This window comes from Protomyctophum bolini (assembly GCF_963924005.1).
Source record: "Protomyctophum bolini genome assembly, chromosome: 24".
NCBI lineage: Eukaryota > Metazoa > Chordata > Actinopteri > Myctophiformes > Myctophidae > Protomyctophum > Protomyctophum bolini.
The window spans coordinates 16708808-16780896 of NC_137885.1; the positions used below are offsets into that span (position 1 = coordinate 16708808).

General features: G+C 41.7%; 2 protein-coding genes across 9 annotated transcripts in view; both read left to right on the plus strand.

The window, feature by feature from the left end:
• Nucleotides 1-15810: 15810 nt before the first annotated feature.
• Nucleotides 15811-36871, plus strand: LOC308311793 (dipeptidyl peptidase 4-like; the record flags this gene model as incomplete). The annotated part of the gene is made up of 25 exons (XM_080758570.1): nt 15811-15921; nt 18605-18692; nt 22430-22531; nt 23480-23571; nt 25074-25148; nt 25244-25296; nt 25607-25676; nt 26162-26282; nt 26680-26834; nt 27376-27473; nt 27888-28017; nt 28359-28397; nt 28621-28722; nt 29618-29700; nt 30175-30228; nt 30407-30519; nt 31213-31374; nt 31699-31768; nt 32720-32914; nt 33370-33424; nt 33744-33843; nt 34002-34057; nt 34891-34963; nt 35737-35810; nt 36534-36871. 25 exons carry the CDS (start codon nt 15811-15813, stop codon nt 36624-36626), a joined length of 2364 nt encoding a protein of 787 aa, XP_080614696.1. The 3' UTR covers nt 36627-36871.
• Nucleotides 36872-49643: 12772 nt separating this feature from the next.
• Nucleotides 49644-72089, plus strand: part of LOC308311995 (muscleblind-like protein 2a) — a 102077-nt gene continuing 79631 nt past the window's right edge. For 7 of the 8 annotated variants that reach the window (XM_080758832.1, XM_080758836.1, XM_080758835.1 and 4 more), the window contains exon 1: nt 49644-49904. The gene's annotated coding sequence lies outside the window, so the exon portion shown is untranslated. Of the gene's footprint in view, nt 49905-64031; nt 64344-72089 lie in introns of all 8 variants that reach the window. The other variant, XM_080758833.1, reaches the window with a different exon arrangement.

The window sequence follows — 72089 nt, forward strand, 5'->3', positions numbered from 1 at the left end:
GGTTTGATGAGGGCCCAGGTAGGGCCGGGCCTTCATTTTCAGGCCCGTTGAGAACTCTAGTTTTCGCGGGCTGCCGGGCGCGGCTGCAACTAATAACTTTGGTACAGGCCCATCTAGAGTTTTAATGGACAGGTAGCAGTCAAAAGGGAAACATTGGAGAGGAAGGCTAGATGGGGAAGTATCAACATATGGAATGCCAGAACCGGTCAGCACCATGGAAATCTAAGGGTTTGAGGTGAGATTGCTGGCCAATATTGATGACATCAGGGATCTCCATTATATGGCCTTAATTTTGATGACATCACGTGAGGCATGAGTATGACCATATATGGGGTGTGACCAATTGACGGGAAATGCACGATTTCATAGTTAACTGTGAACCAGGTAGCCTACTTAATGAATTGGTAGGTGTGGCGGCTGTGCTCTCATTGGGATTAGTTTTTAGCCCAATGAGTGTTTTTTTTTGCAAAACTAATGCTTGGAATGGATTCAGCATCATGAAAACCCCCTAGTTTGACACATCACATGCTACATAAAGCATGATGACATTTTGAATATTTTGCCTTCTATATGTTGTTAATGGTATGGTCACATATTATGCCAATTATGAAAATTGCTCCACATATGCAAGTTAGCATCCGGCAGTTTCATGCTGGGGACCCATACTAAACATAGTGTACTCAAGATGTTCAGGTTCACAATGGGGCTCTATGGGTTGGCTACTAGTCTAAAGGGGTATTTGGGCTGAAAAACGTTGAAGACCCTTGGATGTATGCTTTTATGTTAGTGACTTATATTTAGTTGCACAATATAGCAGATACAAGAACACGACGTGTCACAACTCTTCTGGGGGTCCCTGGCACAAAACATTTTCAGACGGCGGTCCGCGGCCAAATACATATATATCATTTTGGGGGTCCTTGACACGAAAAAAGGCATTCGTAGAAATGGCCTCATGGGTCTTGATGAGTTAAACACAACCGTGCACGTGTGCACACACACACACACACACACACACACACACACACACACACACACACACACACACACACACACACACACACACACACACACACACACACACACACACACACACATATATGCAGAGCCTATATATCTTTCAACTGTCAGCTAATAACTCCACAACGCAGCAGAAAAAGCTCCAGCCCTCCCTGTGGAAGGTAAGAAAAACAGGATTTTCTCTGTCGTCAGCCTGTAAAGCTCTCTGCAGGATGCACACCATTATTATTATGATAATATACATATACAGTATGGTATGTATACTGTATCTGTCCACACTGTGACAATTAAGGGTACATCACGCACATTCCGCCGCCTCATCTCATTATGGTTAGGTCACTGTGTGTGTGTGTGTGTGTGTGTGTGTGTGTGTGTGGGGGGGGGGGGACCTGTTGCAGCTACAGTACTGCATTGGTTATAGATTAGATAAATGTAGTACTGGTACTCCTTTCTGCACGTTATGCACACCAGAGCTATATTAATCTCTCAAGAACAGATTCTGTGCTGCGCTACCGAATCTGTCAGCAAGGCCGCATTCAGAATGTGTACACTGTTGATAGTGGGAATGGAGCTATATAGATGAGAAGAGTTGCGCCACCCCGTTCACTGAGTCTATTAAAGCCCTATTAAAGTTCACAGAATGCACTGGAGTCTATGGGGGCTGAGGCGAGTAAACAAGGCATGAACACTGGAGTCTATAGGGGCCGAGGCGAGTAGACAAGGCATGAACACTGGAGTCTATGGGGGCCGAGGCGAGTAGACAAGGCATGAACACTGGAGTCTATGGGGGCCGAGGCGAGTAGACAAGGCATGAACACTGGAGTCTATGGGGGCCGAGGCGAGTAGACAAGGCATGAACAGAATGCACTGGAGTCTATGGGGACCGAGGCGAGTAGACAAGGCATGAACAGAATGCACTGGAGTCTATGGGGGCCGAGGCGAGTAGACAAGGCATGAACAGAATGCACTGGAGTCTATGGGGGCCGAGGCGAGTAGACAAGGCATGCACAGAATGCACTGGAGTCTATGGGGGCCGAGGCGAGTAGACAAGGCATGAACAGAATGCACTGGAGTCTATGGGGGCCGAGGCGAGTAGACAAGGCATGAACAGAATGCACTGGAGTCTATGGGGGCCGAGGCGAGTAGACAAGGCATGAACAGAATGCACTGGAATCTATGGGGGCCGAGGCGAGTAGACAAGGCATGAAAAAACACCAATTTAATGACGGTGACCTTTGTAAACATAATCGATTCAGACAAATGAAAGAAGACATTTTCGGATAACTTGTTTTCTCATTTCAAAATGATATTGACATCTCAAAAGAGCACAATAAGAGTTTCTGCATTGTTGCAATGCTGAGCAGGCAGTAGAATTTAGTCACTTCAGCGAATGAAAGGCAACAGCCCAGCTTTAATGATCTTAAATCACTTTATTTTAGATAGATTTTTTTGTAGACAGACAGACAGACAGACACCTGTTGAGAGCACCAGCACTCAATAAATGTCCTTTTCACAAGGCACTAACATACTTTCCAATTAAATCATGTCTGCTGACTGCTGCCCGCTGCTTATTTATTGTGCATGGACAGATGTATTAAATAAAACCTATCTATACACTGTACTACACTCATAAGCTCTGTCCTGTGTTCATGGACCATGGTTTTTTCCCATCTGCTCAAAGTTACTTGAAGAGCAACACTGACACCTGCTGGCTACAGAAGGCAAAAACACGCTCTACACTTCAATGTCCATTAACATGCGGTTCTGGATAGAATAGAATAGTCCCCACTACTTTGTCCGCTACATGTTAAAATGTGACAATACCCCATGTTAAAATGTGACAATACCCCATGTTAAAATGTGGCAATACCCCATGTTAAGATGTGACAATACCCCATGTTAAAATGTGGCAATACCCCATGTTAAAATGTGGCAATACCCCATGGCAAAATGTGGCAATACCCCATGTTAGAATGTGACAATACCCCATGTTAAAATGTGACAATACCCCATGTTAAAATGTGACAATACCCCATGTTAAAATGTGACAATACCCCATGTTAAAATGTGACAATACCCCATGTTAAAATGTGACAATACCCCCATGTTAAAATGTGACAATACCCCATGTTAAAATGTGACAATACCCCATGTTAAAATGTGACAATACCCCCATGTTAAAATGTGATAATACCCCATGTTAAAATGTGACAATACCCCCATGTTAAAATGTGATAATACCCCATGTTAAAATGTGACGAGTGTTTCTGCAAATGTGCAAAACTGTCATGCTTCCGTCAGACAGACATAAAACATATCTATCCACTGTACTACACTCATAAGCTCTGTCCTGTCCTGTGTTCATGGACCATGGTTTTTCCCATCTGCTCAAAGTTACTTGAAGAGCAACACTGACACCTGCTGGCTACAGAAGGCAAAAACACACTCTACACTTCAATGTCCATTCACATGCGGTTCTGGATAGAACAGAATAGTCCCCACTCCTTTGTCCGCTACATTTTACCCATCCATCCAATGACAACTAGGAACGGTGAGCAGCCATTGGATTCTATGGCGCTTAGGGAGCAATGCAGGGTTAAGAAGAGTCTTGCTCAGGGAGTCAGGACACACATTGACATTGCTGACCTGGCCTGGAATCATACCTGGGACAACCAGGGCTCTATATCAGCTATGGCCACCCCATGTGCTGTTGCACCATGCAGGTAAGATCAGAGGACAGTAACTAACTACATACATTTACAAGTATACTTAAGTGCATTATTTGAGTATCTCTACTTTACTTGAGCAAAGCAAAGACAAAGAAGGACAAGGAGTCAGGGCACTCTTATCATCTTACATCATCATACATCACATTCAGCTGAGTAGCTATACATTCCGTGCTCCTACACAAAACACACAAGGCTGTGCATATGAGGGCCCGAGGGGCTTAAAAACAGTTCAGCCTGGATTTAAAAACAGTTCAGCCTGGATTTAAAGCTATAATAAACCCTCCGGTCTATAACAGAGAGGGTTATGGGAGCCCATGGAAAATAAAATGTGTGGAAAGCATTGATCTAGTAGGGCTATAGGCCCATGACTGTCACAGGGAAGAGTGAACGGTTAAAAACTGGGTTGTTGTCATTGTGACAGTAGGAGTGTCTCCTGTATGACTGCCCAAATGTTCATAATGTAAAAAATATTTAAAACGACATAACGTATATTATGCAATAATAAATAATGGCAGCTTACCTACACGTATTTCCCTCACTCAGGGACCCGACGAATCATAGGAGTGACGGTTTAGGCCTGACTCACACCTTCACAACAGATTGATGTATAGCTGATGCATGAGACGTATTGACTGATGCAAGCTCGCAATTCATTTCCAATGGGAGTCACATGGTTTTTTTTGTTGTATGAGGGGGGCAGTCGAAACACAGCCGGACTTCCATTGGAAATGCATTGGCACTTACCCTTTGTTTACATCTAGCATCTGCATATAGAATGCATCAATGTTGTATGCTAGATCGAAAGGTGTGAGTGAGGCCATAGCTGGACAAAATTGTCTGCAAATCTTCAGTTGGTACATCTGATATATATCTTACTTTCAACATTGTTGGGGGGCTTCTATTTATTAGAAACCTACTGGAGAAATACTAAAAGAGTTTAATTCCTACTGTAAAGATGATCTCACTAACCATCTCAATTGTCAAACTATAGATCCTACTAACGGTGTTGTATAACTCTAACCTACACAATGCATTGTGGACACTAAAACTATGCACACAAAAAAAACATTTAAAAAAAGAACTGTAGAAAAGCGATTATATCAAATATAAAAGTATATCTACTGAGAATAAACTATTTTCTAATAAAGATAGATACCCTTTTCGACAACCGAGTATTGACATCAAGAGATTTCCAAAGTATATATTTTTTAATAATGGGAATGCAAATGATCGTTTGTCCAGGCATCCCAGCGTAAATGTGCATACAATAATTAGTACAATGCAACTACAGATGAATATTGCCATTACATTAAATGCAAAGTGTGTGTTATAATATTATAAAAGGTGATCATGTCATGGCCAGTTCAGTGGATAATTGATCCAGGCCCATGATTGGCACAGGGAAGAGTATAAGAATAGTTACAAATAAATAAAAATACCATCACTAGCTGACATTTCCTTCCAGAGACTACTTAGAATGTCTTTATTATGTCACTGTGATGAAAAGTAGGCCTACATCTAACATTTTATGCAGAATATATATCTTATTTTCAACATTGTTGGGGGGCTTCTATTTATTAGAAACCTACTAGAAAAATACTAAAAGAGTTTAATTCCTGAAAAATAAAAGATCTCAATAACCATCTCAAACTATAGATCTTACTAACGGTCTCGCATAACTCTGACCTACACAATGCATTGTGGACACAAACTACGCACAAGTAAAACGTAATAACAGTAGAAAAGCAAATGTATAAAATGTGAGATTATATCTACTGAGAATCTATTTTATTAGATTAGATTTATTAGAAACTTAGATTTGTATAAAATAATTAGTAGAACTAACAACTACAGATGAATGTCACCGTCACGTTAAATGTGAAGTGTGTGTTCAAATATTTTAAAAGGTGATCATGGCCAGTGCACTGCAGTGGACACTCAGGTCTATAGTTGAGCATTATGGAAACTCTTTTAAATGATGTGTTTGAAAATCACTGATCTAGGCCAATGATTGGCACAGGGTGTATTTATATAATGACAAGCAGCCTGTTTTTGAATGTAATTCCTTGATATGTACTGTGATACTTTGTGATCTGTGGAAATTCAATAAAATACTTTAAAATAGAAGACTATATTAATGGAAGAGTTTTAAAACAAAGGCCATCAATAGCTAACATTTCACTCCAGATGTCCAGACAACACTTAGGAGTACAACTCATTTGTAATTTTGTATGCAGAATAGAATGTATACCGCTAAGTCTTATTTTCAACACTGTTGGGGGGGCTTCTATTTATTAGAAACCTACTAGAGAAATACTAAAAGAGTTTAATTCCTGCTGTAAAGATGATCTCACTAACCATCTCAATTATCAGACTATAGATCCTACTAACGGTGTTGCATAACTCTGACCTACACAATGTTCGTGGACACTAAAACTAAACACAAGTAAAACGTAATAACTGTAGAAAAATGATCGTGTAAAATATGAGATTATATCTACTGAGAATCTATTTTATAGTAAGATATCGACGGAAGTGTGTGTGATTTATGCTAAATAGTACTGCTCCTCCTCCAAACATCTTATTTTATCTGGAGAGAGAGAGGGAGAAAGAGAGAGAGAGAGAGAGCATCTTATTTACTCTCCTCTTCTGCTTTTTCTTTGTTAAAGGACTAGTTCAACCAAAAAAACTATGTATTTTCTATCCCTGACACACCCATTCATGGAGATGTATTAGAAAATAAGTATTTTTGGGTAAACTAATCGTCAAATTTGCTTAAACAGAAAAATGACTCTTTTGGCCATGCTTTGGACAACCATGAGTGAGATGATATGTTCACTATGGTCCTAGTGAGGAACTGTAGACTATTCATTAAAAAGGGTTTCTGCTTTGTTTGGCACAGAGAGGTTGGTGAATAACCAACCTTTTTGCGGAATCGACATCAAGAGATTTCGGAAGCATAATTTTTAATAAAGGGAATGCTAGTGATCATTTGTCCTGGCGTCCCAACTTAAATGTATAAAGCAATTACGGGTAGTAGGCTACAACTAGCAACTACAGATGGATATCACCATCACGTGAAGTGTGTTAAGATAATATAAAAGGTGATCAATCTGATCATGGCCAGTGCAGAGGACACTCAGGTCTGTAATTGATTATGGAAGCCCTTTAAAATATTTTGTTTGAAAATCACTGATCTAGTCCCATGATTGGCACAGGGAAGAGTATAAGATATAGTTGAAATAAGCTGACATTTCCTTCCAGAGAATACTTAGGAGAATGTCTTTATTAGTTACTGTGATGAAAAGTTCATCTGTAACATTTTATGCAGAATATTCATCTTATTTTCAACATAGTTGGGGGGCTTCTATTTATTAGAAACCTACTGGAGAAATACTAAAAGAGTTTAATTCCTGCTGTAAAGATGATCTCACTAACCATCTGAATTATCAGACTATAGATCCTACTAACGGTGTTGCATAACTCTGACCTACACAATGTTCGTGGACACTAAAACTAAACACAACTAAAACGTAATAACTGTAGAAAAACGATCGTATAAAATATCAGATTATATCTACTGAGAATCTATGTTATAGTAAGATACAGTATAGACCGAAGTGCATGTGATTTATGCTAAATAGTACTGCTCCTCCTCCAATCAAAGTGCACTGTTGGGACAACGCTGTCATATCTTATTTGACCACCAAATCCAGAGCAGAGTACTTATTTTATATCAACGACACACCCCATGAACTCTTGAATTCATGGAGAAATAGAAAATAAGTATTTTTGGGTAAACTAATCGTTTAAGATTATGTCAAGTTTGCTTAAACAGAGAAATGACACTCTTTCGGCCATGTAGAGACTAATCATTAAAAAGGCACAGAGAGGGTGGTGAATAACCAACCTTTTTGCGGAATCGATATCAAGAGAATTCGGAAGCATAATATTTAATAAGGGCAATGCTAGTGATCGTTTATCCTGGCGTCCCGACTTCAATTTATATAAAGCAATTAGTACAACTAACAACTATACAGATGGATATCACCATCACGTGAAGTGTGTTAAGAATAAAAGATAATATTAAAGGTGATCAATGTGATCATGGCCAGTGCATGGACACTCACCAGTTCACCAGGGTTGTTTGGGGGGATTCCAGGCGCTCCCCAGCAAAATACGTTTTTAAATAGCATCAAAGTCTGTTTGTCAGTACATTGGATACTTGCAAATAGCTGATCTGCAAGCACATATCGCAATGTGTTGTGAGCTTGTAGATCTGCTATTTCCTAGACATCTTGAAAGAAATGTTACTAAGGAATGTGGCTGGCCATTTCTGAGGTGCTGGAGACAACCATTTTGCCTCGCCCCCAAATTGCATGACTCTTTTGGCCATGCTTTGGACAACCATGATTGAGATGGTATGTTCACTATGGTCCTAATGAGGAACTGTAGACTAATCATTAAAAAGGGTTTCTGCTTTGTTTGGCACAGAGAGGGTGGTGAATAACCAAACTTTTTGCGGAATTGACATCAAGAGATTTCGGAAGCATAATTAAAAAAAAAGGGAATGCTAGTGATCATTTGTCCTGGCGTCCCAACTTAAATGTATAAAGCAATTACGGGTAGTACAACTAGCAACTACAGATGGATATCACCATCACGTGAAGTGTGTTAAGATAATATAAAAGGTGATCAATCTGATCATGGCCAGTGCAGAGGACACTCAGGTCTGTAAAATCACTGATCTAGGCCCATGATTGGCACAGGGAAGAGTATAAGATATAGTTGGAAAAAAGTTGACATTTCCTTCCCAGAGACCACTTAGGAGAATGTCTTTATTAGTTACTGTGATGAAAAGTTCATCTGTAACATTTTATGCAGAATATTCATCTTATTTTCAACATAGTTGGGGGGCTTCTATTTATTAGAAACCTACTGGAGAAATACTAAAAGAGTTTAATTCCTGCTGTAAAGATGATCTCACTAACCATCTCAATTATCAGACTATAGATCCTACTAACGGTGTTGCATAACTCTGACCTACACAATGTTCGTGGACACTAAAACTAAACACAAGTAAAACGTAATAACTGTAGAAAAATGATCGTGTAAAATATGAGATTATATCTACTGAGAATCTATTTTATAGTAAGATATCGACGGAAGTGTGTGTGATTTATGCTAAATAGTACTGCTCCTCCTCCAAACATCTTATTTTATCTGGAGAGAGAGAGGGAGAAAGAGAGAGAGAGAGAGAGAGAGAGAGAGAGAGCATCTTATTTACTCTCCTCTTCTGCTTTTTCTTTGTTAAAGGACTAGTTCACCCAAAAAAACTATGTATTTTCTATCCCTGACACACCCATTCATGGAGATGTATTAGAAAATAAGTATTTTTGGGTAAACTAATCGTCAAATTTGCTTAAACAGAAAAATGACTCTTTTGGCCATGCTTTGGACAACCATGAGTGAGATGGTATGTTCTCTATGGTCCTAGTGGGGAACTGTAGACTGATCATTAAAAAGGGTTTCTGCTTTGTTTGGCACAGAGAGGGTGGTGAATAACCAACCTTTTTGCGGAATCGACATCAAGAGATTTCGGAAGCATAATTTTTAATAAAGGGAATGCTAGTGATCATTTGTCCTGGCGTCCCAATGTATGTATAAAGCAATTACGGGTAGTAGGCTACAACTAGCAACTACAGATGGATATCACCATCACGTGAAGTGTGTTAAGATAATATAAAAGGTGATCAATCTGATCATGGCCAGTGCAGAGGACACTCAGGTCTGTAATTGATTATGGAAGCCCTTTAAAATATTTTGTTTGAAAATCACTGATCTAGTCCCATGATTGGCACAGGGAAGAGTATAAGATATAGTTGAAATAAGCTGACATTTCCTTCCAGAGAATACTTAAGAGAATGTCTTTATTAGTTACTGTGATGAAAAGTTCATCTGTAACATTTTATGCAGAATATTCATCTTATTTTCAACATAGTTGGGGGGCTTCTATTTATTAGAAACCTACTGGAGAAATACTAAAAGAGTTTAATTCCTGCTGTAAAGATGATCTCACTAACCATCTGAATTATCAGACTATAGATCCTACTAACGGTGTTGCATAACTCTGACCTACACAATGTTCGTGGACACTAAAACGTAATAACTGTAGAAAAACGATCGTATAAAATATCAGATTATATCTACTGAGAATCTATTTTATAGTAAGATACAGTATAGACCGAAGTGCGTGTGATTTATGCTAAATAGTACTGCTCCTCCTCCAATCAAAGTGCACTGTTGGGACAACGCTGTCATATCTTATTTGACCAGCAGATAGAAATCCAGAGCAGAGTACTTATTTTATATCAACGACACACCCCATGAACTCTTGAATTCATGGAGAAATAGAAAATAAGTATTTTTGGGTAAACTAATCGTTTAAGATTATGTCAAGTTTGCTTAAACAGAGAAATTACACTCTTTCGGCCATGTAGAGACTAATCATTAAAAAGGCACAGAGAGGGTGGTGAATAACCAACCTTTTTGCGGAATCGATATCAAGAGAATTCGAAAGCATAATATTTAATAAGGGCAATGCTAGTGATCGTTTATCCTGGCGTCCCGACTTCAATTTGTATAAAGCAATTAGTACAACTAACAACTATACAGATGGATATCACCATCACGTGAAGTGTGTTAAGAATAAAAGATAATATTAAAGGTGATCAATGTGATCATGGCCAGTGCAGTGGACACTCACCAGTTCACCAGGGTTGTTTGGGGGGATTCCAGGCGCTCCCCAGCAAAATACGTTTTTAAATAGCATCAAAGTCTGTTTGTCAGTACATTGGATACTTGCAAATAGCTGATCTGCAAGCACATATCGCAATGTGTTGTGAGCTTGTAGATCTGCTATTTCCTAGACATCTTGAAAGAAATGTTACTAAGGAATGTGGCTGGCCATTTCTGAGGTGCTGGAGACAACCATTTTGCCTCGCCCCCAAATTGCATGACTCTTTTGGCCATATGCTTTGGACAACCATGATTGAGATGGTATGTTCACTATGGTCCTAGTGAGGAACTGTAGACTAATCATTAAAAAGGGTTTCTGCTTTGTTTGGCACAGAGAGGGTGGTGAATAACCAACCTTTTTGCGGAATCGACATCAAGAGATTTCGGAAGCATAATTTTTAATAAAGGGAATGCTAGTGATCATTTGTCCTGGTGTCCTGACTTAAATGTATAAAGCAATTAAAACAACTAACAACTACAGATGGATATCACTATCAAGTGAAGTGTGATAAGATAATATAAAAGGTGATCAATCTGATCATGGCCAGTGCAGAGGACACTCAGGTCTGTAATTCATTATGGAAGCCCTTTAAAATATAATAATGTTAGAGTTTAAAAACAAAGGCCATCAATAGCTAACATTTCCCTACAAATGTCCAGACATTACTTAGGAGAACAGCTCACCTGTAATTTTGTATGCAGAATAGAATATATAAGTCTTATTTTCAACATTGTTGGGGGGCTTCTATTTATTAGAAACCTACTGGAGAAATACTAAAAGAGTTTAATTCCTGCTGAAAAAATGATCTCACTAACCATCTGAATTATTAGACTATAGATCCTACTAACGGTGTTGCATAACACTGATATCGACTGATTTTATAGTAAGATACAGACCGAAGTGTGTGTGATTTATGCTAAATAGTACTGCTTCTCCTCCAATCAAAGTGCACTGTTGGGACAACGCCGTCATATCTTATTTGACCAGCAGATGGAAATCAGAGTAGAGTAAACAGTAGAGAAATAATTAACATAGACAACCACAAAATCAAATGTGAAATTATGAAATAGCATTCATAGACCACTGGTGGAACAAAAACAACTATTTATTTTTCATGTATTTTTACAGGCCTAAATATAACCTACCAATTTGTTACAAACTATCTTATTTTATCTGGAGAGAGAGAGAGAGAGAGAGAGAGAGAGAGAGAGCATCATATTTACTCTCCCTCTCTTCTGCTTTTTCTTTGTTAAAGGAGAAGTTCACCCAAAAAACTACTTATTTTCTATCCCTGAATCACCCATTCATGGAGATGTATTAGAAAATAAGTATTTTTGGGTAAACTAATCGTCAAATTTGCTTAAACAGAAAAATGACTCTTTTGGCCATGCTTTGGACAACCATGAGTGTGATGATATGTTCACTATGGTCCTAGTGAGGAACTGTAGACTGATCATTAAAAAGGGTTTCTGCTTTGTTTGGCACAGAGAGGGTGGTGAATAACCAACCTTTTTGCGGAATCGACATCAAGAGATTTCGGAAGCATAATTTTTAATACAGGGAATGCTAGTGATCATTTGTCCTGGCGTCCCAACCTAAATGTATAAAGCAATTAAAACAACTAACAACTACAGATGGATATCGCTATCAAGTGAAGTGTCTTAAGATAAGGTGATCAATCTGATCATGGCCAGTGCAGAGGACACTCAGGTCTGTAATTGATTATGGAAGCCCTTTAAAATATTTTGTTTGAAAATCACTGATCTAGGCCCATGATTGGCACGGGAAGAGTATAAGATATAGTTGAAATAAGCTGACATTTCCTTCCAGAGACTACTTAGGAGAATGTCTTTATTAGTTACTGTGATGAAAAGTTAATCTGTAACATTTTATGCAGAATATTCATCTTATTTTCAACATAGTTGGGGGGCTTCTATTTATTAGAAACCTACTGGAGAAATACTAAAAGAGTTTAATTCCTGCTGAATAAATGATCTCACTAACCATCTGAATTATCAGACTATAGATCATACTAACGGTGTTGTATAACTCTGACCTACACAATGTTTGTGGACACTAAAACTAAACACAAGTAAAACGTAATAACTGAAGAAAAACGATCGTATAAAAGATCAGATTATATCTACTGAGAATCTATTTTATAGTAAGATACAGTATAGAGTATAGATGGCACAGAGAGGGTGGTGAATAACCAACCTTTTTGCGGAATCGATATCAAGAGAATTCGGAAGCATAATATTTAATAAGGGCAATGCTAGTGATCATTTATCCTGGCGTCCCGACTTCAATTTGTATAAAGCAATTAGTACAACTAACAACTATACAGATGGATATCACCATCACGTGAAGTGTGTTAAGAATAAAAGATAATATTAAAGGTGATCAATGTGATCATGGCCAGTGCAGTGGACACTCACCAGTTCACCAGGGTTGTTTGGGGGGATTCCAGGCGCTCCCCAGCAAAATACGTTTTTAAATAGCATCAAAGTCTGTTTGTCAGTACATTGGATACTTGCAAATAGCTGATCTGCAAGCACATATCGCAATGTGTTGTGAGCTTGTAGATCTGCTATTTCCTAGACATCTTGAAAGAAATGTTACTAAGGAATGTGGCTGGCCATTTCTGAGGTGCTGGAGACAACCATTTTGCCTCGCCCCCAAATTGCATGACTCTTGGCCATGCTTTGGACAACCATGATTGTGATGGTATGTTCACTATGGTCCTAATGAGGAACTGTAGACTATTCATTAAAAAGGGTTTCTGCTTTGTTTGGCACAGAGAGGGTGGTGAATAACCAACCTTTTTGCGGAATTGACATCAAGAGATTTCGGAAGCATAATAAAAAAAAAAGGGAATGCTAGTGATCATTTGTCCTGGCGTCCCAACTTAAATGTATAAAGCAATTACGGGTAGTACAACTAGCAACTACAGATGGATATCACCATCACGTGAAGTGTGTTAAGATAATATAAAAGGTGATCAATCTGATCATGGCCAGTGCAGAGGACACTCAGGTCTGTAATTGATTATGGAAGCCCTTTAAAATATTTTGTTTGAAAATCACTGATCTAGGCCCATGATTGGCACAGGGAAGAGTATAAGATATAGTTGAAAAAAAGCTGACATTTCCTTCCAGAGACCACTTAGGAGAATGTCTTTATTAGTTACTGTGATGAAAAGTTAATCTGTAACATTTTATGTAGAATATTCATCTTATTTTCAACATAGTTGGGGGGCTTCTATTTATTAGAAACCTACTGAAGAAATACTAAAAGAGTTTAATTCCTGCTGTAAAGATGATCTCACTAACCATCTCAATTATCAGACTATTGATCCTACTAACGGTGTTGTATAACTCTGACCTACACAATGTCCGTGGACACTAAAACTAAACACAAGTAAAACGTAATAACTGTGGAAAAACGATCGTATAAAATATGAGATTAAGAGAATCTATTTTATAGTAAGATATCGACCGAAGTGTGTGTGATTTATGCCAAATAGTACTGCTCCTCCTCCAATCAAAGTGCACTGTTGGGACAACGCCGTCATATCTTATTTGACCAGCAGATGGAAATCAGAGTAGAGTAAACAGTAGAGAAATAATTAACATAGACAACCACAAAATAAAATGTGAAATTATTAAATAGCATTCATAGACCACTGGTGGAACAAAAACATCTATTTATTTTTCATGTATTTTTACAGGCCTAAATGTAACCTACCAATTTGTTACAAACTATCCTATTTTATCTGGGGAGTGAGAGAGAGAGAGAGAGAGAGAGAGAGAGAGAGAGAGAGAGAGAGCATCTTATTTACTCTCCCTCTCTTCTGCTTTTTCTTTGTTAAAGGAGTAGTTCACCCAAAAAACTACTTATTTTCTATCCCTGACACACCCATTCATGGAGATGTATTAGAAAATAAGTATTTTTGGGTAAACTAATCGTCAAATTTGCTTAAACAGAAAAATGACTCTTTTGGCCATGCTTTGGACAACCATGAGTGAGATGGTATGTTCACTATGGTCCTAGTGAGGAACTGTAGACTGATCATTAAAAAGGGTTTCTGCTTTGTTTGGCACAGAGAGGGTGGTGAATAACCAACCTTTTTTGCGGAATCGACATCAAGAGATTTCGGAAGCATAATTTTTAATAAAGGGAATGCTAGTGATCATTTGTTCTGGCGTCCCAACCTAAATGTATAAAGCAATTAGTACAACTAACAACTACAGATGGATATCACCATCACGTGAAGTGTGTTAAGATAATATAAAAGGTGATCAATCTGATCATGGCCAGTGCAGAGGACACTCAGGTCTGTAATTGATTATGGAAGTCCTTTAAAATATTTTGTTTGAAAATCACTGATCTAGGCCCATGATTGGCACGGGAAGAGTATAAGATATAGTTGAAATAAGCTGACATTTCCTTCCAGAGACTACTTAGGAGAATGTCTTTATTAGTTACTGTGATGAAAAGTTCATCTGTAACATTTTATGCAGAATATTCATCTTATTTTCAACATAGTTGGGGGGCTTCTATTTATTAGAAACCTACTAGAGAAATACTAAAAGAGTTTAATTCCTGCTGTAAAGATGATCTCACTAACCATCTCAATTATCAGACTATAGATCCTACTAACGGTGTTGCATAACTCTGACCTACACAATGTTTTACTTGTGTTTAGTTTTAGTGTCCACGAACATTGTGTAGGTTAGTGAGATCATCTTTACAGCAGGAATGAAACTCTTTTAGTATTTCTCCAGTAGGTTTCTAATAAATAGAAGCCCCCCAACTATGTTGAAAATAAGATGAATATTCTGCATAAAATGTTACAGATGAACTTTTCATCACAGTAACTAATAAAGACATTCTCCTAAGTAGTCTCTGGAAGGAAATGTCAGCAAGCATGTCATATTGTAATGTGTTGTGAGCTTGTAGATATGCTATTTTCTAGACATCTTGAAAGAAATGTTACTAAGGAATGTGGCATTTTTTGGAGTCCCGGAGGAGGATGTAGTTTTACCCAAAAAAGGAATGTGGCTGGCCCGGATTGGCGAGTGCTGTTTGAGGCAGCAAAAACAAATGGGCTAGAAGAAACTTAGGAAGAAAACTACTAATACACAGAGAGAGAAGAATAGACACAGAAGAATAGACACAAGGGAAATTCCACGGGAGAATGACCATTCCGGGGAGAAATACAACAGGGAATATATAGCTCTGTTCTAACTTCTGACAGACATGAAGCTGCATGGGGAAACACCAATGGAGGAGGAAGTAAACATAATCCAGGAGGATGATGTTGTCACAATCCCCAGACACATCAGAGCGTTAAACAGCCTCACAGAACAGGTAAGAGCACTAAGGCAATTAAAGATAACAAGAAGAATTCATTGCTTGTCAGTACATTGGATACTTGTAGTATCTAATAGCTGATCTGCAAGCATGTCATATCGCAAGTGTTGTGAGCCAGGTCCATTAAAAAAAAGAAGACAAGAAAATACTGAACAACCTTTGTCTGTAAAAAAAAAAGTATTTCACCAATTAAAAGTATTAAAAAGTGCTTCTTATCCTCAAAACTGTTAAACGGTGTTAAACAAAGTAGGAGAGAGTTGTTTTTTCATCATTGATTTGAATAACGAAGTCAGAGGGAGAGGGGATCCTATCTCCACATTATGGTAGGCCTACAGGCGCCTATTTGGGTAAAGTGGTGATAATGGCTATAGGCCTACCCTACACATTCAAGTATCTGACAATGTATAAAGTCACCATTCCAACTTTGACGGAAGTATTTTGTTGTCAAAAAAACACAAAGTCAAGTTAAAAAAGACTATACAGGAGATATAATATTTCCAATCAAGCTGGGAATTTGAAGTAGGCTAATGGAGCTACATTTTGTGCCACTTTAAAGAAATGTGGTGAAACTGGCAATTCCATTTCAACCTGCATTATCATGACATGGGTTCCCTTTGAACAATGGGAAAGAGAAACTCTCCTCCAGCACTTATAGAAGTTTCATGTATTCAACAGAATAATGCAAATATGTCTTCCCTGTGTATTGTGCATTTTTGACTTTTGCCTTTGAGTCAAAAGGTCAAATCGAAATACACCACTTTAGTGACACACTAAAATCCCTTCCCCTTTTTAGCAGCTGTGTACGAGGCTTCAGTTCAGGTGGTGACTGAGAATTACTATACTGTTTGCTATATAGCACTCACTGAAGTTAAGTTGACATTTAGTAACCAATTATATTCACTAGATTTACTATTCTTTTCATATAACGATATTGTTGTTCATTGTATCATTATTTTTCTCTTGGTTCTCTTCTGGGAAACCGAGAAGTCAGATAACGATGCATTCTCGCTGACTCCCACTCAACTCTCTCACCGTTGTCTGTCTGTTCTCCCTTTCCTCAGTACCTCTCTCTTCCTCCCACCCTTGCTCTCTCTCTCTCCCTATCTCTCTCTCCCTCCCACCCTTGCTCTCTCGCTCTCTCGCTCTCTCGCTCTCTCTCTCTCTCTCTCCTTTAATAATGCCTTTTCACATTATTGTAGCTTGAAGATCCTGCCATGAGCACAACTGTCAACTAACATTCACGTATATGTGTAATAAATGTCACTTTAAATCACTTGAGACTGTTTTTGGCAATACTTATTCATTGACCGTTATAATGTAGCCTACAAATTAGCCACATCAGTGGGTGGTGCTATGGTGAAAACCAGGTATACTTAATGAACTGGTGGGTGTGGTAGTATAGGTATAATCAAGTTTTTTTTAAATATAATATATATTTCTTTTTTAAAGGGTTCCCCTCTGATTACGAGCCAAAGAACCATTTTCTGATGCTATTTAGAGAGCGTAGACGAACTTTACTCCTCCAGGTTTTTATGGTGTCACCTTTGAAACGGAACCTGAGATAATGTTTAACAGCACATCAGTGGATAGCAGATAGCAGCAGTACTGTCCAGCGCTGCAGAAGTACAACAAGCCTCTGTAGGAATACAAACTACTGTCCCTGTAGCCATCCATGTGAGGTGAACGGAGTACTATACGTACGCTTCACGTCAGAGCACCATCATGGTTCGTATATACCGCCATTTTTGGAATCATTATTCACGTGTTGATTTCGGGCCTATTATATATATATATATATATATATATATATATATATATATATATAGAACACACAAATTCTAAATTGTTTATTCGTATTGACCACTCAACCCTGTATTATACTTTGTACGTTGGTTGCGTGCAAAAATAGAAAAAGTAGCCGATATAAGCTCACTATAGCAAATTGCGACTGCGAGGCAATGTGAGCTTGTAGATTAACTATTTTCACTATTGCTTTGCTTTTTAATAATCGTTATTAATCGAGGCAAATAAAAATAAAATCATATGTCCCAGCCCTACATTGAAGCAAATGTTGGGTGGGGAACACGGGGGATAAATTATTACACATGATGCTCTTATGCAACCGTGCACCGTCTTAACCCATAAAAAAGACATGAGGTGGATTTTGCTGGATTTTCTAAATCCATTGTGATTCTGTCTCATACCAGAATGATGTTTATTTAGTCTTCTAAATCCATTGTGATTCTGTCTCATACCAGAATGATGTTTATTCTAAATCCATTGTGATTCTGTCTCATACCAGAATGATGTTTATTCTAAATCCATTGTGATTCTGTCTCATACCAGAATGATGTTTATTCTAAATCCATTGTGATTCTGTCTCATAACAGAATGATGTTTATTCTAAATCCATTGTGATTCTGTCTCATACCAGAATGATGTTCATTTTGTCTTCTAAATCCATTGTGATTCTGTCTCATACCAGAATGATGTTTATTCGGGCTGCCGTCTCAATATATTTTGTTCCAGGGACCCCCGCAGAAGCAAAGATTTGAGTTTATTTTTTCCGCTGTGTAAGAATAAATATTCAAAGATTTGCACACGTCGTGTGGTTAAGAGCTAAGGTGACACAGGTGCGTTCCAGGTCTTAATGCTCTAATGTTATATTTGACCCCACCAGGGGCTGTTGTCCAAGGTGATCCTCGGCGTGCTCGGGTTGGCCGTGGTGGTCGTCCTGATAGCCGTGCCCACGGCCATATTTATGAATGGTGAGTCTCGGTCGTCGCCGAGGTCATAATTATGTCGAATGAGTGGTCGCGTTTTAGATCGTATGGGCCGAATAAAGCACACGTGAGAAGGGAAAAGAGACAATTGTGCAGTGGCGGTCTTTTATTCTTTCCTTTCATGTTTATACACACACAGTCACACACAGTCACACACACACACACACACACACACACACACACAGTCACTCACAGTAACACACACACACACACACACACACAGTCACACACACATTCCTATGGAACTCAATTCCAGCTAGCATCGAGCTGACCTCACCCTCGACACCCACCTTTTCATACTTTGCATTCCCTATCTAATCTTGATGCCCTTTTTGAGTGGTGCAACCACTCCCTTATGCCGGAGCTGTGTTTTGGGAGGGTGGCTGGCTGGGTGCGTCCGAGCACGAAAACAACATTGTTTTTCACCACCTGTGCGCAACCTAACACAAACAAACAAACACACACGCACCTATTAACTGTATATCTGGTGATTTTGGGTGTACCAGTACAGTACAGTAGTGTCGTGTGTCACTCTGTCATTTCTCAACCATTTCGGAATCGGGCCGGGTGTGATTTTTCTCTCAAGTTTTTAACATTTTAACAATTATTTTTCCTAATACAGTTGTTTCTGTAAACCGACTACGTAGTAGTAGTAGTATCCTTAATCACCATATACATTAATTCATTCAACATTCATTCCAATACTTATTGGACTGTCCTATCCAATCCACCACCTTGAGACCTATTTATAGTCCAGTTTTCGGTGAAGAGGTGACCACCATTTGTAAAAACAGATGTGTTGTGTGGGCGGGGACCATGCACCGCAGCGTGACGTCATGTTGTAGTCTTCGGTGGTCATCTCCTCTGTGTGTTTATGCCAAGAAGCTGTATTGTGATATTATACTTTATGTTAGTATAGCTGTCTGGAGCACGAGACCGCATGATTTGACTCTACAAACATTCCCACGATCACATCATCATGAATGAAATAGGCCTACTCAAATTCATAGAAAATGGCAGATCTACAATAGAAATGCTGCACTGTAACTTAAAAATACGTAACATACTCATGCTCACGTGCACACACACACACACACACACACACACACAGGTACACAGGTACACGGACATTGCTGCTTGTAGGAGTGGTTGCACCACTCAAAAATTGTAGTAATATGCTGCCATCGTTTACAAGGGCTGAGCACCGTGAGTTTTTATTCTGATGTTATGGTCCAGTTTCCTCTTGAGCAAAATGAGTAATCAACTCAACAGCAGTGGGTGGGAGTTGAAGAAATCACTTTTAATTAGTCAATTGGTGCAGCAGAGGATAACACGGTGATCAGATTTATTAAAGAAACTGGTTTATGGGATAGACTGCAAGTAAGAAAAGTGAGAGTAACAGAAGGGGGCGGTAATGCAACTATTTGGATGCCAACCGCCCATAAAACCCCACGAAGAAGAAGAACAGCAGGTGTGAGTGATGAAAGAAAGCACAGAAGTCAGTCAGTCAATGTCAGCTGCTGATGCTGAATGCACAGCAGCTACAGCATGTCAGTCCTGCAAGTGTTCTGCTTCGGCTTATGTTCTATTCTTTTCCAGAGCATTGTCGGTATGTATTTGATACATTGTGTTTGTAGAGATTGTTAGAGCAGCGACTGCTCCAGAAAATTGTGACTGGGGGGGGACTATGGGGGGCTGGCTATTTAGAGGGAGCTAATGAATGTTGGTTTACATAGAAGTCACTCAATTGGGTTTGTGGGGAGGGGGGACTAAAGCCAGGTCCTTGTAGAGATACAATACCTTCATTGATGTTTTGTGTGTGTGAATTACAATAGCACATTTTGTTGTTTAAAGAAGTGGTTTTCAACCCTTTTCATCCATTATTTATTCAGCATTTGAGCCAGCAGAGCCACAAACCACCATTTGATGAGATTTAACCTCTCAGAAAGAGTTTCTGTTGCAATTTGTTTGAGGTTAACTCCTTATTATACATTGCCTATACTAATATGGAACCTAGAGCTGCAACATTCTAAATCTTACACAGGTTGTGCTTATATAACCACGCCCCGCTTCTGTGGCCAACGTGGCGAGCAGAGGTGAGTGCCTCTCGCCTCTGGGCCTACTAGAGATAAAGTAAATTACTCTATGGACTAGACCGCGACGGAGGCCCGTCGTCCGGACAACTCACCCCGAAAGTGAAGACAACTCACCAGGGGTGAGATGTCTTCACCTTCGGGGTGAGTTGTCTTCACTTTCGGGGTGAGTTGACTTCACTTTCGGGGTGAGTTGTCTGACTGAATATGTACCCTTTGAGCTCTTTTTATATACTTTACTGAATATTTCACCAGAATATAACAAGAGTCAAATGTACGGTCAAATGTAATGTAGGCCTATTTTATTTAAATATAAACGATAGTTTTTACAAAAAATATCGAATGTTTTTTAGAATTACATCAGTTTGTACAAAAACTATAGAAAAAAGTTGTCGTATCTAAAAACATCAGTTTGTACAAAAAATATAGAAAAAAGTTGTCATATGTACAAAAACACTGTTTCGGTGATAGAAGATGAAACATGCAGAAAAATAATTGCATTAAGCATTTCTGTGTGCACCTGTAATATTTGATTCTACATGCTTTTCTATCTGTATGCATTAACTTTTATAACACTTATCTTTATTATTGTATGTAAGATTGTTTGCAAGTTAAACACGGGCATATTTCTTGCAGTGGAGTTGTAGCAAACTGCCAATGGCTTACTATGGGAGTGGTGTTGACATGCAGCCCAGTGGGCATTGAGGCGTCTACCTATTTATGTCTATGGCTGAGACCCAAGACAAACAATTATTGAAAAGCAAGATCTGCCAACTCAGCTTTACCTCCCGTATCTGCTGTGTGGCGTACAGTATGTGACCACCTCTTTAGTACAGTGATTCTCAACCTTTTTCAGGGTGCAACCCCCCTCCCCAGAAATAATCATATTTGAACTGGGGACCCCTCACCCATAAGAATCCTTAACATTGTACCTTTACTGTCATCTGGGACCCCGCCCCCTGACATCATGTGGGGACCCACAGATTGAGAACCACTGCTTTTTAAGGTTGTTTCTTTGTGCGTTTTTCGCCTTTATTTTATTTCTTTATAGAGGGACAGACAGTATAGGCTGACAGGAAATGGGGGAGTGACATGCAGTAAAGGCCGTCGGGATCGGGAGTTGAACCCGCGGCACACTGCCAGACTGGATTACCAGCCAAGGTGCCTGGACCGCTGAGGCCCAGGCAGAACCACTGCTTTATATTTTTAAGCCATTAACGGTCACATTATAATTGCATTAATATTGGTGAAATATTGGTTCAATTTAGTAAAAAAAGATGTATCAGAATTATTATCTGTTCGATACCGATATTGCATTTCATTGTTTGTTTGTCTGTTCTCTCCTATGTCGCCACATAAATACAGCATGGAATTGTGAGCAAAATCTTATCCAACGATATTCAAAGTTGTAGTTCTGAGAGCCTAAATATCATCAAATGGTGGTCTGTGGATCAAATACCGGAAAAATACAGGGCCTTTATATGAAAACTGTTGAAAACCCACTGGACAATAAAATAAGGAGGCATTACCCTTATCTTGCAATAATCTTTACGATCATCATGATCTTCTGCGTGCGAGTGTGACATAATGCGCGTCACTGGGCTAATCTGACTGATGTTTCCGTTTCAGCGGACGATGACTCTGAGACCAATTCGAAGAGGACTTTCACCCTGGAGGATGTCTTCAACAGCTCCTACAGCCCTCGGTCCTACGCCATGCAATGGATCTCAGGTGACGCACTCCGTACGGGTCACCGTACAGCCACTATACAGTAAAGGCCTCCAACTCCTGAGAGTGTGCAAATGGAGCGGTACGTGTTCCATGTGCACACTCTCGGAGTCGGAGACCGTACACACAGTACAGGTCATGCTCATTTTATTTATTTTTTTATATACTGGGACCCCATTGTAAGAGCCATACGATGTCTACTGATTTTAAATGGTATATATATGGATGACATCACAGCAGGGCATGGGCGAGGCCAAAGTTGCCATGGTTACCCAGGGTATTTAAGCCTAGTCCCTGATTGAGCACAGGTGTTGCTGACAGGCAGAGGCACACTGTTTTAAACTGTGTGTTAGGCTGATGGTCTCTGTATGCGTTAATGGCAGTTTATGTTTATTTCATTGTATTTAATTTCTAGACTGAAGTACATATAGGGCTTTGGACTTTGAATAAATATGATTTAATACCAACTGAATGGGAACGTTTTGGACTTCAGTTCTTCTACACACGTCTGAACAACCTCCTAACCGTCCGTAACCAGTAGGGACCAGAGGTATAGGGCTTTGGGCACTACACCCATTTTTTGGGGGACTTTTTCAGGGGTGACTGCAGGCTGCACAATTCATTTGTAGCTCAAAATCGAAATAAAGTATACTTAAATACTAGGTATATAAATGAACGTGCATTTTCAATTCGTGTTGATTAGTACTGATATATCGATTACAGGTCTGCAACTCTGAGAGCGTACAAATGGAACCAAATGGACCCTGACATAATATCTGTAACTCATTTGTTTTCGGGGAGGGAAAAAAAAGGTTTGAGAACCAATGTACTAGGCCAGGGAGGGCATGGCGTCACTGTAGCTAAAACAATACATCTTGAGTGATTGAGTGTTTCCTCTCTCAGCTTGTCTAACACTAAAGGTTCCACGTACGTTCTCTTTCTCCCCTGCAGATAGAGAATATCTGACCAAGACCAATGGCTCGGTCATTCTCAACGATGTGATCGCAAACACCTCTGTGGAATTTCTGAGCAGAGCAACGTTTGTAAGTGATTTCACTTGAGTGAAATATTTGTTTATAATATGATGTGTGCTTACTGCTTATACTGTGTACAAATTGTGTCTGTGGGGATTAAGGGACATCTTTTTGGGGTTAAAACAAAAAAGTTTTTTTGTTAAGAGTGTTCAGTAACTAACAGGGTTCTCCCAGTCTCTCCAGTTCCTTTTATTATACAGAACATTTTGCCGATTCAAAGTCCTTTACCGTATACCAATTCCATTCAAATTCCACAAAGATAATCAGGTTTAATTATATAGCATTCCAGTTCCAATTGTGTCTGTCTAATTGTTTTAGTCATCACTTCCAATATTGTGTGTTCTTGCTTACTGTAAATCACTCTGGATTAAGAGCGCCTGCTAAATGCCTAAATTGTGCTTATTTAAATTGCATCCTGTATGAGTTTCCTCTCCTGATTGGATAAATGTGGTATCCCGAGCTGAAAATGTATTTTCTGTTTGGCCTAAAGAGCTGGAGGGCCAGGAAGACCCATCTGTTCACTGAACAAACAATCTTAGCAGTGATTACTCTGGGAATAAATTACTTACTTGCACTTATTTTAACAAAACAATATCACTTACAATACGTTACCTTTACAGGAAGTACAAAAGTGATGAATATGCGAGTCGGCTGTACAAGTGGTGGACAGAAAATAAGTACACTTAAGTACTGTGCATGTGTCAAATACTAGGTACTTTAAGCAACGACTATTTTCCGCTAGGCGGAATTACGGCAGCTGTGACGCAATCACCGTAGCTTTCAAAATCGCTAAGCAAACAGCCGACGGCGACATTGGTTGCCATGGTGACGCGTCTATGCAGCATGTGTCAAACTTTCTTTTTAAACACCCTGTCGGCTAACTTGCCGATATTGCTGATTTCTTACATGCGCTGGACATGATCAACAGTGGAAAGAGGAAGGTGCTGGAGAAATCTGTTTAATTCTAAAACAGTTTTAATATAAACATGGTTACTGTGACATATGGTGTTATTTCTTCATTCAGAGCATATGCCAACACATTACACAGCATAAGAGAGGTGATGGAGCAATCGGTGTAAATGTATGACGGCTATAATTTCAATAAACATGGTTATGGTGTTGTAGACACTGTAAGTGTAGTAGAAAGGGCTGCGACGGAGAGCAGGTTTATGTATCGAGCACTGATCCATTTCCGGTTGCCGGAGCCGACTGCCGTAGTCGTCGTTGCTTAAAGTCGCTATTGTCAGTAGTTGTATTTTTGGATACTTATTACTTCCCTTCATTTCAAAGACAAATGGGCTATTGTACTTTTGACTCTACTACATGTCTACTAAGGTTCACTTGTAGTGTGATGTTATGCATTGAGCTTTAGTTTTAGTCAACTCTTTAGTCGACTAAATGCATAGTGGATGCAAAAATGTATTTTGGCAAGCCTTGGTGGCGTCGTAATGGCTGACACCTAAGGTCGTAATGGCTCTACCCTAACGTATGTGACTTCTCTCTCCACACAGGAGCAAGTGGACGCCTATGATTACCAACTGTCGGCAGATCGTAAATATGTCGCCTTCATGAGCAATTACTCAAAAGTACGAACAGCTTTTATTGACTTCACGCACAAAAAAATAAACTAATAAAGTTCGGCTATAGTTCCTCATTCCTTGTTAATGTTTGTCCCATTTAGGTGTGGAGGCATTCGTTCACCGCATCGTACCACATTTATGATCTGACGGCAGCGTACGTATCATAACCGCACGCCTCAGAAGCCATTTTCAAACGTTGCATGTCCATATTCAACTATTTTTTTCAACTAATTTCATGAATCGGTGTCTTATGTCATACTAAAGTCTATAACTGCGTCGCACAAAAGATAGCTGATCTACAAGCTCACTACGGGTTGCGATGCGATGCATTGTGAGCTTGTGTATCGCCTTTATACGCTTTTCAGAAAACTGTTTTAGAAGACATTTTCTAAGCTAAGCCATGGATTAAACTTAAACATTGTAGTCTCTGAATTAATGCATTTGTTTTTCCTGCTGCTTTATAGGGACTTCATAACAACTGATGTTCCACACAAGATCCAGTACTTCTCCTGGGCTCCTGAGGGCCACAAACTGGTAATATGGTCTGACCCAGGGGCCATTTTATTGTGTGTGTGTGTGCGTGTGTCAAAGGAAACGCTTTCCCAAACTCTTAACAGTGAGAAATGGGCTTTTGAATTAACATAACCCCTCACTAGCACAAGGGCAGGTGAGGGATTTGAACCCCCTCTAGCATCACTGATTTAGTCGGCAAATAGGGCTGTGATGGCGTTGAAATGCCAGATTTACTCAGCTGTGTGCTGAAAATAGCAGATCTACAAGCTCACAATGTGTCTCAGGCGCAGCGCAACACATTGTGAGCTATTTTCTGAAATTGTCACCCTAGCACAACCAAGCATAAAATGACTTGTCTTTTAAATTTCTTAATGCCACTGGATCTCTTCTCCACTAGTCCCTCCCTAACATTTGGTTTCGTCATAGTTTTAGTCGACGGAATCAACAGTGGTACGAGTAGAGGTAGGCTTGCTGACCGGCTTTGTGTGCATTGATTGTTTGCGTAGGCATTTGTCTGGAACTATAACGTGTTCATAAAGACCAGCCCTGGTGCCGCACAACAACAAGTCACAACCGATGGAGAGTACAACAAAATCCTCAATGGAATCCCCGACTGGGTTTATGAAGGTAAATGACAAAACGCTGGAATTTAAAAAACACTGGAATTTAACATGTTCATGGTGTACCCTGAGTTGGATAACAGTTTCATCCTGACCTGAAGATATGTTTTCTGTTTACTAAAGATTGATTGAATAGTTTATTAGACAGAAAGTACTATGTACTTGTCTGTCAGGGAGGAGTACAGCACCACTCACTTACTTCAGTCTGGTTTTATAGTGTTTTCTGTATCTTTGCGTATTTTTGGACTGTATTTTTGTTTATCTTTTCTACTCTACAGTATATGTTTTGTTTTATGCTGTCCAGCTCTTGGGTCGTTGTTTTAGGGTACTTTTAAATGTGCTCTAGAAATAAAATGTACTTGACAGTTGACATCCATAACGTTCCATCTTTGCTCCTCCGACAGAGGAGATGTTCTCGTCCAACCAGGGCCTGTGGTGGTCTCCCGGTGGTCGGTACGTGGCCTACGCACAATTTAACGACACGCAGGTCCACAACATCGAGTACTCGTGGTTCGGCGAGGACCAGTACCCCGACACCGTGGTCATCCCGTATCCCAAGGTGACGCACACACCTCCCGAGTCCCAACTGCTTCTGAAGCCTGAATTGGCACTATGCACATGCAGCGGCCATTTTGGAAAGGACTTGGGGCCCCTTCCCGTATACCTCACAGGTGTTACCGATGATACTAAGTCAGGATGCTGCTGTTGTGCGCGTTGGCTCACTGGAAACACTCGTTACACGTTAAACTTTTAACAGCAACACACTTTTTTTTTTTCTCATGCTAGGTTCATTTATTTGCCTGACATAGTTTATATAGCTTCATTGTACAGATTCTTTTTTTTATAGGCCTACTGTTTACTGATGTTAGCTTCTTGGGCTCCTAGTTTACTTGGGCATGACACTGTCTCTCTGCATTTGATGTATGTGCTCATTGTAAGGCGCTCTAGATAAAGTGTCTTCTAAATGCCTAAATCGTTTGCTAAATGCCTAAATTGTCTGCTAAATGCCTACATTATCGCTCACAGCACTATGCGGGGTGTGTATCAGATTGATATAATGCATTTGAACGGTGGGACATCAAGCTGTTTTTCTCATCCAGCCAGGTACTCCCAACCCTGAGGTCAAACTGTTTGTAGTGGACGCCACCGACCCCAGAAACATCTCCCAGGTTGTCGTTCCTGATCTCGTTGGCTCAGGGTAAAACCAAATGAACCGTTCATATCTAGGGCTGCAGCCACCAACATAACATTTTACTTGATAAGATTAATTGTTATAAATTCTGGCAATTATGCAAAAATGTATTGTGGACTATCTCAAATAACTGCGATAGATAATTAAGTCACTGACAGACCTATTCAAGTCTTTCAAGATAGTCTGTATACTTTGTTGTCGGGCAGAAATCTCTTATCTTTTTTTTAATGAATGCCCTACTTCATAATACTATACAGTGCAGTGCCACACAAAAGTAGCAAATATAGCCGATTTACAACCTCAAAACGTGTCACGACTAGGCTTTGAGCTTGTAGATAATCTATTGTTGCCATTGCCAACTTGAAAAGCAACAGTTATGGACATCATAGACAACGTATTCATGTTTTTTCTGTCCCTCAGCAAGCACTACTTGAGCACGGTAACCTGGGCGACGGACGAGCGCCTGGCCGTCCAATGGCAGAGGAGGAGACAGAACTACGTGTTTCTGCAGATCTATGGTCTCACTAATAACAGCTGGACTGGAGTTGAGGTCTGTCTGTCTGTCTGATATATGCAGTGGTGGAAAAAGTACACTCATTTCTTCAGTGTGTATGTGTATATATATGTGTGTATATATATATATATATATTTCTTATAGTGTATATATAAAGTAAAAGTCCGGAATTCAAAATATACGTATGTACTTTATAGTGGACCACCACTGGATCTATATGTTGATACTGTATAGGTTCTTGCCTGGTTTTACCTGTGATCCTAGATGAGGCACTACACTGTCTCTGCATTTGATGTTTGTTTTTTTACCTTGCTTTATTGTAAGTCTCTACGGATCAGAGCTGGTCTGCTAAATGCCTAACATCTATATCCATCCAGGGTCTGCAGCTAACAAGTACTACAGGCTGGGTTGGACGGGTATGTTGAGTATAAAATACTATTCACACGGTCACAACTTTTATTTATTTTAATCAATCAATGACATTGGAACTAACGTTAAGCTCTTATTGATCGGTATCACAATGAAAACATTTTTTTACGTTTTGAAAGAACTATTTTCTATGCAATTAACTTAACTTTTTCATGTTTTCCAATTATGTGGGCTCCACTGCATGATGATAATACCATATTTGCTTGTTAGTTTTCCCCCTCAGAACCAGTGTTTTCGGCAGACAAGGGCAGTTATTACTTGATAACGAGTGACGGCAATGGCTATAAACATCTCCACCATGCAGTTGGCCAGGTAAGCACACATACCTTAAGTAAGTCAAGGTCCTAATAATTTGAGTTTTTCTGTTTTTTTTTTTTTTTTTAGTTTTGACTTTTTTTCTTTTCAGATTCAATTAGTTTTACTATTATCTAGAATCCCAGTTGGTGGTGCTTTGGTAAATTATACCTGCCCACCACAGCATAGGTTGTGGTGGGCAGTGGGAGGAAATGATCCATCCTTTTTCTTTCCAAACTTCTGTAACATGGAACACAATTGGCCCCCGTGTTCAGTGGAGGGTAACCAGGCGGGGAGGGTGATAATTGTCGCTGCACAAGTGCACATACAACTCTACGGCCTGGGGCGGCGCCTGTCAGCAGGGAGTGTTGGGCGAGGAGGAGTAGGATGAAGGCTCTATGTCCTCCCGGTGGGGGCTCCTCACTGGGGTGAGCCGCAGTATAGGAGCAGTGACAACCTTAGACGTAGAAAGGTAGACGCCTCCTTGGGCTCTGGGCCGTCTGTATCTCGGGCGCCATCTTACAGGGAAGGAAGCCACAGAAGCTTGAGCTTCTGTGTGCGTCACAGAGCGGACGTTCGGTATAGGCCAATCAGAGGTGGGTTGGGTCTTAGTCACCTGAGTGGCAGTGTGCCTTCCACACTCCCACTTGACTTCGCTGTGCCTGCTTCCATGCGATACAGGTCGCTTCAATGACTTGCAGCTTCCAATGAGGTATCTAGCTTTTTATATCTGTGTGAGCTGTGAGGAGCAATCCTTTGGCACAATGGCTAAATTGGGGAGGAAAAAGGGGTAAACGAGCACAACAAATGTGAATAACTCACAACTGTTTTCATGTAACGCCACACAACCGTTCCTTTTTTATTATTTTAATAACAATTTCTCTCTTTCATAACCTGTCACTCATATTTGCAGGGCCCTGCATTCACCAAAGTCACAGCTATCACTACAGGCCAATGGGAAGTGATTGACATTCTGAAAGTAACTGCAGACAGCGTGTAAGTTGGAACAATCTATCTATAATCTATTATCTCAATCTTCGATAAGCTTCTGTGAAAGGTCTTGTAAGTGCAACTATGTTGTGGTATCAATCATTGCTATTGTGGTCCTTCAGTAACGGGGGTCTTCTCTATAAATAAAAACAGAGCACATTTTCAATCAGGATGACGAATCCATCCATTCATCAGCTTCAATTTGATAGTGTACCAATTTCTCATTTGAGACTTTCAATTGTATGTATTTATCCTGTGTGAGTTGAGTTCTCTCTCCTGATTGGATAGAATTGCTATCCCGGTATGAATTTTCTGTTTACTAAAGAGAAACCCCTGTTATTGAACAATACTGTAACAGGGGTTTCCTAACGATAACCGCAATGATTATCACAATATAGAGCAGCTATTTAAGATTTGCAAACTAAATAACTTGTCTTTTCTTTGTTCAGTTAATCTAATATTGTCACACATGCTCCACAGATATTATTCAAGTAACGAGCTGGGTGGTAGACCAGGTGGCAGGAATGTCTACAGGTGGGTTACGTCGCACCTATAAGCTCTTTGTTGTGCCGTTAAGTTGACACGATAATTATGAGCGTCCAAACTGATGTGCAAGTTGTCAAACAATACTGTACAGTCTAGTTTAAGTCACCGTTTCACTACTGTGGGTGTGTCTGCTTGTGCGCATGTGTGGGTGCATGTGTGTGCATAGGTATCCGATCGCTGGTGGTGAGCCTGTATTATTAACCCGTGGACCGGAATTCTGCCTGTCCAACTCGGCCTACTTCAGCCACGATGCCTCCTTCTTTCGCCTGGGCTGTCACGGTCTGTCACACACACGCACACACACACACACACACACACACACACACACACACACACACCCTCATAGCTACATGGAATGAAGTTCTCAGTCGCCGTGTTGTGAGCTTGTAGATTGGCTATTTTTGGTCATTAGTTATTTCAAGAATCCCCAACTGAACGTTAAGGACCCAGCGTGGAGGCCCAGACCCCACTTTGAGAACCACTGCTGTAAATAACACGGCTGCTCTGTCAAAAAACAAGGGATAAAATACAACAGTAGTCCACTGGCCAATGTTGTGAATGCTTATATTTTTCGGTGGCTTAAATTTACTGTATATGTTCTTTCCCTTTTAACCCCCTTATATGATGATTTCCTGTTTTAAAAAAATATATATATATATATATATGTAGAAGTGTATATTTGTACGTCTCTAAATGTTCTGATGAATTGAAAATGCTGGACCCTATTGTAAACAAGTGTAATGCTTTATGGTGTCGTCCACAGTAACAGTTTTTGTATTGAGTTGTGCTTTCGTTAGAAATGTAACCATTCTGCAAACTGTTAATAAATAATCCAATCAATCCGTGGCTCAAATTATCTCTCTCTCTCTCTCTCTCTCTCTCTCTCTCTCTCTCTCTCTCTCTCTCTCTCTCTCTCTCTCTCTCTCTCTCTCTCTCTCTCCCTCAACATGCCATTTCTCTTTGCATCCAAAGGTCCCGCGATTCCCCGCTTCTATCTGCGGGACAACCGGGTAGGTACGCCTGAAGACGCTCTCTGTCTGAAGCACCTGGAAGAAAACCTGGACTTTGAAAAGCGCATTTCAGAGATCAACATGCCCCAGGTGCGGCTAGACACCATTCAGATTGAAGGAGAAAGTAAGTGCAATGTCAAACATTTTGAAAGAAATCCTTGAGTAATGACTTATTTCTGTCTACAGTACATTTAATTTGCATCATTTATAAATCGACCAATCAAAGAAATTCAAATTGATTGTTTTAAAATTGATTAGACCGATTAACCTTTTAAGCCTTAGGCTATTTTATTCTTTGTTGTAATAAATGGCAGTTTATAAGCTCAAGCTTGTGAGCTTGTAGATCTGCAATATTCACTATTTTTAAATAAATTGAAAGAAAATTGTTAAATAAAAAAATCCCTGCATTCCTATTTGATGTGGCTTTCCATGCGTTTGTCCCATGCAGAGCTGTGGTACATGATGACATTGCCTCCCGGCTTTGATGAATCCAAGAAGTATCCTCTGCTCATAGACGTGTAAGATACTCATCGTCATGCAAACGCACAACTCCTGTTGCGTTCTCACTTTTTACACAGAGACGTAACAGTGATTTAACATGCTGTAGTGTGCATGACAGGTGGCTAGGTTTGCGGTGACAGTGCCAGATAGACCAGGTACCTTAGAGTATATATGAATAGAGACGGCACCCGAGTTCTCCTCCCACCCACTTGCATTAAGTTGCTCAAAAGCTCATGAGGCGATTTCAATCCTCCTAGCGGGTAGGAACAGAGTGCATTCTTGGATGGGTTGGACCAAAATCGTGAACACGCTGGTCCGTTGACTATCATTGCACGCGTTCATGTGCGTTCACGTATGAAACAGTGTTCACGTGTCATCATGAACGGACCAGCGCGTTCACGATTTGGGTCCAAACTGCAATACCAAATTCGGCCACTATGTCCATTTCGCCACAGGTTTCCTCCGGGTGCCGTCTTTATTCATATATACTCTAAGCCAGGTACGTACTAGAACCACTTCCATTCTACTTCCTGTCACAAGGCTGTATGTTTACATCATATAACTCTATGGTTTACATTCACCAATGCAGCGGCTCACTAGTCGCTACATTTGTATTCGTAGGATGAGCGGGGCGAGGGAGCGCTTGCTCATTCTAGGAACTCCAAATATCACCTACGGCTCCACCATTGTAATAAACATAAGCGACGTGAGCAGACGAGAAGCCATGATCTCACGTGTTTTGCAGATTCATCGTTTTGTCCGTTTACATGGGGATGCCAGGCAGAGCGTTTTGAAAGATTTCCACTCTGGAAGGCGTTTTCAACCCCCGGAAACACAGTTGTCTAACTCTAAACGGACCCGTGTAAACGATACTTTAGTTTGCCGTTTTCTATGGAAACCGTTCTCGTGTAAAAGTGGCCTTAAGTTACAATTTGCCAATAAAGTAAAGTGCTTGTGTGGTCTTCCAGGTACGCAGGTCCCTGCAGCCAGAAAGCAGACTACCGCTACCGGACGGGCTGGTCTGCGTACCTGGCCAGCACAGAGAACGTCATCGTGGCCAGCATGGACGGACGGGGCAGCGGCTACCAGGGCGACAAGATAATGCACGCCCTCTACGAACGACTGGGCACCGTCGAGGTGGAAGACCAGATAACGGCGGTCCGGTGAGGAATCGTGGGAGAAAACCGTTTTTAGACGAGCCAACGATAAATCCCAATTCATACTGAGGATTGGGAACCTCAATTTCGACATGGAAACGATTGGACAAAAACAAGACAATTAGTAGTACAAATCATTAATAAAAAGCGGTGGAAGCTCAGGTGCAGAGGAACATCTACAATGTACAGTAGATGTTCCTCTGCACCTGTACAGTAGAATCTACTGTACATGTATTGAAACACACAAACTGAACAGAAAAATCCAAGTCAAAAGATAAAGAAATATAGATGGCCTGTCTTTTTGATCTGTTAGACAGAACTATGTCCATATACTACAGTAGCTGTTGTTCATACACGTCATTAAAGGTGGAATCAATGTAAAGAGCTTTGAAATGTGGTGCAGAGAGGTGCCAGGTCACTGTGGAACACTAAAGGTCTGATCATCTTTTTTCCTATTTCAGTGAATTTATCAAAAAGGGCTTCATTGACGAGAAAAGAATTGCAATCTGGGGTTGGGTAAGTTTCTGAAAAAGGAAAAAGAGAACCAGTTGCATTTTTTTTAAATCATTTTGCAATTACACTGTTATCCATATTAATCGTAGTGTCCTTATTTTAGGCATGTCATTATGAGCCAAAAATGCATACATAGTTAATTGCAAAAAGTGTGTATATATATATATATATATATATATATATATATATATATATATATATATATAAGCTGAAAATATACTACAAGCTCAAGTCATAACGCATTGGTGCTGTTGTGTACTGTAAATGAAATGAACACTACACTGTAGGTGCAATGTACTGTACATGTCTTCCATGTTCACAGTCCTATGGCGGTTATGTCGCATCAATGGTGCTGGGATCCGGAAGTGATCTGTTCAAATGCGGCATGGCTGTCGCTCCCGTCTCCAAGTGGGAATATTATGGTATGCTTCATCTTTTTCGTTTGTTTAGTTTCTACCAAAATCCTTAGTAAAGCACAACATTAATGAACCAAAAACACCAGCCATATCCTTGACGTTTGTGAAAATCCGAATTTTACTTCACTGTAAGTCTTGTGATCTTGTCTTGACTTATGTTCCAGATACCATCTACACAGAGCGCTACATGAACCAGCCCTTTGAAAACCCATACTATCAAGTAAGTACGGTAATATAAAACATACATTTTGTCAATCATTGCATCTCCAGCTCTTTAATAAACAGAAAATGCAGGAACAGGATAAACCACTGAAATTGCAATGAACATGGACAAACTTTAAACTGGAACACTATACAATTTAAGCTGATAAATGGTTACACTCTCCTGATTGGCTGAAATTGGCAACCCACCTGCATTTCTTATGTGTTTATTGAAGAGATGAAGACAAAGGGAGACGTAGCTGTTACTGAAAACTATTCTACATCAATCTAAGGGCCGATTCATACTCCTATTTTAGAGCCGAATAAAAGTCGGTTCGGCGCTGTAGAGCCTACAATTTGACGTCATTTGAGGTTCGGGGGGGCGGGTACCGTCCTAAAGTCGGCTCTTCGGTGCTACTGAAATTTTCTGACGAGCCGAAATCATTTCGGCACTACAGCGCCGAAACAGGAGTATGAATCGGCCCTATGTCATTCAACTTAAGCCCTATACACCAAAGGGTCACCATGCAACTCCTTGGGTCCAAACGGTTGCAAGGAGTTGACGCTAAAACCGTCTCGACCCTTAGGTGTGGTTTGGGGCCATTGAATTCCATGCGTTGAATCACTAGGGTCAACGTGCAACACGACATATCACACCGCAGGGACAACGCTAAAACCATCTTGACCCTTTGGTGTGGTTAGGGCTTTAGATTGTTCCTTATTTGTGTCTGGGCTGATCACGTACACTGTACAGTAGGCCTATAAAGTGAAACAAATAAACCTGATGCCACTTATGATAAACGGAATACATTAAAGGAATACGAATACACATTCCGTTTCATTTGTTTCCAGAACAACACGGTTACCGCCTTGGCCAAGAATTTCCACGACGTGCAATATCTTTTGATTCATGGAACAGCAGATGGTAAGATAACCACAATGATTTATTTTTTCTTTTAGTCTTAAAAGTCTTTTAGTCATTTTAAAATGGGACTAAACAGCCCTATTTAAACCATTGTGAACCAGTGTAGAAGCGTCAAAAGTCTTCCCAGCTGGGGGGTGGGGGTGTGGGGGTGTGTGTGTGATAGTGATATATTTGCTTTTGTGCAGATGTGTTATAATTTATAAAATATGACTCCTCGATAAACACCATTAATACCTTGAATCACTTTATTTCAGTGTATCAGTAACCAAACGACCACAATAAATGAAGCATAAATCGTACCATATTTCATTTACGTTGCTATATTTTCTGTGATTTAAAAGCCCGAAACCGGCTTGCTGATGGCTTTACGGCCCAACAGAGTAGTGTCTGTAATGGTTTTACAAGTTGTGTGCAGTTTGCAACCTTGGGAAACTTGGCAAGGTTGTCAAAATGTCCACTGGGCTGTTTTGAGAGAAGTCAAGTGGAACTGCTAAAACAGGGTGAGCACTGAGCAGCCAAGGGCACCCCTGAATTACACACATTTTAGAATCTTTTGTCACATTACGGTACGTAAATATATGCACCATTTACCATTTATTGTGAGCTTGTAGATTGGCTATTTTCTGTGAAGACATTTTTTGTTGTAGAGGGGGGGGGGGGAAGAGCAGACAAAGTGCTAGAGGGTGGAATTGTTGTTACAATTTGAAACTGGTCCTAGAAAAGTATTTTAAGCAACACCAGAAATGTGCTGATGCACCCGTTTGTTGTTTCAGACAATGTTCACTTTCAGCAGGCAGCTCAGATCTCCAAAGCCCTTGTCGAGGAACAAGTGGATTTTGAAGCCATGGTGAGTACATTTGTATATTATAATTAATTAACTACCGGTAGTACAAAAAAACAGAACAGGCCCGAAAATTACGGCCTGGCCCTACCTGCACTTAAGACACTGCCCCCGCTGCCACCCTTAGATCTCCATATAGAGCTGACCTGTTCTGACATTCCATATATGGCCAGACCTCATCAAACCCTGTACACGCAAAGCACTGCCCCCGCTGCCACCCTTAGATCTCCATATTTGGAGCTGACCTGTTCTGACATTCCATGTTGATCTGACCTGATAAAACCCTGTACACTCAAGATATATGGCCAGTAAAGAATTCATTGCATATGTTGATATGATCCCCCATGTCAAAGCCGTCGCCCAGGCGGATGCGTGCACGCGACCTCGCCCTTTTAGGGTGTCTTTCTGGTATCAACAAGGATAGGATTATCAAAAAACAGTTCTGTAATGATCAAGAGGTTTAGGGCAGGCTGAAGCCGATGGCTTATTTTGCCTATCCTTTTCACATTAATGCAAACTTGGAGAGAGAAAAAAACTACAAACGAGGGGGGACAGACAACAAAGGAAAACAAACAGGAAAAAAAGAAGAAAAGAGAGAGAATGTCTGGAGGAGTGCAGGGCTATCAGAAATGACTTTGGACAGATGGAAAAATCTTTAGTTAAACTTGCAGAGTGAGGATTACTAATATCTACTACTACTAAATGTCTTCTCCTCCTGTGATTCGCCAGTGGTACACTGACAAGGACCATGGCATCAGTGGTTCGGCCAATAAGCACATCTACACCCACATGAGTCACTTCCTCCAGAGGTGCTTTGCTTGACGTCCCTGATGGTGTGTCCTCAATCTAACCAAGGAATCCATGTCATTGCACTAATAAAAAGATTATCTAGCCAGAAGCTTATCAGGGAAACTAACCTTTACTCTGTTGACATTCTTCATATTTATTATACAGTGATGAAATGTGTGTAGAGATTGTGATTTTATTCTTGGCCATAATGTGGCAGCTTTGTGTCCTAAGTGACAGACTCCAACTATTGCTTTTGTCTTATCCTTAAAATCGAGGTACATTAATGTGGACAAATGATGATAATGTGCTACCAAACTAAAGATATATATTTTTTTGTCCCTTTGGACCAGTGTAGTGATAAGTAATACTGAATTTGCGCTGACTTACTGTGTACATTTGTGCCTTACATTGACCATGTGTGCCAACATTTTTATTCCACATTTTATTTCCACATTTTTATTCCACTGACTTATGCACAGATTGTACTATAATAACTTGATAAGGTGTTTTGGGTATTTTTGTCAATGGCATATTTTGTACAATAATGGAGATTATCAATAAAAAAAATCTATTTTTAACCAAGTACAATTAAGATGATATACAGATGGGGGGGGGGGGGGGGGGGCACTTCAAATGTTTCTTTAATCGGCATCATTGTGAAAATGTAACTCTTACAACATTAGTTTTTAAAAATTAATATGAACTTGCCATATTGTTAAGTCAAACTCTGAAAACACTTGACCAGTTGTATAGGACTTTGTGAGCAATGGTCCAGGACAGGCTTGCCGTTGCCCTTGCTGACATCGACCCCAGGCAGGGTTTGAACCCACAACCTTCCGCTTGACAGGCATATGCTCACCCCCTAGCAATAAGGTCAGAATAAAACCTTTTAATTTTATTCAAGCATATACGTACAGTACAGTATAGTAAACCAGAGAAACGAGTAGGTGTAGCCTGATAGGTGAGTGGTAAATAAGGGTGCGTGCCATATGAAGAGTGGGCACCTCAATGTTAAATTGGCATTCCAAATGTAAAAAAGAAGAATTTGGAAAACTGAGGTAATGTTAGTATAGGGTCTACTTGATTTGAACATGCACGGTAGCCTACATCATTATCAGACTTGAATGTACACAGTTCAACATCTTATTTCCAAATATTTTAAGTATAGAACTTAGAGTGAAAATTCTATGTATGTAAAGTTTCATGGTTTGTACAGCAACATTGAGTAAAGCCTCTGTTGTACATTTAGTTGCAGGCATGCTGAAAATAGCAGATCTGCTATTTTCTAACTCATCACTAAATCTGTCTGCCAAGTTGGCAGTGCCGACACAACTCAATTCACCGTTGCAGGTTGCTCATCCGTTCGGGCTCCGATTTTGATAAAGGTTGTTCACGCTTTTATTACCACCCACCTTGATTCTGCGATGCACTAAATTATGGGTGTGTTTATGGGACCATTACTATCTTTTATATGATCCTTTTATAGACATTTAAATGCCTTTTTTATGGCTTATGTAAAGCACTTTGAACTGCCTGGTTATGTGCTACAATGAATGTGCTTATCCTTGCCACCTGTAGAGACCAGAGTGTACCAACTTGTACCACTAGATGGGGCAGTTAACATATTAATGACAACTACAAGCTTCAACAACTATTGGAATGACTGGTTGTCTCCACCAGTTTCGAAGGCATGGGGAGAGAGAGTATGTTTTGCACTCAGTCCGTGTGTGTCCATCCGTCCGTCTGTTACCAACTAATCTCCGGCACCGTTAACCCGGTCGATGCCAAATTTTGCACACACACTCCCTGGATGCCAACAATGAACCTCTTCCCCAAAATTTCCAGAACGGCCTGTTATAGCACCACCAGGCGGAGGACGACTTTTTAAAACTAATTTCTTGATATTACTCACATTGCCTGATATTTCATCCTAATTGGCTAACATTGGCTTTCAAAGTTTGCAGGATTGGCCCATTTTGAACAAAAAGCCTTAAAACATGAACACAGCGTGCAATTTACGTGAAATCTTTCACAGACTTTCCTACTAGGCTGAGGAATATATTCCACCCTTTTCACATTGGCCTGTTATAGCGCCATCAACAGGTGGATTTTTGCAAAACACAAAATGTAACAAAATGCCTCAAATCATCCAATTGCCATCCAAGGCGTAAGAAGAACGTGCATCCTTTCAACATTGGCCTATTATAGCGCCACCAGGAGGCAACAACTTGACCTGTCCTGGTGGCGACCTGTGCCCCGAGGGGCACTTTATCTAGTTTTTCATCTGTATTTAATATTAAAACTTTGTGTGTCATGTCATCTGTCTGTCTGTGGATATACTCATTAGATGCATAGATGGATATCCATTGATTAAAAAACATTTGAATAAGGACCTACACACATTGGTTATTTATCCAAAGACTGTTCTGTTGCAGACAGCGTACTGAGCATAGTGCTTTGTGTGTGTGTGTGTGTGTGTGTGTGTGTGGGTGGGGGGCACACACTGTCTCACACACACACACACACACACACACTTCATACTGTAGCATATCGTCTTGTCGTGTGGAAAACTCATATGTCCAAAACTGTGATCTTTGAAAATTCTGACAAAAGTAGCAGATCTGATGTTTTTGTGTGTTGCTGTAGTATGCTGTATTTAAAGTTAATATATGGATAGCCTATAAGACATTTCTGCCCAACAGCAACAATATCCTGTAGCCTATACTGTAGGCCTATACATACCCATCATAAACAGTACATGTCTGCCACCCACTCCCTCACGCCATAAATACATTTCCACAGTAAATCACACACTGCCAGGAGAATCACTCTGGCTACAGCAATACAATAATTGCAGTGTTTAAGGGCTTTGTGATTGATGTTCGCCAGGCAGGCAGACAACAAATGGATAATTGCAGACAAAATATTGTGCGTGTGCGCAACTTCATTAGCATCACAATGAACACACAATGCTTAGCTTTTTTCTTTCTTTCATCCATGAGAGAGAGGGAAGAAAACAAAAGCCGGGTTCAAATTCAGCTAGTTATCGTGTGCACAGTGTTCTGTACGCCCTTGGACATTTTAAAGAGCCATTATACATAAGAGTGTTACTATTTTAAACCCCCTTAATCATTTCAAAGCACACAATAGGAGAGCTACTAAGCTGAGTTGTTTTATTAGTGTGGTTTCCCTAAATAATATAATATACTAGAACGCTTGTCTCAACACAGCTAGTCACCCCGGGCGTACACCCGGCAGAACTGCTCGGCCTGGTATTCCTAAACATAACCTCAGAAGACTATGCCTTAACCTCAGTTAATTAAACAGTGCCAAAACCTAACCCAATTCCCAAACACACCAGCTCTCCACACCAGCTCTCCCCCTCATAGACATAGAAATGTACTGTGTGTGTGTGTGTGTGTGTGTGTGTGTGTGTGTGTGTGTGTGTGTGTGTGTGTGTGTGTGCGTGCGTGCGTGCGCACACGTGCACTGAGTCATTGTATTTGTGTCCTAAATCCTCTGCAGCCAGCAGCCCCCGTAGCGGGAACACCATCAATATTTCACACTGATGGGCCCTCAATCTGCAGACACCACCATGGTTTTTATTATCTGTAGACTGGGAGCTAGTGCTCTCTCTTTCTCTCACACACACACGCGCGCGCGTGCAGAGCTCGTTCATTCATCTTTCATTCATTGAAATCCCCAACATCCAACAGAGCCATGCAATGAGTTATATATAGCATTCCACGTGAAGTGCTTGTCTGTGTGTGTGTGTGTGTGTGTGTGTGTGTGTGTGTGTGTGTGTGTGCACATGTGTGTGTCTGTTGTGTCTGTGTTTTGGTGTGTGTGTGTGTGTGTGTCTTGGCCTGGGTGTGTCCATGTGTGTGCGTTCGTCCGTTCTACACACACGGAACATAATTAGCTACATTTTCTCTCTGATCCTCCATGCTTTATTGAATATTTCAAAGCAGACTCCAGCAAATCCTCGCCGGGCCACGCTGTGTGACCTCCAAGCGGGCGTCTTCATGGTGGTGGGGGGTGGTCAGGAGGGGGGGAGGGGGGGTGGTCAGCCATTAAGGAGTCTCAGAGTGGCCTGGGCTGAACCTGCAACTGCTGAATAATCAATGTCCATCTACCATATTTGGAAGCACTTTGGATCAATTATGACGATAATGGCTATTTGTAACAAAGGTTGGACTTCCAATGCCGCAACCTTGACTAGCCCATTAAGGCCTGGAGCAGATTCTACAAATGCAGTGGTTCCAGGTGGTCCCCACTCCCCATGCAGCTAAATGATGGAGAGTTAGTTGTAACCTCACAGATCTTTTACGCTCTCAAGAGTTAAATTATTGTTAAACATCTGCATCACTTACTTTACAAGAAGTCTACACAATTAGAGAACGTACAGGAATTGTTATTTTTCATTGTTTGCCCGTTGTCTCTCTATGGTATCACTATACACATACAGCATGGAATTGTGGACAAAATCCTATCCAACGGCAACACAATGTTCTAGTTTTTGGGTCCGAGAGGTTCATGAAATGGTGCTCCGTGGCTCAAATAATATGAAAGGGTTGAAAACCACTGGTCTAAATGAGTAGTTCTCAGTTTTTTGTTTTCCCTTCCAGTTTGAAAGTGGTTAATTAATTAAAGCCAATAAAGACAGCTGCAGACAATAAAACGTGCACTGCTGGTGTATGGGTGTGGAATGAGAGGCACTCAGGGCCGATCTAAAAATGTCTGTGAAACAGCTGCACTTGAGGTTAAATATGAACCCTATATATCCCAATTGACTGCCCTGCTTTCATGGGAAAACGACAGAAAGACAGAGCTCGCACGGACACGAATTTCACCTGACTGTTTGGCCCCTTTTCCACCGGTTGGGAACCGGTTCAGTTCAGAACCAGTTTTTAGTCCATGAGCGAGAGCTCCAAATTTGGAACGTTAATTATGAATTGAGTGGGCAAAACCATACCTATATTACATTGTTTATAGGATCAATATAAGTAAATTAATATATGATAACCCTTCCACAGTATAGTAGCTTTTCCATATTTTGTTTTTTGCATATTTTCCTAAGATTTGTAATACAATAAATCATTGTCTTTGTGTAAGTAATCAACTGGGGAAGTTTCATGGTGATAACAATTTAATATAGGTATGGTTTTGCACACTCAATTCATAATTAACATTCCAATTTTGGAGGTCTGGCTCATGGACTAAGAACCAAAAAGAACTGAACCGGTTCCCAACCGGTGGAAAAGGAGCCTTTGTGATGTGTCAAGTACATCTGATTCTGAGGAGTTTTATGTAAAAGAAAAACAGATTGGTATGCATTAGACTGCAGGACACAGCTATATTATGAGTCCCTTTGGTTTCATTCGTACATCAGAGTTACAGACCTGTCAGAGTGCATTTGGTTCCATTCGTAGTTTCGTACACTCTCAGAGTTACAGACCCATAAGGGTCCATTTGGTTCCATTTGTACACTCTCAGAGTTACAGACCTGTAAGGGTCCATATGGTTCCTCACCATCAGTCATTTGGCATGGGGCCCCCCTTGGAATCCCTCCAAGGACGCATGGGGCCCCCCTGAGCCCACTTTGAGAACCCCTGCGTCATGGCCATGTTGCCATGGTAATGGGACAGTTTTTCCCCTGACATTTTCCTAGATTTCCATCTCTCGTAATTACAACCTGTTGTTGGCTTTTCATATAATATGAATATGAATCATATTCCATGAGCATGCCTGCTCTTTTATTGTGGGACTGATTCTCGTCGTAGCCATGGTGATCGTAAAGTAAAGAATAAAGGCTAAGGAATCTATATTAGCGAAGAACAAAAGGATTTCTCTTAAGTATTTAAATAGAATAGTTACACACAGGTGCACAGGGTTTATCGTTTAGTGTTTGCGACCATTGCTGAGTGGGAAGAGAGCCTGTATGAGAATGGACTTGGTTCATCCCCATGCTTGCTTGTGGTGGACATTTTTGTAAAAATTACATTTTTGCCACGGACATACAAAATGAGCGGACAATAGAATAGAAAAACATAAAGAGATATCCCTGGCCCAGGCGGTGGCGTAATCGTCTGGGCAGTGTGCCGCGGGTTCGACTCCCGAGCTCGACACGGCCTTTACTGCATGTCATCCCCCCCCATCTCTCTCCCGTTTCCTGTCAGCCTACTGTCTGTCCCTTCAAAAACCAATAAAAGGCGTAAGCCACAAAAGAAATTATGGGAGAAAAAAAAAAGAGATATCCCTGAATGACCAGAACCGGTTCCATTTGCACACTCTCAGAGTTAACAGAGTCCTTGCAGAGGGCAGACAGGGTAGGGGTCGAAGGTTTTGAGGTGATGTTCTTCCCCTCCTTTGCACTATAGGTATGTTGGTGTGTGGTATTTAAATGTTGTACGGGTCACTGTGTGCCTTTGTTGTCTTGTATTGTGTATTGTATTGTATCTGTATCTGTATGCTGCAGGGTGGGTCCTTGGGGTCCAAGACAAATTTCTCCCTCGGGAGACAAAATAAAGAAACCTTGAACCTTGAAGGGGGTTCTAAACATGAGAACCACTTGTAAATAAACAAAGTTTGCTAGGGACCCCCCTGGAACTGCCTCAAGTACCCCTAGGGGTCCCCAGACAGCAGACACCAATTCGATAACAACTGCATTGAAATCGATTTTTTAAGTTGTACAAAATGCCCAGCTGAAAGAGAGGGATAACGCTTATAGGTTAGGCCTTGTGATTAGGGGGGGGGAAAGACACTTGAGAGGCTGCATGGTAGAAAAATATCCCAGGTGATCTCTTGGCAATCAATGAAATTGACAAACAGACATGCACGCACACACAAACACAAGCGCGCATGCAGATACTCGCACGCACGCACGACGCACTCACCCACACACGCACGCACACAGCTTTGTGTCAGCTGTAAGCTCTTTCCATTAGACCTGTGCTGCATTAAGCATTTGGGTTAAAAGCTTTGACAATCAGGTGGGCTCTCATTTGGCATGCAGCCATTTCCACGATCAATACTTGTCCTTGATCTGAGCTTGTTTCTGCTGTGTGTGCGTGTGCGCGTGTGCAGTGAGATTGTGATGAGCAATTTCCAAACACAGTGGTGGAAGAAAGAAAGTAACATTTTAGAAAATAGCAATACTTTTATAGCAAAACTATATAAATGTTACCGTCCTAGACATAGGATCTGACAAACATTCTGACCTGATGGCCAAGATTACATTTATCCCCCGAGCAGTGAGCACACAGACAGGCTCTGTTAGCTCAATGGTAAAAATCATAGTAGCCTATACTTGCACAGGAAACAAGGTTCAAATCCGGGGTTGAAGAGGAAACATGCATACTGCAGCACTGCAGCTTTAACCCATTCAGGACGGGATCGAACCCCTTTTGGTATGTATTATGTTATACTTTAGCAAATGAAAAACATCAGAACTACAAGCTCATATAGCTGCTATTTTTGAAAAACCGTGAAAATGTGGCACAAATCTTTGAGTATATATATTATTTTTTCTTTCAGAGCAAACGTTTTTAACTCAAATCTTTGCTTCCGGGGGCTCCCTGGAACAACATTTTCAGATGGGGGTTGGCGGCCAAATACATATAATTTCTGAGGTTCTTGACATGAAATAGTTTGTGAACCACTGATATAGAAACATTGTTTTTTTTCAGAAAACTGAATACTTTCTTTTTGTTTTGTTATCGGCCTCAGGTCTAAATGGGTCAGAGAATGTACAAATGGAGACAGGTCCACTCGTTCCATTTGTACACTCTCACAGTTACAGATGGATGTCTCAGCGAACAGCACCAGTGGGCCAACTTCAAATTGTAAACACCCAGTCGTTTGTTTTTTACCTCTACCAAACAACCGCCTACTCAAATAACCCCAAAGCCCTGTAAATGTACCGTCATTTCATTAATGAAAACACAGCTCTCTCAGTGTGTGTGTGTGTGTGTGTGTACATATGCGTACGTGCGTGTGTGTACAAGTGTGTGTGTGTGTGTGTGTGTGTGTGTGTGTGTGTGTGTGTGTGTTGCACATTGCAGTGCACATGCACGTACATCGGGTGGAGACCTTGTATGTCCAAAACTGTAATTTTCAGGAAAGTTTATAAAATAATAACCTGTGTTCCAATGGATTCAACGTTATTATGTAATCACAAGCTCAATTCAAGTTAATTTTTTATAAAATCCAGCACTTTCACAGCACATTGCGAGCTTGTATAGATCTGCTATTTTCAAATGGCCAAAATGAACTGCATAGTTAAAGTGGATGAAGTGGTTAATGTATCAAAATCTACAAAGTAACTATATACAAATAATTGTAGTGGAATACGACAATATTTATACAAAAGTACAATATTTGGATAGTAAGTAAAGTACAAATACCTCAAAAGTACAGTACTTGAGTGAATGCATTTAGTTACTTTATACCACTGATATTTACCCATAGGCCTGCTGTATGGAGATGCAGGTTTTCTGGCCGACAGCAGGGATATCTGTTTGCGAGCGTGTGGGTGTTGTGAATTTGAAAACTGTGCCGGCAGCAACATGCTTTTTTTCCTACCTTTTCTTCCTCTGCATGGCGATCGATACGTTAACTCCGGGGGATGTGTTGACCTGTACGGCTAGTTTTTATTTATTTAAATCATAACTATACTTCTGCCTTGGAAATGTAGATAATATTCTCCATGGAAATACTGGCCGACAGTTTACAGCAGTGGTTTTCAAACAGTGGTCCGGGGACACACCAGTGGTCCTTGAGAACGTTCCAGGTGGTCCCCTGCAGCTAAATGATGGGAAGTTGGCAACCAAATGGACCCGGAGGGGTATTTTGATCGGTATTTTGATCCATTTGCCTATTATCTCTCCTGTGGTACCTATACCAACATTAATAGAGCATGGAATTGTGGAAAGACCATATCCAACGATAACAAAATATCCCTTAGTTTTGGGTCTGCAAGGCTGAATGTCATCAAATGGTGGTCCGTGGCTCAAATTCTGAGTAAATAATTAAATGGGCCTCAACAAGGGTTGAAAACCACTGACTGGTATACAGTATACCGTTGCTGTCTGGCAGAAACCACGTATCTCCAAATATATATATTTATTTTTACTCGTTAAGACCTGAGGCAGCAATTCTACATTTGAAATCGGTATAGATATCAAACCTTTTTGTGACAAATCAGAAAATGCTTTGTGCCAGTGACCCTCCTAGAAGAGAACATTTCTGTTAAAACTAAATCAGAATCATTCAGCACTTTCTTTTGATGATGGTATAGGCAGAGCACTCCACATTTTGGTGGCATAATATAGTAGAATGAATTGATGCCCATGTTCGTGCCTAACCTATAGGGGGGGATGAGATCAGTGGCGCTCCCTCTGGTTCAAGGACACTTCGACAGTAACTCGATGATAACTGACTATCTTACATCATGTTGTAGTCTGGTTTGTATTAGTCATCAGACCAGAACCCCCAAACTGGAATCAGAATTACCCAAAATAATTCTATGCGATCAAGCCCAAAACAAAGCAACACCGGGAAAAAACGGAACCACCTTCCTGGAATACGATTGTTTTTAAAATATATTTTATTTTATCATCCAGTCTAAGCCACGCCTGGACCGGATCACATGGGCCATGCAGGAACACAGACCAGGCTTTCCTCCGAGGTGGAAAGTCTGGTGACGCCGGTTCTCTCAAGCGGCCTCCTCTATACCTCCTGAGCCACTGCCGCTCACAAGGCCACTGAGCTGGTTCAGAGAGGGGGGAGGTGGGGGCAAATGGACCCTATACATGTATGTCTGTAACTCAGAGAGAGTTATGGGGATCCTTGGAGAGGAAAAAAAAGGGTTTGAGAACCACTGCTAATAGGTTGTGCTGGGTGTGGATGACGGCCCGTCAAGTGATGGATTATACACAATGAAACGTGAGCACTGCCTTTACTGTCTCGCTCATTGTTTTCCGTGGCCCTGCTTTCCCCTCGCGTTCGCTCAGCAGCGCTGCGCTGCCTGTGAGGCCTCGTTCGTTCCCCAAACGTCCATTTTCTCTTAAAGCCGACATCAGAACATGATGATGCCTCGTCAGATGATGGATACTGTAATCTATACGCCGGGGACAAGACATAAACAATAATGTCTCACCCGCATGCAGGGCCCACGCACCACACCGCTGTCTGGCAGAAACCTCGTATCTCCATTATTATCTCTTTATCTCTCTTTTCTATACAAAGACCTGAGACCAGATTTTACAAAATATCTAGCCGTCAGGCTTTTTAAAATGTCAAAATAAATTGGTTAATCACTTAAAACCCGGGTCCCTTATAGGGCTCGATACAAATATTGAACGAAAGAAACACATTAACCAGAGCTTGTGCGTGACTATAAATAATAAGTACGTACATCGGATCCATTTGAAGTTGGAAAACAGGTTATTTTCCCCCCCAATTTACTGAAGAGTAAGGTTTTTGCACAGACGAGGTTTCCACGCGACAGTGACGTGGTCTTGAGAGGGCTGTGTGTCTGAAAACAGAGGATGTTCAGTCGGCTGCTCATGTTGACACAACATGGCAGACAGACTGGCTGAGAGGTACAGTTGCGGTTCTATGACAGTTATAGGATTACAGTTTAGCCCTGTGTTGAAATTTCCACACGCGAGACGCAGCGTTGGGAATGAGCCCGTCCCTTTTAGTTTACTGCAGGGGTTGTTTTGTCAGACCACGGATGGACGCCTTAAGCTTAGAGAGAGATAAAGCATGGACTCCTCTCGTGCATATTGTATAAACCCTTGCATGTCAGGATTAGCACCTATACAGTAACAGTATACAGTGTGTTGTAATGTTCAAGTACATGATACAAATGACTTGTGGGGCTTCATACAGACTGTCACCGTGCAATTTTGTTTTGATTTTGATTTGTACACATTATTAATCCCATGGGGGGAACTTCTGCGTTCATCCAGCTGGTGGCTGCTGACTGAGCCACTACACTGCTGACTGCTGAGCCATCGATTATTATGATGAGCAGTGATGGTAGGGGTTCATTGCCTTGCTCGGGGACACTTCCAAACGGGTAGTAAAAGCGGATGCACCTCAAATTCGTAAATGTAGTACTTGAGCAAAATGCACAGTATACTTAGTGTTACTTTCCGCCTCGGCAGTGACATTCAACTGAGCATGTCCATGGCCTTGCTGTCGCAGGCCGCGTGGTCTTTGTCCATTACCCAGTAAAAGTCCTCAGTGATCTGATCTGAATTCATCCATTTTGCGACTGCAAGAGGGTACAAACGGACCCTTATACGGGTCCAGTTGGTTCCCTTCATACCCTCTCTGAGTTAAATCACCAGACAGTAAGGATTTAATTGGCCGCGCGTGGTGTGTGCAGCGGCCATGCTGCGGGGCTAAATTAGTGTCCATCGCTCTTGCCTGCTCATTCCAGGCATATTTGTGACACGCTCCTTATTGAGCTGTTGTTCTGCTTACTAACAACAGGCTCTGTGTATGCTGAGAAGGCAGCCAGCTGTAGGACAGTCAGACAGCCAAGGGAGGGATGGAGGGAGGGAGGGTGATCCTACTCTATGTTCAGCAGGAGATTTCTGCTGACTTTAAGGCCCTGATATCAGCTGGTGGAACGAACCCGCACAGGATAATTATGGGACCAACAGCGGCTCTGGCTGTGCAGAACTAATGCTGGGGGCATAACTAACGTCTGGCATGACCATATCTTTTCCTTTTCGAGAGTTTTTTCTTCCTCCATCTCTACCTCTGTAATGGTGTACTTATTTTGAGCCTGTATCCAAAGCGCTTACATTCACACACAGCACACACACAGTGTCACACCGACGGCAGAGGAAACGATGCAAGTCAAAGTCACGAACCTGGGATCACATCAGGAGCGATTGGGGGGTTCGCCGTCATGTTCAAAGACACCTCGACAGTAGTCTTGACAGTAGTCTTGCGTAACCAGACAACCATTTTTGCACAAAAAACAGCCATAGCCGTCATCACCAAAGTAAATTTTGTGAATTTTGCCTGCATATGGGTTGTTAATGGTCCCCCACTTTCAGCAGCTGTCACAGATTCTCTTAGGGAAATTGAATTTCAATCTTGGTGAGATGTGTCACTAGACACTTTTACAAACACATGGTGAAGAAATGTATTCGACAGTAACCCAGTGGGAACTGCACTGAATCGAATCAAATGCCTCCTGAGCCCCATCCTCTCTCTTCTCATGAAAACCATGAAATTAGATTGAGATTTCTTCATACCTTTAAACCTGCATGACAATTCAATCTTTCAAAATTAGCATACAAGCATACAATCTGGTAAATTGATCGTGCTTTGTGATAACAAGTTAAATCTACAAAGTAACTAAATTACCAAACAATCGTAGTGCGGCAATATAAGATATAAGATATATAATGGAGTAGAACTAAAATAACAAAGCATGCAATTACTCAAGTAAAGCACAAACCCCTCAAAATGATGGCTACCTAAGGGATATTTCACTTTCAAACATGATTGAAAGTGAAATATAGTAAATATACCTTTAAATACAGTACTGAAAGTAAATATACTTAAATTAGTTCCCACCGCTGGACGCCATGCCTGTTGATACATCACGGGGACACATCTTTACCCCACACAGGGCACGTTCACTGTTGTTTCCTAGGCAACAAGCACCCCCTCCCCTCTCCTCTCCTCCCCAACTCCCTCCTCGTTGCCCTTGGATCATCTGGACCGTACCACGTGTGTTTATTACAGACGGGGGTGGAGGAGTCATGTCGTACTTTACAATTAGTCCACCTGTGAGCGAATAGAATAACAAAAACAAATTAAATAATATTGTATTTAGTTGTGTGTCTGAGCTGGTTATAGCTTGAATTAATTAACAATACGCACATTTATAGATATTTATTAAAAACGGATACCCCTGCCATTTGCAAATTCCCCAAACTGTCAAACTCGCTTGTTGCTTCGCCGCTCTCCTGCAGTTCTGTTCTGCTCTTCCCAGCCTCAAAAAGTAGTTTAGCAGCAGAGAGAGCCACGTACGAGTCTCTCACCTGCCTCTCCTCTATTTACAAAACAAAACACACTTTTAACACTCATAACACTCACACTGGCGCGGGGAGAAACAAACAGAAACGACGACAAAAAAAAACAAAAACAAGAAGGGAAGAAAAGAAGCGGACGGCCAGCCAGAGAGGCTTCAGCGGGTGCTTGTTGGAAGGGTAGCCGGCTCTCGCGTCGCCTCACCCAGCTGCAGCTGGATGTGACAGGTCGCTCCGTCAGCAGCAGGTAAGAGCAACAAGCAGCAGGTAGCCTGCTGCCTGCCCTTTACTGTTTGGATGGGCATTGGTGGAAAGTAACTAAGTACATTTACTAAGGTACTGTACAGTAGTTTTACTTTAGTGGAATATGTCCAATTGTCAGTACTTTTACTTCTACTCTAGTACATCTCGAGGCAAAAACAATGTTTTTTTTTTTACTCCACTAGGAATCTTTAGAACTTGTACTTAGGCTACTAGTTACTTTGTAGATTTTTATATTTGTCACAAAACATACAGTAAACAGTCAGCCCCTGTACATTTCTGCCATTTGAAAATAGCAGGTGTTGCAAGCTCACTGTCCCTATGCAAGGCATTGAGCTTATTGCTATTTTCTAAAGATGTTATACATTTTGAAAACTTAATACCAATACTTTCGTATTTTTAGTACATTTTGAATCCGGACTTTTACTTGTAACAGAGTAATTCTACTGTATTGTAGTATTAATACTTTTACTTAAGTAAAACAAACTTAAGTCCACCACTGCACAAGCAGGTATAGGCATACTGATACTTCATGAATGGAGGGTTATCCTAGCATTTAGCATGCTGCTAACCCCCATAGGCTGTATAGCATGCATTGAGAGCTAGCCTGATATGCTAAAGTCTGGATGTGGCTTTGCCTGGGAAAAGGAACAGATCTACAAGCTATCAACATGTCATAGCTTGCAGCTTGTGCTTTTTGGTAGACATGTGAGTGGTTCATTGTTTTTCATCTGTGTGCATGAATCCAGCTAGGGATTACTTTGATAAATGGATGATACTGTGATCTCTTAATACTTCTCATCATAACAGACTGAATATAGTGGAATAATACACAAGTTATGATGTATGTCAAATGGAAGTATGAAGTATCAAATAATTTGAGTTGTAAAGTTAGGTGTAACCGTGTAAGAGTTGTACTTGAATGCTAGGCTTCTGGAGTTTTATAATAAGACCGACTTTATTTCGGATAAACTTTTTAATTCCAGATAAACCTTTGGTGCCGTCATGTGGGTCAATACATCATCATCATCATACTGTGTAGGCTACTTAGCGAGCTGCTTAAGGGAAAGTGCAACCACACTTGGGAGTTCCCAGAATTCTATTTAAAGTAATTATATTACTACTTGTCCATACCCAGTTGGGGATATTGACGATATTCCTTTTTCTTTCTTTTTGCTGAATGATGAATGAATGAATTTGGTGCATTGTGAGTACATTTAAGGAGTTCTGTCCTCTTATCATCTTTCCTTTGTCAGCAAAACCTACTTGAGTAGTATGTAGGTTTTGAGCACGGCATATTCATAGTCCAGTTTTCGGTGAAGAGGTTGAACCACTGTTGGTTAGTGAAAACAGAGAGATGTGCTGTGTGAGCCTCAAGTGTGTGGTGCTCATGTAGTTGTGGAGTAAAACGTACATTATTGGATCATGTACAGTATATAGTGGAGTTGTAATGTGCGTGAGTACTCAAATGCCCAATGTTCTGAGCACAGTACTTGAGTGAATGGACTTTTATGGACTATTATTATTATTATTATTATAGTACTCTTTAGTCTTCATCTTCACATAGTTGTGTGATGTAATTTCATCAGGTGACAGCACTGTCATCTGCATTATTTGCATCACATAACTGTCGTTAACTACGTTATTGTGTTCTGTGTTGTTGTCATATTATAGTAACCTGACCCGTCTGGTTAATAATAATAATATAGTACTTAAGTTGAGGAAACACACACAGACTTACAGTATATGTCGTCTATGTCGGGTGGAAAGTTGGAAACCTCATATTTCCAATACTGTGACCTTTCAGCGTTCAAAATTCTAAAATAGAAAAAGTAGCATATCTGCAAGCTCAAAACACGGCTGCTACTTTTGATGCGTTTGTGTGATGCTTTGTTGTGATCAAGTGGGGCGTTAATTACCAAAATAACAAACAAACAAATGAGTTAGAATATGGAGATAGGAGGTTTCTGCCAGACGGCAACAAAATGCTCTATTGACTCAACTGTTGAGTCATCAAATTATAAAGGGCAGCACTGTGTAAAACCGTACTACAATGTCTACAAATGCTACAAAATACAGTATACAAAAATCTTGATGAATAGACGATCTACAAGCTCACAATTTTTTTTTTTTGTGAGTTTGAAGATTGGCTATTTTCAGGGAATTCCCTGAAGAAGACCTACTCTGTCAAAATGTTGGATTCTTGTCAATAAATATACAGCATCGTGGCTACAAGTGTGCAGCCTTTTTCTTATTTTTCCTTGTTTACTGTCTTAGGCCAGCACCTCACCAACACTGGTGTGCTCCCTTTCCTGTCTTGTCTCCCTTTTGACTTATACCTGTCCATTTAAACTCTAGACGGGCCTGCCAATTTACAATTTACAATTTAGGCAATAGGCATTTAGCAGACGCTCTTAATCCAGAGCGATTTAAAACAAAAAAGCATGGGAATACATCACATAAAAAGCATTTATCATGAAACATGCGTAAACTAAGAAAGTAACAGATTAATATCTATATAATGAAACTATACATATAAACTATACAACTATACTATGCTATACATATGTACTATGACGTGCTATGACTACATACAATGCAATTATAGTGCTGTCTACATAACATGGTATAAGTCTGTATCAAATGCTATCTAAGGGGGTAGTAGGGTAAGTGCCCCAAAGTTATTCGTGCAGCCGCTTTAGGACGAGGTCGCTTCTCACCCTCAGGCGTCTTACTGGTATATAATAAATAAATAAAAGATAATTGATAGTTACAGCCCTAAATATGCACACTGGTTTGGTGAGAAGGAATTGTGGTAGAATTCTTTTCATATTGTGGCTTGTTGGGGCCTGATGATAGCTCTATTGTTTTGGTACAGTACATCGTGTCTTGTTTTCGGTACAGCCTGTCCTGTCCTTGGTGTCACTAGAGTATTTCGTACATTTTTGGGAAAGAAACAAAGTATTACATTTTTTTTTTGTATATTTAAGGAGTGCAATTAGCAGCAAAGGATAACAGATGAGTTTTAAGTTCAAAAGCCCCAATCCACTGGCACAACATGTTTTCAGATGGTGGCCAGATTCACGTTAATGTGATGGTCCTTGACGAGAGAAGGTTTGAGAAGCACTGATCTAATGTACTTCTCCCCATGAATTGAATGAACGGGTCAAAGCACAACCGCCACCTTGAAATGCTTTGACCCGTCGCCGATTGAGCGACCAGAATTGCTCGACACGTGATTGGAAATATAGGACACCGATTGAAAGGGACCTCATTCAGTGAAACCATAGTATGTGATTATTCCACCTGTGTCAGCTATGTATGAATGATGGTCTCATGATAGAGAGAGAGCATTCCTCCCCGGTAGCCATGGAAACCAGTTGACGGAGGCATTGGAACATGCCACGGACTGGTCAATAACGAAGGAACATCGTGTTAGCATTGATGTCTCTTATCTCTATATTTCAACTTTTTCCTCCTCATAAATTAGCGCCCTATACTTGATCATTCTACAGCAGTGTTTTCCAACCTTTTTCATGCCAAGGCCCATTATCTATTTGACATTTGAGCCACGGACCACCATTTGGTGAGATTTAGCCTCGCAGACCAAAAACAAAATGATATTTTTGGTATTGTTGGATACGATTTTGTCCATAGGTGATACCATAGGAGAGATAACAGGCAAACGTTGATCACATTAACGATTATTTTACGACATAATTAAATTGTGTAGACTTCTTGTAAAGTAATGCAGTTGATGTTTAACAAAAAATGAACTCTTGAGAGTGTAAAATGAAACCAAATGGGCCCGTAAATCTCAAGTGTTAAAGGGTCCATTTGGCCTCCGGACCACTGGTTGAAAGCCACTGTTCTACAGCGTCACACAAAGGCATCAAAAGTAGCGGATTCTGCGAGCTCGAAAGCTTGCAGATCTGCTGCTTTTGCATTTCTTCAATTTGAATCCTGAAAAGTAGCACCAAGAGGACATATGAGGTTTTTCCACCCGACGGAGACGATGTGCTCACTGCTCACGTCTTTGAAGTGAGCGTCTTGTTGTTTTTTTTTTCTCCCTCTGGACGTGTTGTTGTAATGATCTGCTCCGCTTGGGCTTGTTTTAGGTTTGAATGGGTGGTTTGGAGACTGCGGAGAAACCCGTAGATTCTGAACTCCGATAGTTCTTGCACCGGGAGCCTGAAAACAGACTTACAGAGACTGCTCCCCGATTTGTCGTTATGCCAATTGATTCCTCCCCACACACACATTTTTATGTTGGCACTGCACTAGACACACTAGTGCTGCACGATTATTTAAAAAAGGAAGAAAAAAAAAGTGAAAACAAGAAATTATCACAGTGATATTTGTCAGGTGAAAGAAGCGCTGGTTTCTTTATTTAGTAACGGACGCTTTAATCAACTGGCCGGTCTCAATCATAACATTACGTTACATAACATTGGGTGTCTCTAAAGATTTCTGTTACCGGCTTCCTGTTACCCGTTTCCTGGTCATGTGACCTGAATAACCAATACATGACAGCAGCGTGTGTGGCAGCCAATCAGGACTAGGTCCTCAGTATGACTCATGAACCGCAGCCTCACTCCCAACCTTCCGCCGTAGTCTGAAAACCCACCTCTTCAGACTCCATCATGGCCCGTAGCACTTGCCCTAGCCCCGACATTTTTATGTAGACTTGGATAGCATTTTATGTAGACTTTATATCCATTATATAGATATTCCACTGTTATGTTCCTCGCTTGCGTATGAGTCATGATAACTACTTTTTATGTATTGCCATGCTTTTTGTTCTTGCTTAATGTAAATCGCTCTGGATTAAGAGCGTCTGCTAAATGTCAAAATTGTTATGTTATGTACATTTCATGAGCTTTCACTAGTCATGTTTCACCTGACAAAAAAAGCAATCTAGATTCATACAACTATTCTAAATTTGAGCAAGAATCGTGCAGCACTCGTTGGCTGTCCATTTTTTTAAATTACTTGCTACAAAAGAGACTTTATGAGAGAGGTTTAATTCAAGCGCTTTGATGTCAGCCTAGGTGCCACATTTTTAACGTAGTAGTGTTCAGCAACTACAGACTAAAGACAATACATATTTTCAATGAATGAGAATCGTGTGAGAATCGTGATCAGATATAGTACTGTATAGGGTTTGGTGTAGAGAAGGAAAAAAAGAAGAGGGTCTATAGAGCCCTGAGGGGTTGGTCAACCAATTATATAGGGTTTAAGACTTAAGCCAATGCGATTATTACACTTTAGTGAATTCTGTTAATGGGTTTTCCATTATGAGTTGAACTGAACTTCTGTTAAATACAAGACAATCTCGAAGCATGCATCCCAGTCATTCCAAGAACCAGGGGTTCAGAAACTATTATATTTTCTCCCCCGCTCACAGTGGCAAGTGACTTCTCCTGTCACTTTCACCATTTTAGCCAAACAAGTGTGTGTGTGCGCACGTGCATGTTTACTTGTATTAATATACTTGTGAGGACCAAATGTCCCCACACGTAGAGTAGAATGTGAGAAATGGACATTTGTGAGTCAATGGCCAATGTGCATTAGCAATGTGGTCAACTCGACTGTCATTGCATGTCTGTCTATGTATTTATTTTTTCCCTGCCTTTGACGTAGAGCTATGCCAATTGGTCTTTTATAGTGCTTATGATCGATCAAGTTGTAATGCTACTCGCATGAGCATTGGGTTCCTACCACTCGCATGACTGAAGTAAAATGTGACAGAAGTAGCATGTGCTTAAATTCATATTTAGAAAATGTTTCAGACTTGGGGTCAAAAGTACTTCTTTTGTTAAATGACAAATTCCGCCGTCCCGAAATATTGCTGTCGTCCTCACAAATATAGTAATACAAACGTGTGTGTGTGTGTGTCTGTGTGTTTCAGAGAGAGTTTACGTGTTATTTCCAGTTTGCAGAAATGACAGCTGTAGCAGATAGCCAACCTACATCAGCAGTTGGCCGCTGGCCAATGCCGTATTATTATTATTATTATTATTATTATTATTATTATTATTATTATTTACTTTGCGTCATCTTAGCCCTCCACAGGGCTCCATGTGACAGACTCAAGAGTACAGCTGCTGTTTTATTTATTTAGTTATTTATTTATATATCTATTTATTTCACCAGAAGCCCAGCATCTCTTCCGCTTGATATTTGATTACAGCTTAACAGCAGGAAACTGCCTCTTCATTGATCTCTCTCTCACTCTCGTCTCGTTTCTCTGCCCTGGTGTCTTTTTTGTCCTTATAACCTGACCCTTGCACACTTCCCATGTTACGTTTTCTTTTGCATCTAAAGGTGCGTTCAGACTTTAATGGTTAGAGCGGAGCAGCCAATCATTGTCAGATTGGTCTTTTTGTATTTCTTCAGTTATTTGGCATCTGCCCTGTCCAATTGTTTTGTTTACAAACTGTGAAAGGCAAACCAAAATGTAATCTCTATGTCTATGTTCCGACGTTAAACGCCAAAAACACATCATTATTTGTAATAATGATGTGCTTAAAGTGAATGGCACAGCCACATCCAGTGGCAAATCGAGTGGCAAAGCAACATGCAAAGTGCGTTTAACATTGTTTAACGTTGTTTAATGTAATCAGAGAAGACTTTTCTGTTTGGATGCATGGGTTGTCAAGGCCAGAAAGTAGTTTTTCTCAGTAGGCATTCCTGCATAACTTCCTGGTTTGATGATGATGTCACGCGCATACCCTTTATTATTTGTATGACAGTGGAATCAGCCCAACCTGCGTGAGTTATACCATATAAGACACCATTTTACTAGGGTGTTTATATTCACATAATACATTCCATTACAGCTCAGAATTGTACGCTGTTCTTCAATTTAATTCCCTCTAATTAAAACAGAAGTAATGAAATTAGCAGAGCTTGCGTCTAACGTCTAATTTCTCTTTTGAGTCTTGAACTCTATCCTTTATAACTCTATGGTCAAACCAGACGGAGAGCCCAGTTGTTCGGGGGGGTCAAACCAGACGAGCCTAACGGTGAGAGCCGAGGAGAGGGAGGAAGGAAATGGCTCTGCTTGTTGTTTTGTCCACCAGGCTTTTGTTTGTTTTCCTGTCGAACAAATCCATTTAGGAGGCCTGCTATCTGCGGCCTGCCGGTGGACATTAGCTACGACCACGGCTCAAATACGCTTATTGACGTTGACGTGGCCTGAGCGATGCCAGGGTTCTTGGAGAAAAAGTGCAAATCTATTCATTTTTTTTATTATGATATACTGTATATCATATACATTTATATTTCTAGAACATTTAACTAATACAAAATACACATAAAGCTAACTTTGTTTTGTTTAACCACTTAAAAAACATATTCAAAACATTTAAAAAATAGCCGGTTTAACAATTGGGCCACTGATGGCCAAGTGATTAAGGCGCGTACCATAGCTATTTTCAAATGATTTACTGTATATGCATTTGAAAACTTGAAATGGGACATTTCTGCACAATGAGTACTTTTACTTTTGGTACTTTAATTACATTATGAATATGATGCCAATACTTTTGTACTTTTACTCAAGTGCATTTTGAATTTCTGACTTTTACTTGCAACAGAGTAGTTCTATATCACAGTATTGATACATTTACTTAAAGGAACACTTTTCAACGTATTGTATCTTCATATAATTGGTCCTCAGTTTATGATAAAATTCATAAATGTAACACAATTTTTATTATCGTGAGAACGATGGCTTCCATTATCACATTGCAACTTTTCAGGAATAGAAAGCCTGCAGTTTCTATATTAGCTTAGATTCCCCATCGATGATGTCTGTGGTGGACGGATTTCTGAACTGCCCACAGCCCTCCTATGAGACACAGACCGAGTAGTGGCCTTTTATCATGAACATTTGTCAAGGTAGCTTGAAAAGTGGGGAAGTGGTCCTTTAAGTCAAAACACTTGAGTATTTTTTTCTACCTCTGCAAATAGGTCATCACAGCGGCCTGGCCTGGATTATAACAATGACTGTCCCGGATGAGTCATGGTCTAATATGTACTCCTATAGGCCATGAATGGAAGTTTGTTCCACAACGCGATAAGCAAGCCGCCCTGCGTTTTCACCGGTAATAGCAGGGCACATAATTTGGCCTTCCACATGTGCACCCACTGCCCCGAATGAATCATAGCCATTCTAGCGCAGTAGGTTCCCAAAGTGGGGTCCGGGGACCCCACTTTGTACAAATGGAAACAAATGGACCCTGATGGGTCCATTTGGTTCCATTTGTACACTCTCAGAGTTAAATTAACAATGATTTTACAGTATAAATCAGGGTCCCAGAGATAGAAATGCCATTAAATGGGGGTCTGTAGACTAATAATGCATGTCAAACTGGGGGTCCTTGAAATTAAACGGGTTGAGAATCACTGCAAAAGCCGTAAAAATATTCTCATATGGGGGTCCCTGGTATATCTTTTCAAATGGAGGTCTGCGGGCTAATTCGTTTCAATTTGGGGGTCCTTGACATGAAAAATCTTGGGAACCATTGCTCTAGCGGTTCTCAAGCTGTGGGCCTGGGGCCCACTAGTGGCCCGTGAGGATATTGCAAGAGGGCCCCCAAAGTATTGGCCGAACACAAAGATTTTAATGGTAATATAAAACAACGTCAACTGTAACATGTAACTTTTCTCTTCTACCTTGGATTTGAACACGGCTTGCTAAGATTTCCATGGTTGCGCTAATGGAGCCTGCCTGCTTGCTTGCTCAGGGGAGAAATTGAATGTTCACCGGCGGGTAAAAGAATCATGTCAGATGATCCCGTGTCTATGTGAGACATGACCTTTGACGCCATTGAAATGTCTCGGATGGAAGAGCAGGGAGACAAAATACAACCAACCACCCCAATTGTATGAGTTCTATTGTATTCCCCCGAGCAGTGGGAATTCCCTTTGGCTTAGTGGTTAAGATGTTGGCTTTCGTAAAACAAAAACAAAAAAACAAGCTAAGATGACTAAAACTAAGGCTAAAATATATCGACAATTTCGTCAACAAATATAACCTAGACTAAAATGTTAGAGAGGAACTATAGTGGAAAGACTATGCCTACGACTAAATCAAAATGAGCTGTCAAAATCAACCCTGGTGGCCCTTCAGGTGCAGCCGTAAGGTGACACGTCCATTAAGGACAAAGGCCCCCCCTCTCGCCCCCCCCCCCCCATGTTCCAGGCATAAAATGGTGACTTGTAGGTCACCAGAGACTGTGGCATTTCACTACAGCTGGCCTGACACCAATCCAGAAGACGTTAGTGACGTTAACCCATGTATTAAGACCTGATGCCGATATACAATGTCTTTTAAATAGTTTTTATGAATAAATAACTAACAAATAAACAAAATGTATAGGTGGTTTGATTGATTGATTGAATAGTATCTTAGACAGCAACAAGCAACAAGAGTACAGTCCAGAAGGCAATAGGGATAGCGGCACTGAAAAAAGTCCTTGCGGTCTAGTTTCCATGAAATCAAAGAACAATAACAACATAATTCAATATCATAGCCAAAAGAAATGTTGCTCAAACCTTTTCATGTCAAGGACCCCCAAAATGATATGCGTTTGGTCGCTGACCCCCATCTCAAAATATTTTGTTCCAGAGACCCCCCAGAACTGTTCACAATTTTTTTATTGCCAATGTATAAAACATATGGTTACAGTGCTTCACATTTAATTCTAAAATGACTGTTCTTAAATTAATAGTTTTGTTTTGTGGTGACATGTAAAGTCTGCATTGTGTGTTTGTGTGTTATGTGGTCAGGGGGTCACCTGTATGTGTGTTGAGTGGAACATGGACAGAGAAGAGACAGACAGACACAGAGAGAGAGAGCAAGACTTACACAGAGAGAGAGAGAGAGAGAGAGATGATGACAGACATGGAGAAATTGAGAGATAGAAAGAGAGAGAGCAAGACAAAGAAGAACAGACGGACAGACAGACACAGAGAGAGAACAGAGAGCAAGACTTAAAGAGAGAGAGAGAGAGAGAGAGAGAGAGAGAGAGATGATGACAGACATGGAGAAATAGAGAGAGAGACAGACAGACAGACAGACAGACAGAAGGGCATACAGCTGTTCTATTGAGCGTGGATCAAAGATGGCGTGTGGTGGTACAGTAGCAGTGACTCATGACTCATCATCATCAGTAGTGTGAGTGACGCCTCACGGCAGCGGGGCTGCCAGCGTGGAGCCTCCATCGACGTCACCATGCAGAGGTGATGAGAATAACATACTGTACCTGCTCACTGAACCCACTGTACTGACTAGGGCTCACGCTGTCACCATTGCAAATTAAACCCATTCTGACCTGAGATCAGATTCTATAAATGTCTTCTACATCCTGACAGTTTTCTGAAAAAGCTGTGTTTCTATGTCAGTCGTTCTTCCATTTGTCAAAAATAGCAGATCTACAAGCTCATAGCGCGCCACCGAGCGGCGCGCTACGAGCTGTTAGGTCTGCTATTTTTCAATAGCTAAAGCATAACACAATGCTGACACCAAATGGGGTTCCCGCCCAAAATGGGTTAAGCTGACGATTAATTGTTCGCTTTCCTTATTGTGTGCGTTTGCAGTGAACAATAGAACGTTAAAAATTGTAATTTGTATTTCTGTTTGCCTTTTAGGCTTCGTATAATCACAAATTGCACAGGGCAGATATGACAAATTACTTAAATTTACAAAGAAATCACAGACATTTTTGAGACATTGTTGGAAATGTGTGGAGACTTTTCAACATAGAAATGATTGACAATTATGCAAAACGAATTGTGACTATATCTCAAATAATTGCGATTAGGCGATTATGTAATAATAAGTGACATGAACAGTTTACTGGTTCATTCTCATGCATAAACGTTCATCACATATTTTGGATGGATTCCTTCCTTCCGTACGGCTGTGTAGTGTGTCTGTGTAGTGTGTGTGTAGTGTGTCTGTGTAGTGTGTGTGTAGTGTGTAGTGTGTGCCGCAGTCTAATTTTAATTCACCCAAAGACATACATTTTGTATACGGCATGCAGTCCTTCATGGACCATAGCGCAGTGGTTTTCAACCCTTTTCATATATCTAGACCTGTGAGGGTCCATTTGGTTTGTTGCGAATTCAGTGAGCACTTACTATGAGACCTAGCAGATCATGTCTGTCTGTGCGTGCGTGCGTGTGTCCCCCCTTTGTGCCCATATATGGAGCTGAGTGATTTGTTTGTGATTGATGCAACACACTCCATATTTGGACGTATAGCTGCTTTGGGGACTCCTTATATGGTTATGGCTGAGTCATGGTGACATTAGACTTAAATAATAACTTAAAAATAAATCTTAAAAGAACCCAAATATGTACGAGCTGCGTTCGCTTCCCGCGTTTGCGCGTCTTACTGGTATTTAAGATCGATAAGGATCCCTTGGTTGAGAACCATTGATATTGATAAAGCCAGTAAAAGTATTGGTAAGGTTATTGATAAAGCCAGTAAAACTGTAAAAGTAAGTAAAATAACTTTACTTGAGTACTTCCAATTTCCAGTACTTTTACTTCTACTCCACTACATCTGAGACAAAATATTTTAATTTTAGTCCACTACAATTATTGAAAAACTTTAATTACTAACTTACTAGTTACTTTGAAAATAGCCGATCTACAAGCTCACAACGCATTGTGAGCTTGTAGATTGGCTATTTTCTAAATATTTTAATACATTTGAATTGAATTTGATTCTGCATAATGACTACGGTACTTTTACTTGTGTTACTTTAAGTACATGTTGATACCAATATATTGTACTCACGTAAATGTTGAATTCCGAACTTTTACTACAACCAAGTATTTTTTAATTGCAGTAGGCCTATTGATACTTTTACTTAAGTAAAACAATGGAGTGCTTTTTCCACCATTGGTGGTGGCGGATCCTGTCATTTATAGCGTTTTTCACAGACTTCACTCTTCACTTTTTGCCTACAAGATTGATGGAGTTGAAATGTTTTCGAAATATTTGTGAGCTACCGTATGCAAACAGCTGATGTGCATAATGAATAATGCATTGCATTTTTAGTTTTTAGTTTTTAGTTTACCTTTTCCAAGTGCTCAAATGGCTTTACAATGGTTCATTGATTCATACGGAACAGTCCACGCCAGCGTCCTCACTTCCCACATTCACACACCAATGGTGGCAACCCCTGGAGGTACAGTAGCGTTGTCCCGATCAGATCAAATCTGGGCCGTCATCACGTCATTTTAACTTATGTTTTACTTGAAACCTTTCCTTCCTTTTTGTTTAAGTCACAGGAATACATGGGGAGAGAGATAGGAAGCGCTCTGACCACACTGCAGACGGATATATCTGGTGACTCGTGTTGTGTTCACAGCGAACTAAAGATGGTTCCATCTCCACTCAAAATGCAAAAGTTTCTGACGAGCCGAAATCATTTGGGCACTACAGCACCGAAACAGCGGTAAAATATATATGAATGGGCCCTTAGACATGTAGACAGGAGGAGCCGGGGTCAATGGACGACCTGCTCTACCTCCTGAGACATAGTGGTCAAAATATATATTTTTTAAGGTAATTCCTTTTTGCTTTTATGCCTGTTGTTATTATTGATGGGACCGTATAGGCTGACAGGAAATGGGGAGTGACACGCTAAGAGCAAAGGCCCTCGGGATCGGGACTCCATCCCGCAACGCATGCGTCAGGCTTCATTGTTTAGCCTAATGTAGGTGCCCGGACTGTCCAGGTCCAGTCATCTCATCTTGACTCAATATAAAGTGGTTCTGCTGCATGGGGACCCCACTCTGAGGACCACCCATCTGTATAAGTACGCAGACGTGGGTGGGTGGTCCCACGGAGGAAGACCAATGTCCTCATGGACAGACGTGGGTGGGTGGTCCCACGGAGGAAGACCAATGTCCTCATGGACAGACGTGGGTGGGTGGTCGGTCCCACGGAGGAAGACCAATGTCCTCATGGACAGACGTGGGTGGGTGGTCCCACGGAGGAAGACCAATGTCCTCATGGACAGACGTGGGTGGGTGGTCCCACGGAGGAAAACCAATGTCCTCATGGACAGACGTGGGTGGGTGGTCCCACGGAGGAAGACCAATGTCCTCATGGACAGACGTGGGTGGGTGGTCCCACGGAGGAAGACCAATGTCCTCATGGACAGACGTGGGTGGGTGGTCCCACGGAGGAAGACCAATGTCCTCATGGACAGACGTGGGTGGGTGGTCCCACGGAGGAAGACCAATGTCCTCATGGACAGACGTGGGTGGGTGGTCCCACGGAGGAAGACCAATGTCCTCATGGACAGACGTGGGTGGGTGGTCCCACGGAGGAAGACCAATGTCCTCATGGACAGACGTGGGTGGGTGGTCCCACGGAGGAAGACCAATGTCCTCATGGACAGACGTGGGTGGGTGGTCCCACGGAGGAAGACCAATGTCCTCATGGACAGACGTGGGTGGGTGGTCCCACGGAGGAAGACCAATGTCCTCATGGACAGATGTGGGTGGGTGGTCCCACGGAGGAAGACCAATGTCCTCCACCCCGTGTCCCTCTCTCTCTCTCTCTCTCTCTCTCTCTCTCTCTCTCTCTTCAATATGAGCATTCAGTGGCCATCTCTGTAATCCCCCCCACCCACCCCACACACACACACACACACACACACACACACACACACACACACAGAACCATCACTCATCTCTTCTTCTGAGCCAATATGGGACCCCCATTGGTCCATACAGTGTGTGTGTGTGTGTGTGTGTTCGGGGGGACCTTTGTGTCATACAGAGAGACCGGCGGTGGGTTTAGGGAAAGGGGGTGGGGGGATTTTTGGGGAAGGGGAGGTAGGGGGGGGGGGTTAGGCACGGGTGGGAGTGCAGGGGAGGGGAGGGAGGGAGCGATGGAAGATAGTTGGAGCCGACACTCCTCTCTCTCGCTTCCTGCCTCGCTCGCTCGCTCCGCAGCGTGGCACAGAGAGAGAGAGAGAGAGCTAGCCAGTGAGAGAGAGAGAGAGTAAATCCCTGTCTAGGCAGTGTAACAGGGGGCCACCCTCTCTCTCTCTCTCTCTCTCTCTCTCCCTGGCTGCAGCGAGCAGAGCAAAGCCCTCGGCAGCAGAGCCGGCAGAGCAGCGTGGAATGACAACAGTTCACATGGTCATTAACTCTGTGAGCTCGCTCGCCGTTGAGGAAGAAGGAAGACGAGGCAGGCTCCGCCGCTATACTCTTGCCGTCCGTCGGTTCGTTCCGCCATCCGTCCACTGTCGCGCTGCCCCCCCTCCTCCCCCCCCTGCGCGGCCGCGCCGAAGCACCTGGCTTTACCGTGCTCTCAGCGTACCGGGACGCTAGACAGACGGAGACAGACGGAAGACGTGACAAAGCTGCGGGAGCCACGCTTAACGAGGTGGGGATGGAACCGGTTTGTCTGTCTGTCTGTTTTGTTTTTTGATTGTTTCCCCCCCTCTTTTCCTCTCTCTCTCCTTCACTTTTTTTTGGGGGGGGGGGGGGGGGTTTGCTGCAGTGTGCCTGCATACCAGCATGGATGGGTACAGAGAGAGAGAGGGGGAGTGGGAGGCTGGGGGGAGAGAAGAGAGAGAGAAAAGAGGGGGCAGAATATTTGATCTATGTGTGAGAGAGAGAGAGAGAGAAGGTGAGGGACTAGAACAAGAGAGAGAGCAAGGAGAGAGGGCAGAATATTTTATCTGTGTGTGATGAGAGGGCGAGAGAGAGAGAGAGAGAGAGACCGAGACAGAAATGGAGAGAGAGAGAGGGGGACTGGAAAATGGGAGAGAGAGCAAATAAAAAAGGAGATAGACAGACAGACAGTGTGTGTGTGTGGGTGAACAAGCATGGGGTAGCTTGCAGCCAGCCAGCCAGTCCAGCATAGCACAGCTTGCCTCTGCCCCTCGCTGCAGTTCCTATCAGTGCCGTTATTTAATTTAACGGACTTTCTCCTTCTCTCTTCTCTACGACCGGAGAGATAGCGTTCAACCCCGCCACCGGCCACGTCTCCCTGCCGGGGAGCAGAATTATCGGGGGGGCTACGCTTTTCTTTTTTTTTAGCCCACGTCTCATATCTGCTGCCATTTAGCCCCCCTGGTTTTTTAGAAGTCACAAGTACACAAGGTCCTTTTTAATGCAAGGCCCTCTTCCTTTGAAAAGCCACGAGTTTAGACCCGTGGAAATGGTACGCTGGTGGTTGTGCTGTTGGTGTTAGCAAGGGCGGTTGGCAAGTTGTTGGTTGTTTTGTGTGTGTGTGGGTTTTTTTTTAACCGCATTGTAGAAGTTGGTGGAAGTGCTGAATCATTTGGCTCCTGCATGGTCGAGTAGCTACTGTAGGAATGAGCGGAATTGTTCCATTTAGCAGTGGGGGGGAAGTAACCGAGTGCATTACTTACTGTCCTAAAGTACAATTACAAGTACAATTTTTAGGTGTTTACTTTACTACAATTTCCAATCATTTTACTTCTACTCCACTACATCTCACTTCCAGATATTGTACTTTTTACTCCACTGCATTTATTTGCAAACTTTAGTTACTAGTAAAGGTGGTTGAACACTGGACGCGTTTTTCAGGAAACCGATGGAGAAACGCAGCTAGAAATCCAAAAAACGCGCTCAGTGTGTGGGGACCTTTACTTTGTAGATTTTGATTATTATTACAAACCATACATTAAACACTTCAGCCCATATACATTTCATAGGGCCATATACATTTGAAAATAGCCGATCTACAAGCTCGCAATTCGCTGTGGCATTTTAAAACTTGTAATGAGACATTGTGCACGATGATGCTGGAATCCAGTCCACCTCTTTGTTATCTCCACCTGGAATTAACCCATCATCATCATTATCATCATGATGGAAGTCCTCCTCGTGTGTTTAGAGACTTTGTACCCTCGCAGAGGACAACCTTGTTTTGGGGTTTCAGTGCCACGACGGAAAACGCCGCCACACTCACCCTCGAGCTTCTGAAGTAGTCGAGGAACGAGAGAGAGAGAGAGAGAGAGAGGGAGGTGGGCGCACAGCCTCATTCTTTGTAATGAAAGGGGGGCCTATATTCCGACCGTGTAGGCAGCCAGGGCGGGTGGCCTATGTACGGCGAGGGAGCCGTGCAAGGCCATGGCACACATGGGCCATTTGGGTCACGGCGGTTTAGCTAAGGCTATTATGACATGGGACACTCCGTATCTGCTGACTGGGCGAAATGCCTCTCTCTCTCTCTGCCCCTGCCCTCCACGGTAGCTTAGTCCTGCTATAAGTGATACTCTCTCTCTCTCTCTCTCCCTCCCTCTCTCTCTCTGTCTCACCCCATCGGCATCGCTCTCCACTCCCACGTCCTTGTTGCTAATGCATGGCATTGATATTGAACCCGAAGGAGACGCGCGTTGCGCGCGGCTTATGCCAAAGACACTTCCGTTCCATAAGCATCCTGGTGTTCAAGGTGTTCCGTATAGTGTTTAGGCCTTGTGTGCCTCGACTTGAGGTGCAATTGGGATATTAGGATATTATAGCAGCATTAATGATAATAGTAAGCATAATATACAAGAACAACATTTGGGGGGAAAAAGGGAACAATCAAGAAAGTAAGAAAAAGTGTTGGTAGTATTAACCATTTAAACTCTGTATCATATAACCTCATATGTCCAAAACCGTTGCTTTTTTCTGATTATTATAATTTTTTCTAAAACAACGAAATGGTGAAAGTAGTAGACGCGCACGACGCCTCTCACTGCGAGCTTGTAGCTCTGCTATTTCCACCGCTTGGCCTTAATGCATATCAAACTGGACGTAACTATAATAATAACCTTGCTCTCGTAGCCCTCTGGAAAGAAAGCGTAAGTATAGGGGGAATGTTTGCTAAAGTGAAGCACGGTGGGGTAGGTCATGTTCTTCTATAGTGAAGGAGAAACATTTCAATAAACGCACCGCTCGCTGGACGAACTGCTCATTTTTCCATTATCGTGCCCCAGCCCCCTCCCCCGGCCCCCTCTGCACAATGTGCCTTCTCTCTGCCACAGTGTCCTCGGAATACACACACACACACACACACACACACACACACGCGCACACACACACACACACACACACTTGCATTACTGTACTTTTGAGGACGTACGTGTTTTGGAACAAAGTTTGTGGATTGCTCTAATGGCACCTTCTTCAAAGGAGAGTCACAACTGTATCCATTTGTAAGTCATAGATTGAACAAATGGCCAAAAACAGGGGCATTTTGAACTTCATCTAAAGCTGACCTCTATGACTAATCTGAAGCTACCTCTAAAATGCATTTCTCTTGTATTTGCCTGTGGGGCCATTTTGGTCAAGTATATAGTATTAGTGATGGGAGTACATGCACGCACGCACACCCCACACGTGTTCTCCGACGACGGCTATGTAAATGACCTCGGAGGAGTAGGATAGGCCGGTACAAACCATTTTTGTTTCCATAAATCCATTTCCATAAATGGATGGAAATTCATTCAAACAAACAGGTAGCCTCATTCATTTGCCAGTTCCCGTTTAACGGACGTTTGTTTGTGCTTCTGGTGGCGCATTTGGCTGGCCTACAGCACCTGGGCTGGCTGCTGGTGGAGGAAGAAAGGGACCTTTTAACCCATTTAGGCCTGAGATCACATTCTAAAAATGTCTTCTACATCCTGACAGTTTTCTGAAAAAGCTATGTTTCTATGTCAGTCGTTCTTCGATTTTTCAAAAATAGCAGACCTGCTATGAGCTTGTAGTTGTTATTTCACTCTAAGGTATATTAACGACATAGTTCAATGTTGAAAATGAGTGGCATTCCCCTTTTAAGTCCAGCATGATAAGCCCAGTAAGAGAGTGGCGACACTAGCGTTTGCTCCCATTGTAACAATCATGGAATGCGGACGTGCTCATTCTATCTCAATGGGGATAGTTCCAGCCACATAGGAGCAATATTTGGAACTATAGCCCCATAGGCAGCCGCTTTGCGGCGAGATCAAAGCGTGTCGCTACTCTCCTACTATAAGCCCAGACAGTCCCCGTTGCACCAGTGAGAGCACCTGGGTTTTGGCCTGGGTAAACACTGCTGCCACAGGGCTTTATAACACCACCAATGGAAAGTGCGTTGCCTTATCTGCACCGCTGAACAAACACAAGCACCCGGGGGCCGAGATAAACGCCCCACCTTATGTGCTCTGTTCGCACGTCGTCTGTGTGTGTGTGTGTGTGTGTGTGTGTGTCTCTCGTCGGGGCCCCCAAAAACACTGCAGATGTTTTCGCAAGCTCATAACGTGTCGCGAGCGTGTCGCATAGGTCTGCTGATTTTGAACATTTGAGACAGTGTTGTTTTTGGCAGAAAATGTATATTTTTTCATAGTCTCTTGAAACATTTTCATTAAAGTTTCAGTCACATTTTAGTCACCTGGAATGTTCAGTCTAGTTTTTGTTAAATATCATGAATCTACAGTTGATTTAGTCGACTAAAATGTATTTTGGCAGGCCTTGATGCCGTCGTAATGGCAGATTTTACACCGATCTACAAGCTCAAGCTTGTAGATCTGCTATTTTCAGCATGCAACCAAGTGTAAAATGACTTATACTGGATCTCTTGTCCACTATAGTCCCTAACATTTTAGTCTAGTTTTTATTTGTTGACAAAATCGACAGTATATTTACCGGTAGTCATCATTTTCGTCACCGTAGCTTAGTTTTCATTCAGTTTCCATTTAGTTTTTCGTCTGTGGAAAAAAAGGTAGTCGACGAACACTTTTCGTCATAGTTTTAGCCGACGAACACAACACCGATTTGAGATGAACGCTAGCTGCTGTGGTCGAGCAGCCAGCCAGACAGACAGACAGACAGACAGACAGCCAGCCCTCAGATAACCATGGATAATGGGATACATACGGTGGCGTTCAGAGGTCAAAGCACTGACTTTCACTTCAGACGACCCTTCTCCTTCCCCACCTCCCCCTTCCTCCAGTCTGCTGACTCTCTCGTTCAGTGGGGGGAGGAAGTACTCCTATTAATACACTGCTTCCCAAACAGTGGCTCGGGACCCATCGGTGCGTCACAGACCGCTTTTTGTATGGGTCACGACTCAAGTTCAAATACCATTTTCTTTTCCTCTATTTAAAATAGAAAAACTATCTTTAACCCATTTAGGCCTGTTTTCTGAAAAACCTATGTTTCTAGAGTATATCAGTAAAGACCCCCAAAAATCGTGTGCAATTGGCCACCGACCACCAACTGAAAATATGTAGTTCCAGGGACCCCCCCGGAGGCAAAGGTTTGAGTTAAAAACGTTCGCTCTGAAAGAATATACAGTATATTCATAGATTTGCGCCACATTTTCACGATTAAAAAAAATAGCAGATCTACAAGCTCGTAGATCTGCTATTTTTCAATAGCTAAAGTATAACATAATGCTTGAAACACCAAAAGGTGTTCCCGCCCCCAAAATGGTTTTATTCGTATCCAGGATTTCAGCTTTAAGGATTAACTTAATTTCACTGTGAGCGTTGACAACCTTTCAGTAAATAAATCAAATCGTTCAGGGCCAAGTTAGCTTGATATAAGTTCCATCGGGGTGTTTCTAGACAGGCTTCTATGTACTGTACTATGCTGGTCTTTCACAAGCAATCTAGATGACCCCGTTTTGTGTGTGTGTGTGTGTTTTTTTTATCATGGAATCAGGTGTTTTTATCTCTGTGGAATGCTAAGCCCCCCCAGGCACGGCTTCCCAGTCCTTTCCATCCCGTGGAGAGATGTGGTGGGGGGCAGGGAGCTTAATAATCTCCGCAGGTCACAAGATGGGGCCCCCTCCCTCCCCCCCCCCCCTTTTCTACCTGAGTGTACCATCTGTCCCAACCCCCCACACCGCCACCCCCTCCAAAATGTACGGTATACAGGGCTGACGTGGTTAATGTATGTTTTGTAATAACAACCAAAATCTACAAAGTAACTACCGGTAGTAACGAAAGTTGTCAAATATGAATGTAGTGGAGGAAAATGTGCAATATTTGTCACGAGCAGTTTTTGTGTTGTAAGCGAATCTACCGTGGTTTCTTTCCACCACAGTTGCATCAGGAGATCTAGGACTGCTGAGCTCGGCGAACCCCAGGCCCGTAAGGCCTTCGGAAGCTCTCTCTCTCCCTGCGTGATAGTGATCTGCTAAGCTAAAACTAAATCAAGTCAGACTCTCCACAGAGGGCCTTATTAAGCTGCTCTTAAATCAAAGAGCATCTCTTGTTGACTCTTGACTCTGACGGCGTTTAACATTTCCCACGCCGCTGATATTTAAGGCTGACCCAAAGAATTTCAACATTTAAAGCTTTGTTCAATGGCACGCAATTCGAACATTCTTCAAAATAGCTGATCTACAGGCCCACAACAAATTGGACCATGACATGTTGAGACCTTGTAGATCTGCTACCCTTCAAAGCCATGTGCTTGAGCTCCACAACTCATGAATCACTGACTCATTATTGAATCCCTGTGAGCCATATATACTGTATAATATATACTTCATCATCTAAATATAAATAAGTCTCTGTGTGTACGTCTGTAATCCACGTAACTTGAGAACCGTTCGCCCCACCTACTTCAAATTCGACACACGTGTTCCACACCCCCACAGGGAGTGCAGGGCCCGGTGTCGAGTCGGTCGGACCCACGGTTATCCAGAATAGCCACAAAACACCTCTGCCCGGGCCACAGCTGACATCACGAGGCCTCTGCCCGGGCCACAGCTGACATCACAAGGCCTCTGCCCGGGCCACAGCTGACATCACAAGGCCTCTGCCCGGGCCACAGCTGACATCACAAGGCCTCTGCCCGGGCCACAGCTGACATCATTCTGACATCTGCATAGACTCCATATTTGGACATGCCCGACAAAGAACTCCATATATGGACATAAAAGGGGATACCGCTGACATCAAGTGCCCACCGGGCACTGGCCCCCGGGCCCTGCCCCGGCTCCCACGGGCACTGGCCCCCCGGGCACTGGCCCCCCGGGCCCTGCCCAGGCTCCCACGGGCACCGCTCTAGTATGACAAATTGAGGAAACGGCCGATGTGCAAGCTCAACAAGTGCGTCGTGACGCGACCTGTTGTGAGTTAGCAGATCGTCTATTTCCGCCGCAGTATACAATAGGCCTTAAAAGTGAAGCAGTTCATCACTTTAAAACGCTTTTTTACAGAGGCAAACCCCCCCCCCCCCATCTCTCGTCCCAAAACAATGCGAACCACGTAGGCCACAGCTCGTCCAATCGTGTCCAAATTAGACCCTCCCCCCACCCCCCCGACGCGCTGTAATAAAGTAGGCTAGCCAGACTGCGCGGGGCCTGGCTCGATGCGTCTAAAAATACGCTGGGATTAATTGTGAAAGGTCAGATCCGACATGATTCCTACCTGACTGACGGTTCCGCTCGCGATTGACTCTTTCCCCTTGGGGAGACGGTGTGAAATTAAATCCCGCCTTGGAGAGCTGGGTGTGGGGAGGAGGAGGAGGATGAGAAGGAGGCGAGTGAACCCAGCTCTCATCTCATTTCACGTGATCAGCAGTAAAGTGGAACGATATGATTAGCTAGACAATGGCCCCGGCTCACAGGCTTACACCCGCGTAGGAACCTGCTGCTGCCCGCTTTGAGGGGAAGCCTCTTTCTGACACAAGTGGCTGAGCGGCTTCATATACGTGCAGACACTGTTGCTAGAGATGTACCAATACTATAGTGTTGTTGTCGTCGAGTCAACCTAAATCAGCCCAAACCACACCAAAGGGTTGGGTCGGGACAAAACGTCTTTTTAAGGTCAACCACACCAATGCAACTCCTCCATTGGTGTGGTTTACCTTAACCCATTTAGGACTAAGGCCGATTCTAAAGACGTCTTATATAAAAACGACAAAACATGTATGTTGCTATATACCGCACATATTATACTGTACCAAAATGGGTTCCCGTCCTGAAGGGATAGGGTTACAAAAAGGTATTGTCTGTACAGGAGTTCAGTACAGTAGGCCTATAACAATTACAGTATAGTTCCACCGCTCACTTCACACAGGTGTGATTTTTTCCTTCTCATTTTGATAGGTACAGAAAGCTCTCTGAGAGCAGCCAGGCGAGTCAGCTGCACTCCGTTACTTAAATAGTTACTGTCTATAT